General features: G+C 38.9%; 1 protein-coding gene across 1 annotated transcript; it reads left to right on the top strand.

The window, feature by feature from the left end:
• Positions 1–50,408: 50,408 nt before the first annotated feature.
• On the top strand, positions 50,409–64,838 carry eef1e1 (eukaryotic translation elongation factor 1 epsilon 1). Its single transcript, XM_067378036.1, has 4 exons — positions 50,409–50,512; positions 51,850–52,047; positions 61,396–61,491; positions 63,450–64,838. The coding sequence occupies exons 1-4, from the start codon at positions 50,429–50,431 to the stop codon at positions 63,591–63,593; spliced, it is 522 nt and encodes a 173-aa protein (XP_067234137.1). The 5' UTR covers positions 50,409–50,428; the 3' UTR covers positions 63,594–64,838.
• The last annotated feature ends 7,251 nt before the right edge of the window (positions 64,839–72,089 follow it).

Here is a 72,089-nt window from a genome sequence, read left to right as displayed (position 1 = left end):
AAAGAGTCTGAAAACGGTTAATTCGAAGATTCAGTCTCTCTAAATCCCTCCTTTCCGCGAGCCTACTGATTTTCTGCGAGCCTTGTGATTGGTCTACCTCTTACAGCTTGTATCGGAAACAAAACGTTCATTACCATATCTGAATTTCAGCTCCGGAGGTTTCCTCAGCACTTGATACAGACAGTAACGATGGAGCAGGTTTTTCCATATCAATTCATCCTTTTGAAGAGCATGCAAAGTGGTTTTGTTTTCTCAGCGCAGAAAACAGCGTTCGAATTCATGCAGTACTGCACAGACTGATCGGTGGCCGATTTGAAGCAGTGCATGAAGGTTAGAAATTTTGTCCGACTTGAGACAGCTCCAATGCCATGTGACTGTGACATATGGCATCAAATTACTGCGAGAGCGATTCGAGAGCAGTCGACTGAGTCAGCCATCGCAGTTTCTCAAGAGCGGCTGCACGGGCTCTGATGATGAAACAGCTGTCCCACGATTGGCCGGATTCACCGCATGACAGCGATCATGTGTGTTTCGTGTTTATTCTGAAAACTTCAGTTCCACTAATGCTCACAAATCTGTATTTTTATAACAGTTAAAGCTCTTTTCATGTAGTCGTGATGATATATTTTGTCATGTTTATCAAAATAAAACTGATAAAAAAAACCGTAGACCCACTACATTGGTATTTAAATAATATTATGTTCAACTTTATTCTTGTAAAAACAGACGCTGTAAGCAGTACATAAAGTATAGAATTAAAATGTCTTTAAAATATCTGCATTAGTCTAACATTGCATTTATTTCACTTCAGCTGTGATAAAGTATTGAAACGCAGCGTGAGCGTCACTACGGGAAGCAGAAAGTGTCCGATTTCACGTTTTCAGCTCCTCCCCGATTGCATGCGACTACTCTCGCCGATCGGTTGCATCCAGCCTCAACCGATGTCGAACACACTTAGTGTCTTGTCGAAATTTCGACAGCACAAACTAAACTCTTCCAGGCTTCAGCTACAACTACAGTGTTTGAGGGTGGGGCAAATGCAAATGTATTACATTGTTACATAGGTACAGTATGTAACAGAAAGCGAGACTGGAATTGCTGACAACTCGTTTCAAATCGATTCTTTCTTTTGGGAGACAATAACTTTATTTATTGTGCACTTTGGTCTTTAAAACTCTGTAGACCATTTACAGTCACAAACAGCTATATTACACACTGCATGGAAAAGCATAATGGGACACTTTAATTGAAAGAAAATCATACAGTTTTGGAATGACTTGAGGGTGAGTAAATGATGACAGAATTGCATTTTTGAGTGAACTATCCTTTTAAATAAATCTATGTAAAGGTAAATATCAAATACAATTCCCTTTTTATCACTATTATTATTATAATGCAGTCAAAGTAGAGATCTCTCATTAAAGTTTCATGCATTGGTTTACTATTAATGGAAGTTTTTTTTTTTTTTTTTACGTGGACTTCATAAGGTGCCGGATCTTCGACACAACTGCTTTAATCGTATTTCAATGCAAATGATGCTAAAGAGCGTAAACAGCCTCTAACGTTTCTCTCCGCAGGCTGTCCTATACTTTCCCAAATGCTATTGCTTTCTCCTTTATAAACAGACCACACTAATGATGTTCTTCCACAAGATACCAGTTTGTAGGTCCGATGATAAATGGGATGAGTTGGGCAGTATGCCGGGGTTTCTGATAGAGCGCAGTGGAGTCACTTTAAGTCAGTCTGGGGCACTCAAATGACATCCACAGCAAATAATGATGATAAACACTTTATTTTTCTCGACCGGCGACTGCACATTACCTAATGATGTTCAATGGCTGGGCTAAGTGGTAAAGACAACAAATACATTACGGCCATGCATTGTAAATGGGAGTCCCCAAGGAAAGTGATCTGAATTTTAAATTTTGTCGCTATCCACATTTTTCATATGGAAAACCATGTGGTGAGGCTCACTTCAAACAACTGTGTGCTTAATGTGCAGTTTTTCAAATTCTTGATACATCCACTTAGGTGTATATGTATTTATTCTCATAAAATATGCAATCGAGCACACATGAACCATGATTTATACCGGTGTGGCGAAGCTACAAGCTACTCGTAATTTAAAATATAGTTAAACTACTGTCATGCTTTTGAAAAAGTAGTTAGCTACACTATCAAAAATGTAGTTAACAAAACCAAAGCTACTTAAGGGGGCAATGTCTTTTAAATAATTTTTAGATCATTACATTTCTATATTTCTGAAAAGAAGCATTCTCAAGGCTGTAGCATTAAACTTGAACACATAAATGTACACTAAATAGAAGTAATAAAACTTAAATAACACTGAGTCTGAGTTTTAATTAAGCCTGACATTACTGAACTTGAACACATACTTAATGTATTATCTTTAGACACGAACCAGAATGTTACTTAATGTAGGTCAGTATAATATTTCAGTATAATATAATCTTCACCATAAACAAACACTAGTTTAGATATTGTCACAACTTTAAAAATCCAAATATGAAGAAGAGTTGAAAGGTTCCAATACAACCGACAATGAATACAGGAACCAAAGGCACTTGTAGTGGTACAAAGGAAGTTAATAAGGAGACACAGCTGAACTAAGAGAACTAATCATATCAGTGACCATGAAAACTCATAAGTGGTGGGAAACTAGACAAAGGAAGCACATGTGACTGAAAATAACAAACTAAAAGTCCATGAAAATGAAACTAATTAAACAGAACCAGGACAGAAAGTAGAATTTTCACAGATAAAAATAAAAACTTTTTGTTGGTCAATATTTAATTTAATTGACTAAAGGCAGGAACACACCAGGCCGACGCTTATATTATAAATCTTTGGAGAGCAAGGATATTTTTGAATATCTGAACATTCTGATTGGCTGTTCAGCTACTGCCACCTGCTGATACGGAAAGGCATTTCATTTTGCGCAGGCGCAGAATGGACGTGCTACTTGGCCGTTGGCTGTCGAGCATTGGTTTGGTGTGTCAGGGCAACTTTGGACCCGGACGCTGCCGACGTGAGCCAACCCCGCAGTCTGATTTCGTCACCACTAGTTTGTCCGGGTCCAAAGTTGCCCTGACACAATCAGAATGATCAGATATTCAAAAATATCCTTGCTCTCCAAAGATTTATAATGTTAGTGAATGGGGGGCCTGTTTTGAATCCAAAAATAAATGCTTCCATCCATCATAAATATAATCCATACGGCCTCAGGGGGTTAATAAAGGCCTTCTGAAGTGAGGCAATGTGTTTTTTAGAAAAATATCCATTAAAACTATCCATTTAAAACTTTATAATCTAAAATAATTAGCTTCTGTTCAGATGACCGTACGCATACCGCGCAAGTCGCATTGCGCAAAATGAGTAACCCCTGACGCAATGTATGACGCAGGATGTAGAAGTATTCAGACTGTCCTCCAAAAAAAAAAAAAAAACGACCCTATAGTTCCATTTTTAAGCACCATATTATGACCTATATTTATGTTTTAAAGTCATGTGCCCTCTAGCTGACATAAAAATAATGACAGTGTCATGTTACATCTGTCTTCATGAAATGACGTATGACTGTTGTTACGAATCAAAATGTATGTTCATTTAAGTGCAATGTGTGGACTTTTTACACCATTTGTCCTATTTCCATTTAGCAAAACTCATTTTTTTGTTAATGACTACACCCACCCGACCCCTAAACCTATCCTTAGTGATTTATAGTGCATAATACACTTTATGAGTATATACATTCCGTGGGATCAAATCCACGATTGTATATTGTTATATATTGCAATGCTCTGCCAATTGAGCTATGTGAAACCCGAAACGAAATGACGCAGATAAAAGGGAACAATGCATTGAAATGAAAGTGTCCTTTTGTCCATAGGGGTGCAACTTTAGTAAACACTCCTATGGGTCATATTTCAGGGAAGTGACAAATGACCTATATAGGCGTATTGGTTGGAGAACATGTTGGAAGTATCGTAAGCTTAGATGAGGTGTTTTAAACAAATAGGGCTGTACAACAAACTGAAGCTCCCCTTCTCTTGTATCGAAATCCCTTGACATTTTTTTTTTTTTTAATTTCTCATTTTAGACTTCTAATTTGTGACCAGTTTTTGGTTTTGCTCATCCACGTTCATCTATGTGCGTCCGTGTTCGTCATCGCACATGCGTCAGGTCAGAGTTCACTCTTCTGCAACAAATCGATGAGTAACAGCCATCTGCCGGAAGCTAGTTATTTTACATTATAAATATAGATAAATATTTTACATTTTAAATATAGATATTTTTCTTAAAAAACCCATCGCTTCATTTCAGAAGGCCTTTAAGTTTTTATTTTGAACATTCAGAGAACACTCGGAAATAACGTTTCCATAACTAAATGTGAATGTTAGCAAAAATGTTCTTAGAACTTATTTTTGTTAGCTGGTATGTTTAAAACAGAGATGTAGCATTTGGTTTCACTACTTCACTACACATTGTAAATAGTAGCGAAAAAGCTAAGTTATTTTGAAAACACCTGTCATGCTAGTAAAATTGTAGTAAAAAGTGACAGTTTTTAAATTGTAAAGACACCATGTAAAGATAAAAGTCATCCTACTTTGAAAAAAAGCATGTCTAGATACCCCTAAATGTTATTCTATTCTGTCTTGCTCCATCTAGCTGTTTTTAAACATAAGAACACATCCTTTGACATTTCCTGCTGTCAGTAAGTGTGGTTTGGAGAGGCCTGTAGAAGCAGCTTGGGCTGACTGCAAACTTGCAAAAAAAAAAAAAATGATAGTACTTCAAGGTGGTACTTCAAGCTTGAATTGCTAGCAGGAATATCCCTTATTATAGAATTTTTGGAGAGGTTTAATTGCATTATTATTGTATGCTTAATCACAAAAATTAACACATTCAGTTGACAGCCCTAATTAATTCAAATGAAGGTACAATGAAATGGTACTGAAATGTGCTATTTCATTTGGATTTGAGCGTAAACCTGTCTATTCAGAGGACAACAAAGGTTCTTTCATGATGTGGAGAGCCGGCCATTAAGGTACAACATTTGTGAACCCTGATCCTCTTTATGAAAGAATAGCTGGCAGAGAGAAGCAGTGGAAAGAAATGAAGAACTATTTAAGGTCACGTTTATGTCCGCAGAGACACATGCTGAAGCCAGCAGTAGAACTGGAAATCCATTGTGTGATTGGAAATGAAAAAGAGAGGCCTGGCAGGTGTATCAGATCCAACCGGAGAGCTCTGGATGTGCAGAGAAAGGCTAGATTGAGGTTGCGCCTCTGTATTTGTGTGGATATATGTGTGTGTGTGGAAAAGGACTTCCTCTGGAAGAGGGACTTTAAAGAGGAAAACAGGATCTGCTGTCAGAGAATTACGGGCTTCATACAAAACTCCATTGTTGTAGCACCTCCATAGTGCTGTCATCACCCTCCATTTAAAGCAGCACATCCAAACCTCCCGACGGGACACAGATCTACTGAGAACCTGGAGCAGGACAGATGTGGAAATATTTGCTTTTAAAAATATTCACTATCGGCAGTAGCACGTCCAATCAATAAAACAATATATTTGACTCAGGGAAAATGTTACATCTGTAGATTTAGTGAGAGTACTTTTTTTCTATAATGCATTAAACATGTTATGTTTTAAAAATGAAATATAAGAATATAAAAAGAGTACAGAAACTTAATGTTATGATGTCATTTCTTTCTGCTATGGCTGAGACACATTTATGATGCAAAATTACATGCTGATGATATTTTTCCCCTCAAGTTTAAATGCTGGATTTTCACAGAGAAACTGGACCATTTTTTTTAAGAAGGAAAGTAGACCAGCTATAAATAAACAGTCTCAAGATCCGTTCCTCAAAATCTTACTTTGGTGCCGGACACAATCGGACACATGAAAGTCAAAATACACACGCACACTCAAAACAACGTTTCTCGGGCTAATTAACTCAATTCTAATTTTCCAGAGGAATCATCAGAACGAAAATTGAATTCGAGCTCAAGAAAAAGTTTTTGCTGTGGTTGGAGTGCTGTGGCCGGCTCTTTCCTCGGGGACAGTCTCAGATACAGACTCGCCGTGCAAGGGTTCGCTGTCTCCCTGAGGTAAAGCAAAACATATTACATTCTATATTTTTGCTCCATTGCTCTTTGGATTGTCCTTGATGCTGAAAGTGTGTCATAATGATATCGAGGGGATAGCTATTAATCTGTCACCGGGGAGGAACAGCAAGGCTAAAAACAGTCAGCTGCCATCAACAAGGCGTTCACCAAAATGCCCTGTTCAGATGTGAAGTTTCTGTTTGTTTTCTTCTTTTGACAGCCGAGGTGAATGCAGGATGCAGCTCTGTCAGCATGCAAACATACATTTGGTCACCGATGCTCACATGACTGCTTTATAATAAATTTGACTGGCCTATCAAATCAGTGCCACAGCAAGTACTATAAAATGTAAAGCTTTAATTCTGAATGCTGATTCGTCAAAACAGAGTTTCAATCATTTTAAATTCCCCTATATAGTGACAGCATTGACATGAAACACTTCATGTTCATCTTGATATTGTGTATGTCATAAGCACCCATAGAGACAAATTATTAACCTTAGTTTACATGTCAGGAATTATATCTTCTAGTGTGGTAGTCACTTCACAGAATTTGCTTAATAAAATAATATATAATGATTTCTTTGTTTTCTGGCCAGAATTTGTATATTTCAAATATATGCTAATTATAGATTTGAAACAAAACCTATACATGTATTTTGTTTAAAATGTCAAAATAAATTACAAATTGCCACAAACACATTGGACCCTTTCTCACTCCTTGCTGAACACTCACTCACACTCTGAGGGGGCATTTACACAATTTTTGACTAAAAACAGAAAACGTTTCATGCGTTATGCGTTTTTGAATAAGATGCCATTATCATCTCCATTACAAAACCTGAATTTGTGAAAACGTCTCGGGTTACGAGTGTAACCCCTGTTCCCTGAGTAAGGGAACGAGACGCTACGTCGAATGACGTGATGGGAACCCTCTGTATTTTGTGTTCGTGAAGCACCTCTGTATCCAACCAATGAGAAAGACGTGACGTCAGAGGCGGGTGACGTCACGGATCAGGAAGCTATAAAGCATACCCAGAACAAAGCACGCTAGCTTCTGTAATATGTCTGAAGCAAGCGCTCCAGGTATGTAGGAGGTACGGCAACGTGACGTAGCGTCTCGTTCCCTTACTCAGGGAACAGGGGTTACACTCGTAACCCGAGACGTTCCCTTTCGTGGGAACTATCGACGCTACGTCGAATGACGTGATGGGAACGCTATCCCAACTACGCCGTATCTCCGAATGCCTGGCTGTTGTCTTGTAGAACTCTGGCACCCGGAGTAACATTTAAGTTGAGATTATAAAATCTAATGAAGGTGTGCTGGGATGACCATCCAGCCGCACCACATATGTCGTCCAGAGAGACTCCGGACAAGAGAGCTTTAGATGCCGCCATACCTCTCGTGGAATGAGCACGCACGACTAAGGGACATGGGAGTCCCACTGTTTCATACGCCAGTGAGATGGCCTCAACCACCCACTTACTCATCCTCTGCTTGGATGCTGGGCCCCCTTTCTTAGGGGACCCATAACACACAAACAACTGATCTGTTTTCCTCCACAGGGCAGCTCTGTGGACGTAAGCATCCAGTGCCCTCACAGGGCAAAGCAGATTTTTCTTTTCCTGATCTGGATTTGTGAATGGAGGCGGGCAGAACGCCTCAAGTGTGATGGGACCTGGGACTCTCGATGGCACCTTGGGAACATAGCCTGGTTTAGTGTGTAGAAAGGCCTTAACCATGCCCGGTGCAAATTCTAGACATGATGGAGCGACTGACAGCGCTTGTAGATCGCCGATCCTTTTTAGTGAAGAAACGGCCAGTAGGAAGATGGTTTTTAATGTCAGGAATTTATCTGACACCTCTTCTATTGGCTCAAAGGGAGCCTCGGCTAACCCTTGAAGCACAATAGTCAAATCCCAGGTCGGGGTTTTTGTGCGCACCACAGGTCTCAACCTGAGTGCGCCACGGAGGAAGCGTATAACTAGGGGGTCTCGGCCCACCGAAGAACCCCCTACAGGATTATGATAAGCCGAAATGGCTGCAATATAAACCTTCAGTGTTGAAGGGGTTAAGCCTTCTGAAAACTTTTCTTGAAGGAACTGTAGCACATAGCTGATAGGAGACTGGACAGGGTCCAAATTACGTTGTTCGCACCATGTAGCGAACAATTTCCATTTATATGAATACAACTTCCTCGTGGAGGGAGCTCTGGAGTGAAGTATGGTCTCCACAACCTCGGTTGGGAGACCAGATTCTATGAGCCTTGCCCCCTCAGAGGCCAGGCGCACAGTTTCCACATTTCCGGACGGGGATGGAGAATCGTACCGCCCGCTTGAGACAGGAGGTCCTGTCTGAGAGGAAGCTCTAGGGGAGAGCCGCTTAGTAGTGACATTATGTCTGAAAACCATATCCTGGTCGGCCAGTAAGGGGCCACCAATATTAGGTCGACCCTTTCCTGGCGGACCTTCTCCAGAACCCCCGGGAGCAGTGAGACTGGGGGAAATGCATACAGACGCAGCCTCGGCCATGTCTGTAGCATAGCGTCCAGCCCTAGAGGTGCTGGGTGCTGTAGGGAATACCACAGAGGGCACTGAGCTGATTCCTCTGTGGCAAATAGATCGACTTGAGCTCGACCGAAAGTTTTCCATATCAACTCCACCACCTCGGTGTGGAGTTTCCATTCCCCCGGTCTCGCGCCCTGCCTCGACAGGGCGTCCGCTCCTACATTCAACCGCCCGGGGATGTAAGCTGCTCTCAGCGAGAGGAGCTTTCCCTGGGACCAGAGGAGGATGCGACTGGCCAACCTTGATAACAGGCGAGACCGCAAACCCCCCTGATGGTTGATGTACGAGACCACCGCAGTGTTGTCCGTGCGGACCAACACATGGTGATCTCTCAGGTCTGGGAGGAAGTGTTTCAATGCGAGAAACACCGCCATCATCTCCAGCCGATTTATGTGCCAGGAGCGTTGATGGTCCTCCCAGAGACCCTGAGCCGAGCGACCACTCATGATCGCCCCCCAGCCCGTGAGGGAAGCATCTGTCGTAAGCATTACACGACGACCAGAAGTCCCCAGCACGGGTCCCTGGGATAGGAACCAAGGCTTCTTCCACATGACCAGAGCACGAAGGCATCGCCGCGTGACTTTGATCGTGCGAAAAGGATTTCCCCTCGGAGAAAACCCCTTGGTCCTGAGCCACCACTGTAAGGGTCTCATGTGCAGGAGGCCAAAAGTAATAACGTTGGACGCGGCTGCCATCAGACCCAACAGTCTCTGAAACTGTTTTACAGTGAGTGACTGGCCTAATTTCACCCCATTCACAGCCCCGAGAATGGAACTCACACGAGCAGGGGACAACTGCGCCTGCATCGTGGTGGAATCCCAGATTACTCCTAGATAGTTTGCAACCTGACTCGGGACCAGCACACTCTTCTTGGCGTTGAGCCTCAGCCCAAGCCTTTTCATGTGTGACAGGACAACATCTCGATGTTGAACTGCTAATTGTTCTGTTTGAGCTAGTATCAACCAATCGTCGATATAGTTCAGTACGCGGATGCCCTGGAGTCTCAGCGGAGCCAGTGCTGCATCCACGCACTTTGTGAACGTGCGGGGTGAGAGGGATAGGCCGAAGGGAAGAACCCTGTATTGGTAAGCTTCGCCCCCGAAAGCAAACCTGAGGAACTTCCTGTGAGAAGGATGGATGGATACATGGAAGTATGCGTCTTTCAGATCTATCGCTACAAACCAGTCCTCGGACCTGATCTGAGGGATGATCTGTCTGAGTGTAAGCATTTTGAACTTCAGCTTTTTTACGGATCGATTCAACACACGTAAATCTATGATCGGACGCAACCCTCCATCCTTCTTCGGAACAATGAAGTAGCGGCTGTAAAAGCCCGACATTTTGCTGGGAGGGGAAACCCTTTCTATAGCCCCTTTTTGCAAAAGCGTCGTAACCTCCTGTTCCATCACCAGAGACTGCTCTGGGGTTACCACTGTGGGAAGCACCCCTTTGAACTTGGGTGGTCGAGAACCAAATTGAATTCTGTATCCCTGTTCTATCATGAGCAGCACCCACTTCGAAATGTTCGGGAGACTTTTCCATTCTTCCAAATATTCTACTAAGGGAACCAGTCTCTCGAGACTGGTCTCTGGTGTTTTTTGAGCACTTGGCTCGTCTATCTGACGCGGCGCACCGGCAGACAAACGAATTACATGCTGACCGACCCTCCTCGGAGGATCGGCGGAGACCGCTGTGCCCTGACGCACACTGGGTGGTAGGGTTGACAGGACGGTCCCCTGAGGGCACTGGGGAGGACCCGATATCCGAATCCCCCCAGAGGGGGCTGCCCTCGAGAGATCCTGCATCATAGATGTCAGGACCTCTTCTTCCCTGTGCGCTGAGGAGCTGGCTGTCGGCCGAGGCTGCTCCCGCTCAGCAGCCTCGGGGGGATGAGAGCGGCGGGGAATAATTTTTGAGAAAGCCGCTGTTTGTTTCCGTGTCTCCTGAAACCTGTCGACGACGGTTGACATCGCGTCGCCAAACAGGCCAGCAGGAGACAGCGGCGCGTCCATGAGCGTGTTTTTATCTCTTTCTTTGATATCAGAGAGATTGAGCCAAAGGTGCCTCTCCGTGGCCACCAAGGCTGCCATAGAGCGGCCGATGGACTTGGCCGTCTCCTTGGTGGCCCGGAGAGCTAGATCTGTTGCTTTTCTTAGCTCATGAATTGCCTCAAAGGACGCCTCCCCACTCTCATCAATTTCCCCCAGCAGATCGGCTTGATATGCCTGTAAGATTGACATCGTATGAAGGCATGCAGCCGCCTGACCTGCTGCCGAATAAGCCTTGCCCACCAAGCTGGAAGTTGTCTTTAGAGGCTTGGTGGGCAACGTCGGGGTCTTAAGGGACGATGCCGACTCAGGCGAGAGATGGCTCGCGAGCGTCTCTTCGATCCGAGGCATAGCCCCATAGCCATGATGTTTTAGGCCAACAATATTACTATACAAAGATGTCTGTGGACTGTATAGCCGATACTGAACCGGTCTCTTCCACGACCTCGACACCTCGGTGTGGAGGTCGGGAAAAAACGGCAGACCCCGACGCTGGGGTAGTGACCGTGCGGGGAGAAACCTTTCGTCTAACTTGCTTTTTGGTTTACTGTCAGGTCTCTCCGCGGGCCAGTCAATATTTAATTTTTCTACTGCCCTGGTCACCACCTCCAAAAGCTCCTCATATGCAGGGGATGAGGCTGGCGGTTCCTCATCGACGCTCTCCACATCAACCTCCTCGGAGGAAGATACGTTGAGCATCGGTGTCTCCCTTCGGGGGGAAGAAACCGCTACGCGTGCTTCCGCCACCAAAGGAGAGACACTGGGTCTAGCAGGTAAGGGAAGCGATAGGGCAGCGCCCGTCTCTTCCCCCTCTGCTAGATCCATCTGTGAACCCCACGAGTGCAGCCTTCGCTGTGCCTCGGCAGCAGCGGGACCAGACCCGCGAGGAACACTCGCCCCAGCGCCCTCCTCAAAGAGCGCCCGGCGCGATCGCAGCACTCTGAGGGTGAGCCGTTCGCAGTGTACACAGACAGCTCCCTCGAGAGCCGCCTGTGCATGCTCAACCCCCAGGCATTTAACGCACATGTCGTGTGTGTCTCCTTCCACAATGAAACGCGGGCAAGGAGGAGCACACTTCCTAAACTGCTGCTTTTCCGCCATTCTTATATATATATATGTGTCTTATTTTGTGCTTGGGAACTCTTGTCCTCGAACAAAGAGACCACAGTGTGTATGATAGACAATACAACAATAAATAAGACAGACAGATACAGATAGCGCTTGCTGAAGACAACAGAAGCTAGCGTGCTTTGTTCTGGGTATGCTTTATAGCTTCCTGATCCGTGACGTCACCCGCCTCTGACGTCACGTCTTTCTCATTGGTTGGATACAGAGGTGCTTCACGAACACAAAATACAGAGGGTTCCCATCACGTCATTCGACGTAGCGTCGATAGTTCCCACGAAAGGGAACTGTGATGCCATGTGCATGCGTATTACATATTCTGTCTATAGGTACGTAGTGTTTCTTTACAAAGTGACACTGCCAACTACTGGCCTGGCTTGCATTACAACATTTTTGTTGATCTGTGTGAACAGGGATCGTTTTGACAACATTGTCACCTGTATGCGAAAAATTTGAAGGAAAAACATTTCTATTTTTAGTATTGTATAGTATTGTTGTTGAGTAAATGTACCATGAGTCACTCTGAGTCTAGACCAACCTGCACTTCATCACTCACTCATTAAGTCTGGTATAAATTTTCCATGCACACACACAGTCATTGTCTGGTCTTTGTTGTTAAGGACTCTAGACTCACCTCTGTTGTTTTAACAATCTCTAAAGATATATCTGACTCACCATGATCTACTTACTTGTTATTCCATTTTGTTCAATAAACTCCCACAACTGCGTTTACTCTCTGCCCAGTTTACTTGGGACTAATTAGAATTTGTGCATCCCTGTTTAGTTTGTTGAAATTAGTAGGTGCTTGCATAGTTTACTATTTCTGGTGGATATTCTCAGAGTGCATTCTCATATGTGTTTGTGCTTTTATTACCCACAGTCCCTTGCACAACAGAAGATGAGGACAACATGACTAACAGAACAGACCCAAATTTCATTTGTGAGAATCAATGACATGTACTCTTTCAAAATTCCTTCCCAGTAGATACTTTTTGTGCATGGTTAAATATGAAAATTGGAGAAATTGTGAAGTGATTATCTGAGCAAAATTCATTACAAAAATGGAAGAGTGTTTTGGGTGGCTGACAGGGCGTTGCCTACTATTTGGCAAAAAACTTAACCCTTGTTGTCTACATAGTCACCATGGCGTCTTCCACTGCTTTTCTTTCCTCTTTGTGTTCTTCAGCAGTTCTCATTGCCTGCCTTTACTTGTCTCTCTACCATCTGTCTGTTGTCTGTTCTCCACATCCCTCATTTGGGCTCTCAGTAGGACTGTGTCGAGTGCAGTACCAGTGGTGTACAGCTCACGTGGAGGCTGTAATTAGTGTGTTAGCTCTTGGCACTGCCTGAAGAATCCCTCAACACTACACACACTTTGCTTCTCTCTCATTCTGGTCACTTTCAGAGGGTTCTGGCTTCAGCTAATGGCGGTTCCTTTCAATGGGCCCCTCGTGATGTGCTAATGAGAGAAGAGAAGTGCTACTCTGGAGAATTAAAATTTAAAATTCAAAAGACAGCACTGTTATATGTTATATGCACTCATGTTCAGCATAAGTATAGACCAAGAATGATAAATGAAAATTATGTAACCATTTCCTCACCCATATGTGGTTTCAAAATGAAAAAGCATGAAAGCACCAAAAAAGTATGACAAGTATCCAAATTACTTGTGCGTTACATTTTAAAGTCTTCTGAAGCCATATCATAGAATCACATCTAACCTAAACATCTTCCCTAAAAAAAGCATTCACATTTTTGGTAGAACTCATCATTACAACTTGTTAACTGTGATTTTTCTTTGAGTTCCAGCTTTGCAACACTGCAATTTCATGCAGAAACACTCAAATTGGCAGCAGCTTCAACAGTAAAGTGTAGTTAGATAGTTGTCTTATAATATGTCTGATTAATAACTCCAATAATTTACTATTGTTAATGTCTTAATAATGCAAGATTAATTTTAAAAATAAATTAAATGCATTCAATACAGTTTAATGTAATTATGCGCTTCTATGGCAACACTATTAACAACAAAATGAATCAGTGTAATTTAAGTAATTAATAGACAAAAGACCAAGATTACAAGTAATAGTTGTCATCTATTAATTACGATAATTAAGATATTAATTATATATAGCATTCTGATCATATTCAAAAATGTTCTTATAAGAGGTCTCTGGTTCGTCTTCAGAGTTTTCCATAATCGTTCATGAATGACATCAATACATGGGCCAGACATTGCCTGTAAACAATTAAAAATGAATGTAGTGCTTTTTCCTACTTATGTCTGTAAGCCTCATTTCATCATATGACCTTTTTTTTAGTACATCTGCTTGTCGCAGAGAGCTCCCCCTTGTGGCGTCTACACTGGTCATCCTGTACAGCTTCGGGCTCCTGGACAGGACCTCGACTGCACTGGCATCCAAATTGCCTGGAGTTGCTGGCAGTGCAGTTCGCCCTGTGTCAGTTTCAACCGCTGCTTCAAGGCAAACAAGTGTTGGTCCATATGGACAACACTGTGACTGCTGCGTACATCAAGCGCCAAGGCAGGGTACGTTCACGTCACATGTCACAACTCGTCTGCCATCTCCTCCTCTGGAGTCACCAGAGGCTCAAGTTGCTGCGTGTCATTGATATCCTGGGCAAGCTCAATCGTGCAGTTGATGGCAGCTCACATTCCCGAGAGAATGGAGACTCCACCCCCAGGTGTTCCAGCTGATCTGGAGTCAATTCAGGGATGCACAGGTAGACCTGTTTGCCTCGCATGAGTCCTCCCAATGCCAATTGTTTTATTCCCTGACCAAGGGGACCCTCGGCATAGATATGCTGGCCCCAGGGCCTATGCAAGTATGACACTGTGCATGATCAGGGAAGACGAGGAGCAGGTCTTGATGGTTGCGCCTTACTGGCCCACCCTGACCTGGTTTTCAGACCTGATGCTCCTGATGACAGCACCTCCCTGGCAGATTTCCCTGAGGAAGGACCTGCTTTCTCGGGGATGGGGCATCATACGGCACCCACATCCGGACCCCTGGAATCTCCACGTGTGGTCTCTGGACGGGATTAGGAGGACTTAAGTGGCCTACCACTGGTGGTGGTAGACACTATCACTCAAGCTGGAGCCCCCTCTACCAGGCACGCTTTTGATTTAAAGTGTAGTCTGTTCGCTAAGTGGTGTTCTTCCCATCGGGAAGTCCCCCGGAAATGCCCAGTCAGCTCTGTGCTTTCCATCCGCAAAGAGAGGTTGGAGCGGAGACTGTCCCCCTCCACCTTGAAAGTGTATGTTGATGGCAGGTCACTTGGAAAGCACGACCTGGTCATCAGGTTCCTGAGAGGCACCAGGAGGTTAAATCCTCCCAGACCATGACTCATCCCCTCCTGGGACCTCTATGTAGTCCTTTCTGGTCTACAGAGAGCTCCCTTCAAGTCGCTAGAGTCAGTTGAGCTTAAAATCCTGTCTCTTGACCTCACTTGCTTCCTTCCAGAGGGTTGGGGACCTGCAGGCATTTTCGGTCAGCGAATCGTGCCTGGAGTTTGGGCTGGCCCTGTCTCATATGATCCTGAGACCCTGGCCCGGATATGCCCAAAGTTCCCACCATTCCCTTTAGGGACCAGGTGGTGTTGATGTGTCCTGTTCGTGCATTGCGTGTTTGCATGGACCGCATGCAGAGCTTCAGAAGCTCAGAGCAGCTCTTTGTGTGCTTTGGAGGTCAGCAGAAAGGAAAGGCTGTCTCCAAACAGAGGCTGGCCCACTGGATAGTGGATGCCATTTCCTTGACATTTCAGTCCCAAGGCGAGCCATTCCCCTCAGAGTGGGGGCTCACTCTACTTGGTGCAATGCCTCCTCCCTGGCTTTGGCAGACATCTGCAGAGCTGTGGGCTGGGCGACACCTAACACATTCGCAAGATTCTACAATCTCAGAGTGGAGCCGGGTTCTTCTTGTGTATTGGGTACAAACAGGTATTTTGTGGGAAGGCTGGCTCTGTGTCTCGCTTGCAGCACCATTCCCCTTTAACAAGGGGATAGATGTGCCTACTTGCTCTTCAGGTGAGTTCTCCACTTGTCAAACCCTGAATCTAGTTACTCCAGCATCCATTGGCAATCAGGAGGTGTCTGACGCCAGGCCGTTCAGCCCTACTGGGCTAGATGCCCTATGATTCCCCCTCGGTAATCCTATATGTGTATTGTCCACAATATGGTTTCCCTGGTGGTAAACCTGTGTCTTTCCCTGAGCTGTTCTGCTCTGCCCATCTCTGCATTGGTAGTAGCTCCTCCCTGTTTAAGTAGGACCTACTGCAGAGAACTTCCATAAGTAGTACTGCCCCAAAGGTCAGTCAATATGTGTATCCACCACATGTTACCTAATTTTCGGCAGGTTGTGGCCTCCATAGCATCCCTCTTCATTGGACTAGGCACACTTTCCCAGTGTTAACAACACTGATTATGGCTGAAAAGCAATGGTAATTGAGATCCGAATTGCTCTTCCCTGTGAATGTCACAATAGAGATACAGCAGCTACGACCATCCCCAGAGTAAGCCCAGTCCCTTCGATCCCATTGGTAAGGAGGACTATTTCCTTGGGCTTACGTGGGGCGCTGGGTTGGCTACAACTGTGTAGAGGGCAACCGGTAAAAGGGCATGCAACAGCTTGCCAGCATTTGAGTCGCCGACACTCGTATCGGTTCAGTGGCTGTGGCACTTTCCATAGGGACCCCAATACCTCAGTATTAATATAATGTCAAACGCGACTGACCGATTGGGAACGTCTAGGTTACTAATGTAATCCCTGTTCCCTAAAGGAGGGAACAGAGATGTTACATCCCTCCTGTCACAGCCCTGAACCACTGCTTAATTGGCAGTTCACCAATTCACCAACATATTATGTACATAATGAGTATATTAAGTAACACTTTAATTTACAGAGTCATTGCTATAGTACTATAGCAATTAAATTGTGCATAATTACATGCAGCTAAACCAAAACCACACCCTAATCTTAATCCTAACAGTATAGTAAATTAATATAGTAGTAAACAGTAAGTACTTAAATGTACAATTACACTGACACCTTAAAATAAACATTTCATATTACTTGGATCATTTAGTTTTTTTTTTTTGTTTGTTTGTTTGTTTGTTTCTTTGTTGTTGTTTTTTTGTTTTTTTTTGTAAAGTTATACTATGCTGATTGAGTGAGGAACAGATCCAAATTTAATATGTGAGAATCAATGACATTTAATGCATAACCTGAATGCAAATTCAAATGAGATATCAGAGCTTCAGAGAAGGGGAAGATTTCATTAATAAATATTTGAATGTTTATCACACAAAAGCTAACATAGGGTTTCAGAAAGTTTAAGATCTCACTAACGTCATATGGATTACTTTCATGGTTCTTGTGTTTATTTATTTATTTAATTAATGGTCACTTAGAACCATCCTTTTATGTAAACATTTGTCATAATAATAATAATAATAATAATAAAATTATATGGGTTTGAAACAACATGAGGTGACAGAATTCTCAATTTTGGGTGACCAATTCCTTTAAGTCTGGTCTAATCTAAATGGTCATCTCACACATTTGCTGGTGTTCAACTGAGCCCTGTTAGTATAAGTAAATGAGCTGAAATTGAGCGTAAGGTCAGAGGTCAGAGTAATCAGGGGATGAGGCTCATCCCCTGCGAGTGGCCACTGGCCTCCAACTCTTTACTGAGTGGCCAGCCCCAGACGACAGGGTCAGACCTGTCACTGTGACAGCCGTGAGGGCTGCCATGGAGACTGGAATGGGGGACTGCAATAGGAACGTGAACCCTCACAATCAGGTCAGACTTGGCAAGCAGGAGTGGGTGATGGGTAATATGGGGGGTGGAGAAATGGGTTGGAGTTAACCTGGGAGTGTAGAGTGATGGAGAGATGGATGTGTGGAAGAAACGAGGGAGTGGATGGTCCGTCAAGCAGGCAGTGTTAATTGCAGAGGGACAAATGGAGTTAATGATGCATACTCACAGGTCAAGGATGAATTCACAGGGCTTTCTTTCCTTACTGCTCATTACAACACCATCACAAACCCACTCAGACAGTGTGTCACATCAACCTCATATTGGCAGAAAAATAACTACCCTTATCATCTCAGAGCGTAGAGTTTAAAGGTGACGTGTGTAATTTTTCTGATGTTAAAATACATTCTCCTATCCCAGCTTAATATGCACAGACAACTGTAAGTAAGCCATTTGTAGACACTGTGACTATCAAAACATTGCTTGCTTTTTTAAGCATTTCAGTTTAACTGATTGCATTTTTCAGCTGTAATCCAGTGATGGCATTCAATGACTGACTGGTGTGAAAGGGCATTTTGAGTATCGCCAGACATAGCATGACAGCTTTGCCATCACAGAGATAAATTAAATTTTAAAATGTATTAAAACTGAAAGAGTTTTACGATTTCAAATAACTGTTTTCTCAGTACTACTACATTTACTTTTAATCAAATAAATGTAGCCTTGGTGAGCATAAGAGACTTCTTTCAAAAACTTCAAAAACTCTTACAGACCCCAAACTTTTGAATAGTGGTATACTTATTTTATTTTATTTTATTTTATTTTATTTTATTTTATTTTATTTTATTTTATTTTATTTTATTTTATTTTATTTTATTTTATTTTATTTTATTTTATTTTATTTTATTTTTGATTTTTTATTTACTCTACTGTATGTGTGCCTGTCAGAAACTAAATGCTTATTACCATAACTAGAATAGAGATTGTACACACTGTAATAACAGTAACGATGACATTGATTTTACTATATCAATCCGAGCATGAGTGTCATGATGAAACATTGAAAGAACTAATTATTCAACCTGAGCCTCCATCATAAGGGTGACTTGAGCAGGATGTTTCTCAGCAACCCTGCTCAGTTTGATGTACAATATAAGATGTTGCAGCTGCAATTCCTCACCATCAGCCTTTAACAAGTGTATGTCCATCAACAAACCAATGTGTATATTTCTAATTTATTACTGTGTGGGCCAGTGGTGGACAGTAGCTAAGTATTTTTCTTCATTACAGTACTTAAGTACATTTTTCAAGTATCTGTACTTTACATGAGTATTTTTATTATTAGCAACTTTTACTTTTACTTCACTACATTCCAAAGCATGAGATCCTACTTTTTACTCCACTACATTTCATAAAACATGTCGTTACTTATTATTTTAAAATGAAGAAATCGTCACATGCTCAGAGATGCAAAAGCGGTGTCCGATTCGTGCACGAACTGATTCTTTTCAATCATCCTGTTAAATTGGTTCACAAATCACATCAACAATTCGTTCGCGAATTGGACTGATTGTATTGCAGCTGTTCTTGAGTCAACAAATCACTGATTCAATGATCCGTTCAGAGCGACTCTCCAGTGAATGAATTTACAATCTGACTGAAAATTAGCCAAGAACTGGGGGATCCTCTGAGTGCGTGTGCGACTGATGGTGAAAAGTAAGTTAGCCTACTAATGTTGAATTTTAAGATTAATTATTGTAACTGAAAATCATATTTAGGTCAGAACTGTCAGTTGTTTTTGAAATAAATCTGTTTTAAAGGGCGATCTGTTTATCTGTTTAAAGTTCTGCGTTCAGCATTCGCTTAGTGTGGTATGATCGTGCTCTGACAACGGAAGTGATGTCTCGCGCTTATACTTCAATGAGTGCTAGACATCACTGCCGTTGTCAGAGCGCGATCAGACCACACTAAGCGAATGCTGAACGCAGTTGGACATAGTGGTGTATTAGAGGTAAAAAATTATAGAAATACTCTTCGGTTTCTCGCACAAACCTATCATTTTGTGTCTTAGCACATCAATGTGTCGTCACGAGCCACAGGGTTTAAGTTGGATTTTGAATTTTGGATCATGTTCAGTTTTCGACTCTTATTGATTGTGTTCCCATTCATTCCAATTATTTGACTGACCGACGGCAACGGTTGGAGTTAAAAATCATAATTTGTGTTCTACTGAAGGACAAAGTCACCTACATCTTGGATGCCCTGGGGGTAAGCAGATAAACATCAAATTTTCATTTTTGGGTGGACTATCCCTTTAAGCCAACTGAAACGTCCACATCAATGTGTCTACAGATCGTCATCTCAATTCAGACAGATCAAATAAAATTTAAAACTAACTTGGTGCTTCAAATAACGGATGTATCAATTACATTGTTACGGCAGTAGGAGGCGACAAGTGACTGTTAAAATGTATTTGACATTGAATGATTCATTCAAAAGATTTGTTCAAAAACATTGATTAATCCACTAATGAAACAAGTGAAGTAGTTATGAGTGAGTCATTGAATCATTCATTCAAACCCGTTTTTTAAAATAATTTAATTAAATTAAATAGTCTGCAGCAATTAATATTTTGTCCTCTAGTAAATAATCATAGGCTATTTTGTTTAGCTGTCTATTCATAATCGTGGGAGAAGCATGATTTCTATTTGAAACAAAAAAAAAAAAAAAGAAACAAAAAGAAACCTTTATTCTCATTTTATCCAGAATCGTGCAACTCTAACACAAATAAAAATAACACATGCACATTCATCTTCCCCGCTGTAGCATTTTTTTTTTTTTTTAAATGGTATGTATTTAGCCCTATATGTTTCGTCTGTTTTTATATTGTTTGTCAACACGCATTACATATTATGTTTCTGCATCCACTAATCTTTCATCCTTACTGACTAGTGCTGGCTATTTGACAATTCATAATCATTCATAATTATTTTGTGCAATAGGATTAAATAAAATATATAATATAAAATTAAATTAAAATATATTAGTGGCCTATATAAAATTACAAAATGAACATGCATCAATTACTTTTTTATTTAAGTACATTAAAAATCAAGTACTTTTGCACATTCACTCAAGTAAAATTGAAAAGGAGCACTAAATACTTTCACTTGAGTAATATTTTATTATACATATCTGTACTTTTACTCAAGTACTTGATTTGTGTACTTCGTCCACCACTGGTGTGGGCCACAGCTGATTTGCAGAAGAATTTGAAGTAATAACGCAAATTGGCTGGTTAGCCAGAGACCTACACGATAACTACGTATAACACCCGGTAGGAAATATAGACATTAATAATTAATCATACTTACAGGTTGTGATTCTGAGGAGCAAGTTGGTCCAAATAAAGTGGATACTCTCCCATCTTTAATGGATAAGCATTTTGTAAATCCCATTTAGATCTCTCATAGATTTTAGAATGTGATAATTTTAACCACTCACTCTTCGCATCCTCATCCTTTGGAAGTGTTTACAAAGAGAATGTGCTTTTTCAGAGCAGAAAACAGCTTCTTCTTGACATGTATATACAACACGAACCTGCTACAGCATTAAATGAAAATATAGGCAGGCATTACGCAATGTGTTACCACGTTACGTATGCAAGTCACGGAAGTGAGGCTGGAATTCCTGATGACTCATTTAGGTGGTTCCTAGTCGATTCTTTTTTTTTTTTTTGGGAGGCAATAACTTAATCGTGCACTTTCAACTTTACAGCTTTGCAGACCGTTTACATTCACAGACTGCTACATTATACATTGAATGAAAGGTAAAAGCATAATAGGGCCACTTTAATATGCATTTGGGAATGCAGTGTGCACTAAGTTCACTTTATTGAAATCATTTTACAATTATTTATTTAATATTTATTATAAATACATATTTGAATTCAGTCATATATCTCTTTAGACCGCAAATGGAATTAATGTGGATTCCTATGCATTTCTATAGAGAGTATTATATATGAATCAAACATCTCTAAACACAACAGGAGCCAGAGGGGTTTTCAGTAGCAGCTATGCTAAGTGGTGCTCAGTCAGTGTATTTGTCGTCTATGCCTTAAAGTCAAAAGTCCCAAATACACACACACAAACGCATACATTTACACACCACAGGGCCGAGAGCAGGTAAACTACTTCTGACCCAGACAAAGCCCTGGGTAAAATACATTCAGCAATGTGAAAAAAAATTAAAAAGATAAGCGCATATCATTTCAGCCCCTGGACTGGCGTTTATTTAGAGTGAGTTAGGTGTGCTGCTGTATGTGAACGAGACCTCCAATTACAGCCGAGCACAGGGCCGTACGGGCCTGTGGGCAGGTGATTATCACCGGAGATATTCTGCATGATCTGAACGGGTTTACGAGGGATGACAGTGGCCGCTGGTGGCCCTTCATCTGAGCAAAAACACAATGCTTGTTTACAGCTCCTGTATCACTCTGCATTTGTTATGGACTGCTTTTCTGGACTTCTGCTGGATGGACTTTGTGGACTCAGTGGTCTTCTGATATTCTTGGGGGCAAATATTAAATCACTCATCCGATGCCATCAGTAATTAGCTTTGTAGGACTTACTATGTTGCTCTTGTTCCCTCGTTGGTCCCTAATTGCTCAAGGCCTTTTTTTCTGAACTTTACTCCCACTTTTCAAACTTCATAGTTATTTCTCATGCAAAGAGAGAACGGTCTGTATTAGTTTTCTCTTTTGGTTCAAAGATAAAAGGACAAAAGCAGCAGGATGGAGGTAGATACGGTGGCCCCGCTGTGTATTATACCTGAGGAGTCAAGATTTTTCAACACAGAGAATCTGTGAAAGAAACTATTACATTTACTGATTTTGCTATCTTTACGGGATGTTTTTTTGACCCGACACCTAAAACTGTTAAAGTTGCTGATATCAATACAATATCACTTTTAAATGAAATTTAGGCCATTGTTATCATCATTAATGGTTCACTGTGTAGAATTTTACATGTTTTCAAAGAAAATAACCCCTCTCAGTCATTACTTATGATCCTTGAAGTGTGTGGTGGTGTTTGTGTCTCCTCTGTCTGTATTTTCTTTTTTTCTTTATTGCTATTCTTGGGATGTTTCTGGGCTGCAACCAGTTGTGTCTGAAGGTTGGGAAGCTCCACTAAGTTATCATGTCTTGACACAAAAACAATTAGCTAATGTTGCTATTGCCATATTGACTGCTATGTACAGTATCTCGAAAGATTACTAGACATTGTAAGTATGTTTTTATGATGACACATAATTATTATTTATTACCGAGCTAGACTGAAGATGTTAAAAATGTCACTCACAAATTACAACCAGTCTTTTAATTCGGGGGTGCCCAATCCTGTTCCTGGAGATCTCCATTCCTGCAAAGTTCAGCTCCAACCTTAATCAAACATAACTGAACCAGCTAATTAAGATCTTCAGGAGTACCTGATAATTACAGACAGGTGTGTTGGATCAAGATGGATCTGAACTCTGCAGGTAGGCAGATCTCTAGGAACAGGATTGTGCACCTGCGTACTAATGATTGGTGTAACTGTTTGTTCATGTACACACAAAAAGGCCCTTTATGCATGATAAAAGCAATATTTGAAATTTATTTATTTATTTATTTATTTATTTATTTATTTATTTATTTATTTATTTATTTATTTATTTATTATCAATGGGTCATGCCTGCTCATGAAGTAATTCACCAACACTTACAATCAACTTTGGTAACACTTTATTTTAAGGTGGCATAGTTACACATTACTACACACACTTACTATTGTAATAACAGTAAATTGTGCATAATTACAAGTAACTAACCCTAAACCAAACCAAACCAAACCCTATAACCCTAACCGTAACTCTATAGTAAGTACAAGTAGTTAATTAATATTACTCAGTACTTATTTGAGAAAGTACAATGTAGCTATGTCACCTTAACATAAAAGGTTACACTTTATTTTAAGGTGTATGTGTTAGTGTAATTATATATTTAAGTACTGAGTAATAATAATTAACAACATGTACTTACTATAGGGTTAGGATTAGGGTTTGGTTTAGGCTTAGTTGCATGTAATTATGCATAATTTATAGTTATTACTACTGTAACTACATGTAATATGTGTAACAAGGACACTGTAAAATAAAATACCAAATAAAATGTAACCTCAACTTGTCTTCTTTTTGTCGCATTTTGTTTACAAATGTGTTTTATGAAGTTCATATTATTTTATTTGATCATTTTCATTTGAAAAATAGGTTGTGAGGTTAGTGTCCTATGTATAAGGTCTAATTGTCGCACCCTGTTTTGGTGAAACTTTAGTAGTATGGGGAACAATTCTCACTTTTAACTTGTTGCTTATTAGCTTGCTTATATTTGTTGTTTAATAGTACTTATAAGGCATATATTAATGCCTTATTCTGCATGACCTTATTCTACATCCTTTAATCCTACCCAATACGTAAATACTACAAAAACTACCTTACGAACTATCAATAAGCAGTACATTAGGAGTTTATTGAGGCAAAAGTCATAGTTAATAGAGAATATGTGTTAACCATACTGAAGTGTTACCCATGTTTTTTTGTCTAGGCTACTGGAAAAATTTTGGAGGAAATGACACCAAGGTAGACAACAGTACAACAGAAAGGGTTATTCTAAATGAGTGCATTTTCCAGTTTAAAAGGATGCAAATTTCTTAAAGATATCAAATATTCAATGAGATATTCTTTGTAAAATTATATCATATTTGTAATGTGTATGTTCTGTTTTAGTTTCATTTTCACTGCTTACTCAGTTCCTGTTTGCCTGAGTTTCTAGTTAGTTTCCCTGTTTGTTAATTAGTTTCCATAGTCCCTAATTCCAAACACCTGTTCTGTTTCTATTTGATTACGTTCTCTGTGTATTTAAATCCTGAATTCTGTCTGATCATTGTTCTGTATCATCAGTTTAGCTTGGTTGTTTTTATTTATTTTTATTATAACCGTCAATGAACAGAAACTAAGTAGCATAAACATACATGATCAATGAAACTAGACACAGGTGATAAACATAATCAGTAACCATAATAACAGATAAGGAAATACTTAAAGTTGCCGTAGAACGTCTTTTTAAAAGATGTAATATAAGTCTAAGTTGTCCCCTGAATGTGTCTGTGAAGTTTCAGCTCAAAATACCCCATAGATTTTTTCTTTATTCATTTTTTTAACTGCCTATTTTGGGGCATCATTAACTATGCGCCGATTCAGGCTGCGCAGCCCCTTTAAATTCTTGTGCTCCCCGCCCCCGGAGCTCGTGACTGCCTTAAACAGCATAAACAAAGTTCACACAGCTAATATAACCCTCAAAATGGATCTTTACAAAGTGTTCGTCATGCAGCATGTCTAATTGCGTATGTATGATGTTTTTTTGGATGTTTACATTTGATTCTGAATGAGTTTGATAGTGCTCCGTGGCTAAAGCTAACATTACACACTGTTGGAGAGATTTATGAAGAATGAAAATGTGTTTATGAATTATACAGACTGCAAGTGTTTAAAAAATGAAAATAATGACAGTCTTGTCTCTGTGAATACAGTAAGAAACGATGGTAACTTTAACCACATTTAACAGTACATTAGCAACATGCTAACGAAACATTTAGAAAGACAATTTACAAATATCACTAAAAATATCATGATATCATGGATCATGTCAGTTATTATTGCTCCATCTGCCATTTTTCGCTTTTGTCCTTGCTTGCTTACCTACTCTGATGATTCATTCTGATGATTCACATCCAGACGTTAATACTGGCTGCCCTTGTGTAATGCCTTGAACATGGGCTGGCATATGCAAATATTGGGGTCATACATATTAATGATCCCGACTGTTACGTAACAGTCTGTGTTATGTTGTGATTCGCCTGTTCTTCGGAGGTCTTTTAAACAAATGAGATTTATATAAGAAGGAGGAAACAATGGTGTTTGAGACTCACTTTATGTCATTTCCATGTATTGAACTCTTGTTATTTAACTATGCCAAGGTAAATAAATTTTTTAATTCTAGGGCACCTTTAAGCAACTTTTCCACCGCAGGAACTCTCCCTCTGAATTCAAGTGGGGAAAAAAGCACATTCATCTATTCATCTATTGAGTCTATAGTTCATCTATAATCATGTGTTGATAATGTTTAGAATCCATCCTCCTCCAAGAACAAGACAGTCAAATAATATGATCTCGATTACAGATGGGGCTTTGTTAGGCCACATTTCTACCCTTTTCGCTACTTCGCTCCGGATACACTCGATTCTCTCTCTTCAGATAAACGAGTGTATCTGTGACAAACACAGAGTGCTGTCCCTCTGCCCCTCAGCCCTTGGCACTGGACAGCTCACTGGTCATCTGCGCTAGTGGAATAAAGCAGAGAGATGCATTTGAGACACAACATATGTTATTCGCCTTTCCAATAGCCACGATGCCTCGCAGGGAGAACTCCACCATCGCATTATGACACGTAAAATAAAAGAGCCAAGACTGTGCCTCGAGACGCACTCACACTAGCCAGAAATAATATCTTCCATGCAGACATCTCCTTCTGGTGACAGTTAGACTGGGCACTTCACAAACAATACGACGAGGCTTCATTTCAGACCTAATATGTAAAATTGCGGCCTTTGTTTTTTTCTCTTTTTTCTAGAAACTCTTTTATAAAGGACTTCAATTATTCACTGCTTTAATCCAATTGTCATGTTCAATTTATAATTTAAAGATTAGAAGAACTACATATGACTGTAGCAGGAGGAGGCGGATGAGATGTTTTCTGATGGGATGGTAAAAGGCCCGGAGCTAAAGATCTGTGATCTCCGCTGTAGACTGTCATTCTATCCTATTTTTAGAGTTCATATTCAAGAGAGAAAAGCACAAATAAATAGACACTGTCCTATAATTTAAATTATAGTGCTGTTATACGACAAGCACAAACAGCGTGTCAGACTGCATATCATTTGTAAATACACAGATGTGTTTACAAAAAAACATTATAATGCTACTTTAATGACTGTTTACCTCTTCTCTCGATGTGTGTAATTTCCTGTGGTTCAGTCATTGATGTGAATTCCACACAACCAAAATAAATTAAATACTAACATACTATAGAGTGTGCAGTATGGGAAGATCATTATAATATATTTTTTATTATTCCTTATACTATTTTCAGGGGAAAAACAGATCTTTTGTATAGCTGACACAGCAAGTGGTTTTCAACCTCTGCTGAGGTTTTTGGATCGTTTTGGGGCCCCATGTTCTTTGAATAGACAACGATAAGAAATTTTGGATATTATATAATGTAGAATTAAAAACACATTAATGTTCATCAAATGTAATTTTATTTTAATGACTAAAAATGATTAGTTGTTTTCATCCTTTCTTCAGGATGTTGGGAAGACAAGTAAATAATCATTCCATTTTCTAATTTATATTTTAGTATTGACTGCATTTGTCAAGTCATTTAACCCAAACATAACAAATGTTTTATTTAAATAAAATTATGAAACATATATGCGCTTTAATTTATGTCAGTAACTATACAAACTAACATTTGGCTAGGCCTTACTGGACATTAAGCGAAACATGCACCCATTAACCGTGCTGAATATTTTATTTCATTAAAACCCTTATACTAGAATTCATAATTATGTCCCCTAAAGGGATATGGTGATGGAAAAAATATGAGATGGGGAAAAAATATAAATTTCAGTGCTTTTGCGTTCTCTCGCAAGTTTTGCTGTTGTTGTTCCTCCAAGCAACTTTGTGTTCGCTCGCAAAACCTTTGCAGTCCTTTGCAAAATCGTTTGCATTCACCCGAGAAACTTTGTGTTCGCTCACAAAGAACTCAATAGGTTTGCGAGTAAACGCAAGGTTTCATGGGGGAATGCAAACATTTTGCGAGCGAATGCATTTTCTTGGGGAAACGCAAAACAATTGCGAGAGAACCCCAAAGCATTGACATTTCTTCTCATATTTATATATTTGATCTCATATTTTTTTCTAGAATCATGTTCTTTTAAGGGCTCTGTAAAAACCTTATTCAGATTATTATACAAATTGTACAAACAAGGTTAAGCACCTCCTATCATTGTTAGTTTTTGTTAAAAAAAAAAACAACATTAAAAAGAAAATATGAGGTTTAAGACTGTTTTGTACCCATTTAAAGTACCTATTGCATATTGGGGACTTACAGTCTTTTTATTTGGTCTACATATTGACAAAAGCAGTATATGAATTACTAAGGAAATAAGTACTTCATTCCCTAAAGATGTCAAATGTGTTACTGACTGACAGAGAGAGACAGACAGACAAACAGAGAGAAAGACACAAATGAAAACCAGAGGGAGAGAGATGCAGATACAGTCAGACAGACAGAGATATGGGGTGTATCCTTCTCCTGTCAGAGGTATATTCTACACGGAGGGGCATAACAACTCTAATCGCAGTAAATGAGGTGGAGTGTGTGCACAGAGAGGAAGTGGTCGTGGGGTAGTGTTGGTGATGGATGAGACTGAAGGGGTGACACTAACAACGGCAGGATCTCCGGGTGCTTCACGACCCCCCATGAAGACCCATCATTATTGGATAATGGCCCTTCTAGAGAGACAAAGAGAGAGTAAACTACAGAATTGAGCAGACTTCTTGAGCATCCAGGATGTAACTGGTGGTCATAACTGCAAGGCAAATGTGCTTGTTTGTTTGAATTTGTTATTGAATGCATGTGTATGCATAAATGGGGGCACTCAACCCCTAGTTCAAGCAAAACTTCTGATGCATTATTAAAATAAATCATTACAATAATATAACTAAAAATAGTAAAATAAGTATGTAAATTCATGCGTCTACGTAAGTACATATATGTAGACGCTTGAATGCACATATTTATTGTTGTATTTTTTAGTTATATGATTGACCAACATATAAAAAATACTCTAATTTGTTACAGCCAATTGTATTAGTATTTCTCAAATTATATTTATGGTTTGGTTCACGCATAAACCATTTGGTTACATTTTGATTTAATATTAATCAAAAATAGTCCTTGTCCCAAAGACAAAAACATTCCTACAAAGTAAAAAAAAAAAAAAAGTATTATAAATACCATATATCATACTTAATCAATATATATATAAGACAAAATGTTACTTAAGGTGAATATAGTTTTTGGCATTTTACAACTTTTGCCATAAATAAAAGCTAAATTAGTTAAATAAAATAAAAGTACAATTTTCACTAAGTATAAACATTTTGTTAGTCAATGTTTAATTTAGTTTACTTACTGTAAATAAATAAAACTTTAAAGACCTTAATGTTTCTTTTGATGTCTTGATACAGTGGCATGAAAAAGTATGTGAACCCCTTGCCGAATCTGTGAAAATGAGAATTATTTTAATAAAATATAAAAAATAATAATAAAAATGCATGTTATTTTTTGTTTAGTACTGTCCTGAGTGAGATATTTTACATAAAAATATTTTTACAAAGTTTTCACACCCCAACTCTTAATGCATCGTGTTTCCTTCTGGAGCATCAGTGAATGTTTGAACCTTTTTTAATAGTTGTGTTTGAGTCCCTCAGTTGTCCTAAGTATGAAAACACAGATCTCAAAATCCTACAGTCACTGCTGGAAAGGGTTCAAATATGCAAAAATGCTTGAAAACTGATGAATCTGCAGGAGCTGGAGGATTTTTCTGAAGAACAGAGCTCAGTTTAACTGCTCAGGACAAACAAGAGACTCACGGACAACCATCACACAACAAAAAAAACAGTGGATCATCAGGTAACCACACACAGTATTGAGAATCAATGGTTGAATGGGGTTATTTTAATAAATTCAGCTATTGTTTTGTCTTGTGAACTAAATGCAAACATCTTTTATGTAAAATATATTACTTTTTCATGCCACTGTATGCATATATCATATTTTCTGTTCTGTGAAAAAACGAAAATAAAAAGAATAAAACCAACAATAATTCCTGCATTCAGTAAAGTTAGCCAGTATGACATCAACACTCTGGTGTCAAGCGAAAATACTAATTAAACAACATTTGTGTCTTTTAATTTATTCTATGAGGAGTATTATAATTTGAATGTCTGCTGCCTCAGAGATCACTGAAGGTCTGTGTTGTTGTGGTGCCATCCGCAAATCAGCATTGTCATTACATCATTTTCCTTGAGCTCCAGAGTGATTAGTCACATGACATTTTACAGCTCAGGTAATTGGCTCAAAAATGTATCTGGAGCAACACCCATGAGCAATGATAGCAAAATACAGGTCAAACATGCTAGACAAGCAAATGGCATTAAAATTAATTCTAACGGATAGCTCTCTCCAGATTTTTTTAGAGCTTCTTGCGTTGAATATATTTAATGTATGCTCTTGTGTACGTATACCTACAGCCGAACAGATAGCCTTACAAAGTACAGTATACTCCATTTGATATTGGCATAAACACAGTGGCAGACGTATGCACAAGTTTCATCTTTATCCAGTGTCTGCGCTATTTCTCACCAGAAGTTATGACTGATAAAAATATCTTTGTACTCGTTTAAACTAGAGTTGCAGTATCTCTTAACCCCCTCACACATGCACTCAACATTGCATTCTCTGGTAATTTGTTGTTCCATCTCTTATGTTTCTTTGGCTAGGTCTACACTAATCCAAAACAAAAAAAACAATAACATCTTTTTCTCTATGTTTTGGCCTCCCTTCCACACTGAGACAGCATTTTTGTCCTGCAAAAAAGAACTCAATCTCCCTAGTGGATAAATCACCTATAGTGTGAATAGAGAGTGTTTTGAAATGAAAATGCTGTTTTCAGATGTATCCAGATTATAGCCCTTTTTGACTGTGAAACAAAGAACTTTGGCAGTATACCAACTTAGTGCACCCAAAAATTAAAATAATTTACTCACTATAAAGCCATCCTAGGTGTATATGACTTTCTTCTTTTTTTTTTTTTTTTTTTTCTCAAACACAATCAGAGTTATATTTAAAAATATCCTGGCTCTTCCAAGCTTTATAATGGGAGTGATTGGAGGATGAGATTTTGTAGCCCAAAAAAGTGCATCCATTGATCATAAAACATACTCCACATGGCTCTGGGGAGTTAATAAAGGCATTCTGAAGTGAATCGATGCGTTTGTGTAAGGCAAATATCCTTATTTAAAACTTTATAAAGTAAAATAACAAGCTTCCAGCGTGACAGCCATATGTATTCGACTATTGTCTAAAAAGCGATAACATAGTACACAATGACAGAAAGTCATACACACCTAGGATGGCTTGAGGGTGAGTAAATTAAAGGTACAATATGTAATAATTTTGTCAGCTAGAGGACGCTAGAGGCCTATTCAAAACAAAGGCGTAGCTTGATGATGCCAAGTTTTAGTGCGGAATCTTGGGACATGTGGTCTCCATCTCAACGGACAGTGCAAAAGAATAGGGATAGGACTCGGGAAGAACTCATGTTCATGGGTGAGATTATTAACATTACTGTAGTATGAAGCAGAGCAGGTCCGAGTGTTGTGGGAGCTGAACAAGGCCGCTGAAGCGATTGTGTAACACACGCCTCACAAGCAGCCAAACTTTTATTATGCCACAGCCGTTGGCGCCGCTTCCGCTTTTCCGGTCATGAGTATGTGGTAACACAGCTCTGTTTATTATTAGATACATTTAAGTGTGTTGAAAATGTTATAACATTACTCGTTACTGTGTGTTCGCTCAGCGGCTGCTGTGAGACACTTGTTACACACTGCAGTATGATAGATTGATTTTAGAATATCATATTAAATATTGGATGTCTTGTGTTGATAAATGGCATGCAATTAATTTTAAAACGTATTGTATGATGGAGAAAATTCTGTATTACTGTTACTAAAAATAAAGCTGCATCTGATTATGCTATGTTAGCTATTTGACAAAATAGTGTTTTTCTCCGAGGCATGGTAAAGCATGGTACTCGCAAAAAATCAAGAAAATTGATTTAAAAAATAAGACTAAACGTGTTGAGTTATATAACAACAATTCGTTTCTGTCAATAAATATATCAAAATAGATGTTCCCTTGTCTATTAAAATGTGTAATATTTTTAAGCGTCTTTGGTGTTTAATAAAAATAAATAAAACCGGGTAAACACGGGTATGACGCAATTGACAGGCGACTCCTCACACCTTAACCTTGGTTAAAATTGCATTTTTCTCACAATTTACAAATAGTTGGAAACATTTGGGATATTGTAAGTACTCAAGTGAACAAAATATATAACACTGACCTGGTGGTTTTTGGATATTTTACTGCAAAAATACTACATATTGCACATTTAAGGGGTAATTTTCATTCTTGGGTGAACTATCCCTTTAAGAGCTGAGTGTAGACAGAATGCACGAATAGCCAACCCAATCTCACGGCAATTCGTACGTATTTTACAAAGTGGCTAATTCGTACGAATTCATACGACCTCACTCGTACGAATTCACACGTTTTTTGCTAAATTGTACGTATTTTACGAGTTTACAAATTCGTATGACTTCATACGAATGACCTACCCCAAACCCCACCCCTAAACCTAACCGTCACAAGGGTTTAGACAAATCGTACGAATTTGTACGAGTGAAGTCATATGGATTCGTACGAAATAGCCACCACGTAAAATAAGTATGAATTGGTCGTGAGATAGCGTTGGAATAGCAGCAAACTATACTTTGGGCTTTACTGTTGTGGTAACATACCTCAGTATTCAGGGGGTGATTAATTTGTCATTATAATCATCAATTTTATGAATTATTATCTTCAAAGTTCTTCCTTAGCAGTAAGAGTAAGTTTTTGGTATATTGAGAACGAAACATGCTTGTGTTGTGAATTGCATTCTGACACATTTCGGAAGCACAGCAACTTACACATCTTGCGTAGCTGGAAGAACTCACGTCTCCATACTTGCATAGAGTATGTTTCAGGCCTTAGTCTCTGGGTTCACTTGCCGACTGGCAGGATACCGTCAGATCTGATTGGCTGTGACAGAAGTTGGACAAGTAATTGCTCTAACCACGTTTTTTGGTCCACTCAGTCTCAGGATGGGTGGGCCAAGGTGCTTCACTGATTCCACCTCCTTCTCGAACTGACATTTCTATAGCACACTACCCCTCCGCCCTCCCTCTTTCCTCCGTCTCTCGGACCAGGAGAGGCTCTTCCACGTGCATCTGCACCCTCATTAGCGCAACAAGCATCATGACGATATGCGCAGGTTCAACCGCAGCCGCTGCCTTGTGCAGTTGGTGGAAAAAAATGATCTGATCAGTGCGACAGACAGACAGAGAGAGCAGAGAATGCATTTTGCCACCCCCTCTGCCTTTGAAGGAACCAATAAAACAGGGTCAGTGTACAACTGAGTGGAAAGAGAGACAGAGAGAGAGACAGGGATGGAGGTGCTTGTATCAGGGGATGTATAGGTATATTACGGTGTCAGCTCCACTCAGAGGTAGCGCTGTACTCAGACAGTATAATGATATGTGTGTTGTCAGGAGGTTCAGGCTGGGCAGGACTCAGGGAGAGTGTAGTTACAGAGATTGAGGCTCTGATCAGATAACTGTGACAGAAATAAAGACTAGCTGAGCCAATACTGGACACTTGAGCACTGACATCCTGACAGACAAAGAACTTCTCTGGGAAATGGGATGTTTCTTTTTGTGTGCTTCCAGAATTATAATTCAAACACCTATATTAATGTCATCATGTCAACATGTTAGTTTTGCTGTCTTTTACTGATTATTATCTACTTTCACTTGTTTAGTATACATACATATTCTGAAAACAAAGTGTCATTTGTATCTGAAAATTTCAGATTTTTTCTTCTAAATATTTTATTTTTCAGGTAAATTCTGAACTTTCAACTTTCATTTTTGCACCTCAAATTGCTCTGTAACCACCATGGACACTCCGATCCAATTCCAATCCAAACCATGTGGTTACACCCTTGCAAAATACAAATATTTGTGTAATGTTGTTACTAATCCTCAATCTAAATCTCTGAATTATTTTAACCCAACACTAACCTTAATAATCTATGACATCTTTTTTCAAAACATGTTCTGGGGTTGAATGGAATAGGGTTGATCAGTACATGTGTATTGTTGTGCTTCTTCCCAAGAACAATATATATTTTTTCCTTAAAAAAAAAAAAAAATCTAACACTGTGACTTTATTTTCCCATAACAGAGTTGAACTATTGAGCTTGACAGGGCCAATATAAGTGTCACTCATAACGTGGTTGAACAGAATGTGCAAATTCTACTTTTAGTACAGTTAGTGTCCTGTTAATTATATCAGTAGTAAGTCATGTGGACACAAATGACATTGTTTTCTATAGAACAACCCTCGTTTGCATTTCAAAAACTGTTGTGAAAAAGTTGTAGGTAATATTTTAATATTATTTTCAGGCTGGGAAAAAAGGTACAAAAGCTGTCACTGGGATGGTACCGTTTTAAAAGGTACACCTTTGTACCTAAAGAGTACATATTGGTACCAAAAGTGTACATACCCAGTGACATCTTTTGTACCATTTTTTTTTTTTTTTTTTCTGAGAGTAATATTGAGAATTATTATAATCTTCCCTAGAGAGCATTACTGGTAGCAGTGTAGGTTATTTGAATGAAATCTTCTTTCATTTCTCTTGATGACCGAGAGGCCTGATGGCTGGCCACAACATGATGTCATTAACAACCATTTCCAGGAAGTGGGGTGCATGCGATATGCATCAGAGTGGTTCCTTTAAGTGGATAATACCAATAGGAAATAAGTAGATAGGAACTACCTAAATGCATATGGCTGCTTTTAAAATAGATGGTCTCTGTTTGCCTTCAGGGTACAGGAGAGAGACAGAATAAAGGCTTTGAACAATGTCTCTGAATCTTGGTTATTATTTTTTTCTAATTCTTTCACACAACAATGAACTTCCTGCCCAAACCTCTCAACCCTCTTCCTAACTGTGTGCTATGTTGGGGTTTGTTTGTGGTATAGTCAAAGAGTCTTGCTGTGCTCTGTAAGAGGAAGCTTCATGTAATTGAGTTAACTAAGAACACTAACTCACATCTGTAGCAGAGGAACAGATGTACGTCTCTAGCAGGAAGATGAAAAATACAGGGCTGTGTTGCTTTTTATTTCCCTTTTCCTTAAATACTTCACATTCTAACTGAATCATTTTACTCAACACTGGAGAACCGTGAACAATGAGATTTTAACTCCATTACCACAATATCCTTCTACTGTGTCATAGCCAGAGTGATATAAAAGGGTTTAAATTTCAATGAACAGTTCATCCTAAAATGAAAAAAAGACTTTCTTTCTTCCATGGAACACAAAGAGAGATATTTTGAAGGAAGTCTAAGCTTTTTTTCATATGGAATATGATTTATTCCAGGCATGACTACACAAGATTCCATAAGGAAGAAATTTTTCCATCCACAATGAAAGTGACAGTGTTGTGCAACAGTCAGTCATAACACCACGTCGTTGAGTTCTCTCTGTTTGTGCACGTTTTTACACTCGTAATGTACTGCACAGCTGAAGAACTCGAAATTTCATGACTTATGTGATGCTTCTCCAGATGGAATCTGTTGTATGGTTTTCTTCTTGTAGCATGTGGCACAAAACATCCAATGTTTCTCAACTTTAATAAGGTTTTGGTATGGGCAGGGCTACTAGGAAATTGAGTCTAAATATTTTGCCTTCCATTAAATGTTCCTACTTATGTACGTCGTATTGTGATTTGTCAGAAACAATGATGTCAAACATGTTGCATTAAATCCTGAGGCACAAAAACATGAATAGGTTATCAATTGAGAGTATACCACGCGGAGGGGAAGAGGGAAGATTTTTAGTGAATGAAGAGTTATATTTTGGCCCTTTTCACACAAACATTCAGAAGAGTAGGAATTATTAGCAAAATGACTAATTTTGAGGTATTTTTGGACCAGCAGCCTCCCTTCATTATTTAATTGTATGGAAAATAACTGCTTGAACATGCTGCTAAATTTCTCCTTTTGTAATACAAAGAAAAAAGTATGCCATACATGGCATCAGGGTGAAATAAAATAAGAGAACTTGACTTCTGACTGTATTTTCCCTGTACTAACTCTAAGAAATATTATATATAAGCCTCCTAATATTTATTATAAGATTCTACATAAAAAAATAAATAAAAATAAAATAATATTAACTACACAGTATCACAGATAAATAACTGCACAGATGACCAGACAGCTTCACAGCACAGCACTTAAAGGTGCACTATGTAATATTTTCTGCCCGCTAGAGGTCGCTAAAGGGCTTTTCAAAACAAAGGCATAGCTTTATGATGGCAAGTTTATGCGCGGAATCTTGGGACATGTGGTCTTCATCTCAGCGGTCGGGGGAAAAGAATTGGGATAGGACTCGGGAACAAATCATGTTAATGGATGCAATTATTAACGATACTGTATTATGGAGCAGAGCAGGACCGAGTGTTGTGGGAGCTGAAGGAGGCTGCTGGAGCCATTGCGCAACACACGCCTCGCGAGCAACAGAATTTTTATTATGTCACAGTCACCGGTACCGCTTCCACTTTTCTGGTCATGAGGTAACGCAGCACTGTTTATCATATTAGATACATTTGAGCGTGTTGAAAAAGATGCTATAATGTTGCTCTGTGCGTACGCTCGGCGGCTGCTGTGAGACACTGTTGCACACATAGATCTATTTTAGAATAACATATTAAATGCTGGAAAAGCTTATGAAGATAAATTCTGTATTACTGTCACTAAAAAAAAGCTGCATCTGATTATGCTATTTTAGCTACTTCATAAAACAGTGTTTATCTCTGAGACATGGTAATGCATGGTACTCGCCAAAAATCAAGAAAATTAGATTTAAACAATAAGACTAAACGTGTTGAGCTATATAACAATAATTAGTTTTCTGTCTATAAATATATCAAAACAGTTGTTCCCTTGTCTATTAAAACATGTAATATATTAAAGCGTCTTTGGTGTTTCCATGGTTTCTACAAAATAAAACCGGAAACCGAGGGTTAACTCGGGTATGACGCAATTGACAGGCGACTCCTGACACGTCCCAGAGCCTTGGTTAAAATTGCAATTTTCTCACGATTTACAAGTTGGAAACATTTGGGATGTTGTAAGTACTCAAGTGAACAAAATATATAACACTGGCCTGGTTTTTGGATATTTTACTGCAAAATTCTTACATATTGCACCTTTAAGTGAGGTTAGTCCTGACAACCTGTGCTATTTGGCTGTTTACTATACAGTGCCAACCTCAGGTAATGTAATGGTGGGTAATGACTCTCATACTACATACATACATGGGGTAGATGTATGCAGTCTTCTGTAAGCGTGTGTGACGTTGACATTGATAGAGCTAAATGAATGGGGCGCCATTAGTTCTGGGTCATTACATAGCTAAACTGGGGTTTCGCTGGAGAGAATGCAGAAACAGCACGGTGGTCGACCGCCGCTTTTGTGGTTCAGGGCCGCCATCGTTGTCATCGCTGCTAACATTTCACTTTAGACAGTTAATGTTGTTATAAATGCAGCAAAAATGAACTTCATTTGTCAAATTTGGAGTTCTTCTTTAACAAAAATGAATCTGCTCAAAAAGGATTAAGTTATTACGGACATAAATGTGGGGCAAAGATGTTCTGGCAAGTGAGAAATAATAGTCTATTCCCAAGGCCAGAACATGAAGGGGTTCAAAAAACAAAAGGTATCCAGACGGGGCCAAAATTCCCTCCTCTTTTTCACCTCTCTCTCCCTGACTCAATTACGACTGCCGTTTCCCTCCTGTCGGTATAACCCCTTCAGCACACCGCTCTTCAAAAGCGGCTCTGACTCAATCAGCTACACTCAACATTAACACACGCTAATTATTCATGAGGCTGGAGTCGCCGCGACCACAGAGAAAACCTCACCACATATCCTCGTTAATGTATACGTTTCTCTTCAATGTACCTCAATCCATGCCAAGACATCCAACGCAATCACAGTCGTGTTAAACCGGGTTTACATCTGGTCGGGGGAAAGCAATTCTACTCTTTTATGTAATCAATGAAATATGTCTGTCGTTTACTGTTGGAAATGTGATTACTGGCCCGTCTGGCTGTGGCTACAGTAACAAGAGCGCTGTTAACATCGTCACAGTAACGCTCCGGGAAAGGTATTGCCTGTCAGTGCCCAGCGAGGACGGAGTTTATTCCTTCTTAATAGGCTTTGGGCCGAGTTCCCACCGGAGAGTTTGGTTGACAATCTGACAAAGTTATCTGGAGATAAATGGGTTATGGAGCGGAGAGAAAGGGCCAGAGAGAGAGTGAGTGAGTGAAAATGTCTCAGATTTGATGGAGGTTTGATGGAGGATGTAGCCAGGGGTCCAGAGGTCTAGGCAAGTACAGACGCACACAGTACCATAAAAACATACACAGAGTCTTACATTCTGGTCCGTTTGCTAAATTTGTGACCATGCACTATTAACAGTGTTTTCAAACTCAACCACCAAAATATAAGCTGTTCCAACACCTATAGAGAGCAGCCCACCTTGATGCCATTGTCATGGGCACGCTTCAGACCCAAAGGCAGTTCCGAAAGGTAGGTAGCAAGCATTTTAGCGTACTTTTAAAAAGAGTGCTTATAACAGAAATAAAATAATTTAAAAGAATATACTTAAATGCAAACTGAATTTAGTTTTCAGACACTTAATTGCATGTTATTTGTAATTAAATGAAAATGTATTATAGTGTTAATTAATCTTAAATGCAGAACTTTACAGTGCTTTATTGAACTACTTAAGTAGATCCTAAGTAAATCTTTATCCACTGGTTTCACAAACAAAGGCTTCAGCTAGTCTCAGACTAAAATGCATGTTTGAGCTGTTTTAAATGAAATAAACTTGTACTGATATATCCTAAAATATGTCAGTGCCATTGTTTTGTCTCAAGATGCACACCAGTAATGTTTTTTTCTAGTGTACCTTTATAAAAGCTACTTAAATATTCAAATTGAACAAAGGTCTAATCCTGGCTTAGGCTAAGCCCTGTCTGTGAGATAGACATACATAGACATACACGGAGAAAAGTAGCTCCAGCTACAATGTTCTTCCGCAAGATGCGTGCAGTTCTGTTTGTTAATCGCTAGAGGGCCAAAAATCGCGGACTGCAGCTTTAAAGTACACTGCAAGTACACATTCAATACAATTAAGCGTGCTTGTTTTTTTTTGTTTTTTTTTAATGAAGGCAACATAACGTATACTTAAATGAGCCATTTATATCTACATACACCGCGGGTCCCCCATCCATGTCAAGTCGTCACTTTGCGTCGGCGTGTTTCTACAGCAGCCCTAAATGGTCAAACACTCCACAAAGTCCATTATCCCCAATAAATATTATATTTTCTTGTGCGCTTATTACTTCTCATCAACACAAAAAGTGTTCAAACTAAACTGTATACAGTCAACATTCAAAATTATTTTTATTATTAAAACTCACTTATATCAACCTGCTTTCGGCATTTTTCTTCTGTTGACACGCTCCCAGCTCAGACTGTCAAGGCTTCCTACTGGTAATCACAACAAGTGGTGTATTTATGTACACTCATCTTGTAAATAGGATTATTCTACATGACTGCAAAACAGAGCAACATCTAATATAAATATATATTTACATTTCTTTAATTACTGAAAGGTATCAGCTAACAAAGTTCAATCGAATTAAAATGAAACTTTAACCCAATGTTTGTCAGCGCTGTGTATTTTTGTATTTATTAGAGTGTTTTTAGCGTAGCGACATGCTAACATCAAACTTTGTTGTTGAGTTTCTTGTGTGCTTCACATGAGGGGCACTGTTTGTATGCTATGCAGCGTTACCACCTATGTAGAATGTTACAAATCTAGGTTTCAGCACGCTACCTTAAGTTCGCTGCTTATGTAGATAGGAAACTGCTTGCTAAGTTTCGAAACTAATATTTTATTAGCAGTAGTGCAGTGCAGGAATTAATGTTAACTAATAACATAATATCAGTAAAAGTATGTAATTTTCATACGTGGTTCATCTGATGTGTGTGCCTGTCAGCTTATGTTATGGCAGCAGCCCTCATGACTGGAGAGAGAATGAGGCCTTTAAATGTCATTGTAGCAACATCTGATCAGCCTATTTAGAGAGAGAGAGAGAGAGAGAGAGAGAGAGAGAGAGACCTCAGCATGGACCTAAACATCGAGGGGAAATGACAACTACACACTTTCAAAAAGGGCTCTGTTTCAAAACCAGGTAAACTGCTTTGCTGTCTACTGCCTATATAGGGAGCTTCCTTCTAAGATCGCAAATCCTAACCGAAATGCTACCTCATACAGCAAATGATGGGATGACAGCTTTGGAATGTTACTAAGTAGGCAGCAACTCAACAAAAATAGCTCTCGTCATGCAGTGCACAGAGAATCAATTGATTCCACTGGCGTTTGATGTTAGCATGTTGCTATGCTAATGACACAATAATACATAGGTATTAAATAAACATTAGGTGAATTGTCCAACACGTTCAACTATTTTCATAAATACTTCTTGGTATTGAATGAATACTATTTAGAATCACATTCGTCTCCCATCTTGGATTTTTTTTCTTATCATTTGCGAAGGTCTTCATTTGCCATGAAATCACTCTGAACTTGCTCAGGTCACTGCTGTAAACTGTTGACTGTTGATCACTATTTAGTGCTGGGAAGGATAAAAAAGACAAAATGTTTCGCATTTGCAATGCTGTCATCCAGTTCAGATGTGACAGGGTTGTAAACAGAGAACATGAGTGTGTGTGTGTTTGTGTGTGAATTGATTTCGCCCAGCGAGACAGACTCTGCTAATGGCGTCTTGGCCTGACTGAAACATATACCAAAGTGATTATTCATTACAGGGCCATTTCATGGTGTTCATCACTACAGAAGCTTCTGTCTCTCAAACCAGCCGTGCTGGAATAGCCCGAGGAAACACTGTCAAATCTGTGAGAGTGTGGCGGTCCTGCTAGCTCACTAAGACTTCCCCCAGCGTGCTTCACAGAAAAAAAGAAGAAGAATATGTTAAGGAGGGCCGCCTCATATGCGGTCAGACTTGAGAATAATGTCTAAAAAAATGAGTTCATTAGTCTACAGTGGTGTTGTATGCATGCTATGTTGTGTGATTATCATTTTTAAATGCAAATCTGTACATTAACCATGTGTATAACTAGAAAAAGCAGGCTATGTGTAGATTTGCTGTGCTGTAAAACCTTCTTGCCATTTTTGAGTCTGATTGACAGCTCCATAAATCTGCATTCTGTATACATGTCTAATAAAGCTGGACATGTTTATAGGAAATAAAAAACAGAAATCTCTTTAATTTGTCAATTGTTTATCCTAGATAGCAATGAGATTAAATGTCGAGATACCATATACCAAGGTTAGCAAGTCAGACATTTTAATGTTAACTCATGTTCTCACTATTCTACCAATATAAAATGATTAGAGCTATGTTATATTGACTAGCCACATTAGCCTAAGTGTAGCCATATTTTATAGCTGTATATGACTACATGTGTGGACAAATTTACTCTTGCTGCAAAATTTTGTGTGCAAAATCTTTTTATTACAATAGAGATTCGCTAGATCAGGAGTTTCATATGCGGGAGATAAAGTTCCCTACGCAGATTTCACTCGTGTTCAAGGTGGTTACGCAAATTCGCCACGTTGACCAACAGAAAGCTGCTTGGTTTGAAAGTCAGCTGTGCTTCATATATCGCTACACTATTGCATTTTGTGCCTCCAGAATAGGTTTGCTAATGTGACCGCATCTTAAGGTTGCTGTTTGGCAACAAATGTTTCTAATTGTATTTCTCTGTAAGAATTAGGAGAGGTTTATGAGACAACATGGACATTTAAATGAACCATAAATGAGTGCTCCCTTAAGTCTCATGATCTATGAAAGAGCAACCTCTGAGCAATAAAAGTTTCCTCTTGGTGCAGATGTGTTGAAATGTGTACACTCCCTTTGTGGACATGCCTGTCTGCACCAACACGTTCATTTCCCCTTTGTTGTGTGAGTGTGTGTGCATGTGTGTGTGTGTGTGTGTGTGTGTGTGTGTTTATGATGGTCAGAGCCTCAGCTGTCCCAAAGCTGAAATTGGCAATAAAGTTGAGCTCATATAGATCAACTGAGTGGGCTAAGGGTGGACCTGTCACCTCGGCCATCTCTCTCTCTCTCTCTCTCTCTCTCTCTCTCTCTCTCTCTCTCTCTCTCTCTCTCTCTCTCTCTCTCTCTCTCATTCGCTCTGTAACACAAACACATAAACACAGTTTAAGAGGATACACACTCTGTTTATCATGATAATATTTATGCATTTCTATTCTCAGGAGTAGGCCCAGATTTTTTGCTATTAAAATAGTTTTAAGCAGTACTAGGCTTTATTGGTTGCTAAAAGCATTAACAAATTAGGCAAAATATTTAATAAACAAATACACAAGGGATGGCATATGTGTTGAACTTTGTAAATGATGGGTGTTCCAATTATACAAAAATCAGCTGTCCTACTGCGAACCACTAGAAGTTCTGAGGGTGCAGATTAAATATGTGCCTGTCATGAGACAAGAACAGTCACTTCCTGTTAACGTACTAAATAAATCTGATTCGGCTAAGTGCTGATATTGCTAATTCCTTACAGTTAGAAAAATAATTTTGTAGTAAAATGCATCATTGTGAAGAAATTATGATATTCAAAACTTCAGTTCTTTTGACTAATATATTAGCACATTAAATTGGCAGTCATAATACTACATTTTTACATTTTCTTAAAAAATTGTTGAGTTTTAGTGCATTTGCTAAAGTGTTCTGGGTGTTCATTATTATATTATATTGATTGTTCCTGACACATTTCATCATGAGTTACATGCCAATAAATCAACATATGTTTTCCTAATAGAAACAAAATGGTTTATTTGCATTTTTTTCAAATTACATTTTTTCTTTTGGGAAGAAAGGTCATAATCTGTTTCACATTATATGCTCTTTTCAGTCAGGTAAAATCACATAACAGGCATTTTGCCTTTCATTTAGTGATGTGTTCCTGTCATTAAGTGGGCTGTGAGCCACACGGCAGCTTGTCTTTGCCTTTCACAGAAGTTTTTGCATGTTAAAAGGCGTGTGTTTTATCACAAACACTGCCATGCGACTGAGAAGGTTTGAAAGAACCACAGTGCTCCCTGCTGGATGAGCTTTAAAATTCACTTGTTCACTGGTTTAAGGATGACTGGTCAAAATCCTGCTTTGTTAGGTGATATAATTTTGTGTATATGTGTTTTGCACAATGTATGTTCACTATGATCTACTAACACGGTGTGTATGCGTAATTAGCCTGACGGGCAATGCAAAAAAGCTTGACTTTAAAGGCTTCCTCCAAGAATTTGTCTCATTTACAGACGACCTGCATGGCCAGTGGGAAACGGCAACAAAGATGAATTGACTTTTCAGATTATATAACAATCAACATCTTCCCTGTAGATGTTTTCTCTCAAGGCTGGAGGAAACAGATTTCACAGCGTAATTAAAACTCATAAATGAGTGGTGCTGGGCGTGAGCGGCGGTCTGGGATCCACGGCCTGTAGCATGACCCTCGGCCTTTGGCTGCTCTGCGTATTGTGAAACAGAGGAACTGTGCTGTCACTTGCATTCATTTTTACAGCATTCTCTGTGTCTCGAGGGTCCACCCTCCGTCGGGTGGACATGTTAATATTGTGTCACAAAAGAGAAGGAAAGGATGAGAGATGCCAGCAAATTTCAAGCATCTTTCTGTCACCAGCCATTTTACTCCCTGCTCACGGTGCATTTCCATGCGTTGTATCACATGTGCGTATGTGTGATTCATAGGTGCATCTTTTACAAAGGTTCTCTGTTTACACAACATTGGTTTGTCCCTTGCATTTTAAATCCAACATAAAAAATGTACTTACTAATGCACATTCCTGGTCTTGCCATAATCTATGACGTGTACGGAATTCAAATTGCACCTGGAGAATCATGTGCCAGCCAAGCAACCGCTATTGAGAATGGGATTTTAATGTAGTCCTTGCCGTATAGAGACCACATTTTTCCACATGTGACCCTTGGACCACAAAACCAGTAATAAGTCGCAAAGGTATATTTGTAGCAGTAGCCAACAATAGCCTAGATTGTATGGGTCAAAATTATCGATTTTTCTTTTATGCCAAAAATCATTAGGATATTAAGATCATGTTCCATGAAGATATTTTGTAAATTTCATACCGTAAATATATCAAAAATGTATTTTTGCAAGTAATATGCATTGCAAAGGACTTAATTTGGACAACTTTAAAGGCGATTTTGTCAATATTTTGATTTTTCTCAGATTCCATATTTTCAAATTGTTGTATCTCGGCCAAATATTGTCCTATCCTAACAAACCATATATCAATATTCAGGTTTCACATGATGTATAAATCATAATTTCGAAAAGTTGACCCTTATGACTGATTTTGTGGTCCAGGGCAAATCAAGCACCATCCTAAATCAGATTAGAGATTGTGTTGCGGGTGCCATTTCATGTTGACTTTACAGTCTGCAAGATCCATTGACATATATCAGAGTGAAATGGTTTTTCCAATGAGAGAGGAAAAAAAAGAGAGGACATGATTTTTGTTGTCGTTTGCTAATTTATTATTTTTAATGCCAGTTCTGGTTTCATGATGACTTTAACATGCCAAATGTCCAGAAGAAGAACAGGTTTGTTTAAAAAAAAAAAAAAAAAAAAAAAAAGGTTTCAAATATAATTTTTGGGGGGCAAGTTCGTGTCACATAAATAAAAAGAATATAAGAAACTACTAAATACCAAACTAGAAAAAAAAAATCTGCCTATAGACTTAAGCAAAGATTGACAAATATATCTATGTTTTTGGAAGCTCTCCTATACCTACTCTTCTCTCTCGATCCGTGCGGTGTGATGTGCCGTGTAAATCTGCGGATTACCGGAGACAGAAAGAGATACGGAGCAATCACAAACATGCGGCCGCCGCAGCTGATATGTGCCTCTTGTGGCGTCAGGCCTGCGTTTCTCCAAACTGTCACACAGTCGTCCCGCGTCCCGTCCCGAGACACGATCTGCCCGATGCCTCCTGACAGGCAGCACGTCTGCTACCGCTGCCCATCTGACTGCGCCCGATCCCGCTGTACGTTTAAATATACAGCGGCTGCACTTACAGGTTATGAGAGGTAGCAGTGCAGACAGTTATGCACGGGACGCGCGGCTCAACTAGACAAATCAGGATAACGGGAGGGGGGGAAAAAGAGAGAGGGTGAAAGTGGGAGAGCGGATTGGTGCCCCCTACAATATATTTCTAACTAATGTGACCCCGTATTGTGTAGTAGCTATCACAATTGGCATAGGAAAACTCCCACAGGCTACGGATTGTTCCCGGGAGTGGGGATCGCTGTCCTGCGTGCTGGCTCATACATACAGGATGTGGCAGCTCCGGGCATTGCGCTGCGGCGGCGTTCTGCTCTGCGCTGGCGGCGTGCATTCATGATAGTGCTACGGGCTAAAACTGTCTGACGTACCGCGACGCGCAAACAAAAGCAGAGACAGGGAAAACAACAGAATTAGTCTTACCTTGTTCCTGAGCACCTAATCGTTTCTGATAGTTTGTATATGGGCTCATTATGCGTGTTATTTAGGCCAGCTGTTTTTATTTTTTATTCAGTTGTTTGTCATGTATAAAACATAACGAAATAAACAATAACAAATATGAAAGGCAAGACTGTTTAAATATGTCGGCTTATATGTCTGCAATTTAGGGCAAAGTATGATTGTGATTCGACGGATCTTCCTGAAACGAGACACGACATCACAAGAAGGGCTTTTCTGTTCCTGTTTAGGATTTGTGGGTTATAGGACGAGATTCTTGCGTATTGTTTTAAACCGGGTGCAATGCGAGCACCTTTTGCTTTCTCACTGTCTGTCCGACTCCTCCTCAAAGGAAAAAATAAGAGGTCTCGGCCTAGACATCTCATCAGGCAGCGATTTTGACTGATGGGTGAACGAGAGCACGAAACACTTCCAAAGCCGCAGTCGCTTCCCATGATGTCACCCACACCTGGACCTTATAGAGTTAATAAGGCCGGTTTGATTGATAGCTGACATTTCATTATGGAGGAGTCATACAGTGATTGTGTAAATCCAAACAGACACGCCGCACGGAGGACGAGCAGGAGGATGCTGGGAAACAGACAGCCAAGTGAAGCAGAGGGAAACTTGCTGCAGGACTCGGGAAACTCTAAACCCTCGCTGTCATTTTGATTTAAATTTCCAAGATTTAGATGAGTAAATACATATAGGATGCTATTATAAACTGCACTGCAACGCTTTCATCTGCTGTACAGTTGTGTCTGAGCTGACCGATGCCAAGATCACAAGGATTTGTTTTTCTCTCTCTCTCAATTCTCCATCAAGAAGATACTTACAGTATGATTGCATGAAAACAAACATGGGAAAATTGTTTATACAATACATCCATGCTGAATCTAAAAATGAGTCTGGATTCTGTGTCGGTGGGCTATTCTTGTGAAGTTCAGCATCTCTTTGATCTGTATGATGGGTCTTGTTTCAGTGAATGCTCTCAAACAAGTTACAAATACTCACTGTGGTTGGAGCAATAAAAGAAGAAAGACTGACTCAATAATTTCCTGATTGAGTGGGTCCATTGTGCATTAAAAATTTACCTAGGCCTATTCTAAAAAAACTGAAAAATAAAAATACAATGGAATGTGTCCATGCAGCCATATATAAAGATGATTGCTGGTTTAATTTCAACAATTCAACAACAAAAAAATACTCTTTATAGCTGAATTTATAAAAATGACCCAGTTCAAAAGTTTAAATACCCTTGATTCTTAATTCTGTGTGTGGTGGATGATCCACAACTGTTTTTTTTTTATTTTGTGATGGCTGTTCATGAGTCCGTTGTTTGTCCTGAGCAGTTAAACTGAGCTCTCTTCTTCAGAAAAATCCATCAGGTCCTGCATAATCTTTGATTTTCCAGCATCTTCTGCATATTTGAACCCTTTCCAGCAGTGACTGTATGATTTTAAGATCCATCTTTTGACAATGAGGACAACTGAGGGACTCAAACACAACTATTAAAAAAGGTTCAAACATTCACTGATGCTCCAGAAGGAAACACGATGCATTAAGAGCCAGGGGTGACAACTTTTGAACAAGAAGATGATGTGCAAGTTTTTCTTATTTTGTTTAAAGATCATACTTTTTTTCATTTAGTACTGCCCTTTGGAAGCAACAGAAGATTCTTGCATGTTTACCAGAAGAAAAAAAAGTATAATTTATCCTGTTCATCCAATTCAAAAAGTTTACATCCCCGGATCTTATCGCATTGTTTCCTTCTGGAGCATCCGTGAATGTTTGAACCTTTTTTAATAATTTTGTTCGAGTTCCTCAATTGTACTCATTGTGAAAAGATGGATCTCAAAATCATACAGTCACTGCTGGAAATGGTTCAAATTAGCAGAAGATGCTGGAAAATCAAAGATTATGCAGGACCTGATGGATTTTTCTGAAGAACAGAGCTCAGTTTAACTGCTCAGGACAAACAAGAGACTCATGAACAACCATCACAAAACAAAACAAAAAAAAACAGTCGTGGATCATCCAGCTAACCATACACACACAGTAAGAATCAAGGGTATTGAAAGGGTTAGTTCACCCAAAAATGAAAATTCTGTCATTTATTACATACCCTCATGCCGTTCCACACCCGTGAGACCTTTGTTAATCTTCAGATCACAAATTAAGATATTTTTGTTGAAATCCGATGGCTCACTGAGGCCTCCACAGGAGCAATGACAACCCTCTCTCAAGATCCATAAAGGTACTAAAAACATATTTAAATCAGTTCATGTGAGTACAGTGGTTCAATATTAATATTATAAAGTGACGAGAATATTTTTGGTGCGCCAAAAAAAACAACAACAAAAAAACAACTTATTTAGTGATGGCCGATTTCAAAACACTGCTTCAGGAAGCATCAGAGCACAAATGAATCAGTGTATCGAATCTGCTGTTCGGAGTGCCAAAGTTACGTGATTTTAGCCGTTGGCAGTTTGACACGCGATCTGAATCATGATTCGATACACTGATTCATTTGTGCTCTGAATCTTCCTGAAGCAGTGTTTTGAAATCGGCCATCACTAAATAAGTTGTTTTTTTGTTGTTGTTTTTTTTGGCGCACCAAAAATATTCTCGTCGCTTTATAATATTAATATTGAACCACTGTACTCACATGAACTGATTTAAATATGTTTTTAGTACCTTTATGGATCTTGAGAGAGGAAGTGTTATTGCTCCCTATGGAGGCCTCACGGAGCCATCAGATTTCAACTAAAATATCTTAATTTGTGGTCCTAAGATTAACAAAGGACTTACGGGTGTGCAATGGCATGAGGGTGAGTAATTAATGACAGGATTTTCATTTTTGGGTGAACTAACCCTTTAAACTTTTGAACTGGGTCATTTTTATAAATTCAGCAATTTTTTTTTATCTTGTGGACTTTATGTAAACATCTGTTATGTAAAATACTTTATTCAGGACAGTACTAAATAAAAAAAATATATGCAATTTTCATGAGCCTTCTTATTTTGTTAAAATGATGAACATTTTTGCATATTCTGCAAGGGGTATGTAAACTTTTGAGCTCAACTGTACATATAGTGTTAAATAATACAAATATTTCAAGACATCAACTTGTTCCAACAGGTAGTAATTAGTTCACCCAAAAATGAAAATTATCCCATGATTTACTCACCATCCTAGGTGTATATGACTATCTTCTTTCAGATGAACACAATCGGATATATATTTTAAAATATCCTTAGTCCTCCAAAGTTTATAATGGTTGTGAATGGGCACATTTTAAACAAAAATAAAAAATGCATTCATCCATAATCAAAGTAATCCATACGGCTCCAGAGGGTTAATAAAGGCCTTTAGAAGCGAAGGGATGTGTTTCTGTAAGAAAAATATAATATTTAAAACTTTATAAATTCAAATAACTAGTTTCTGGCGGATGACCGTACGTATACTGTGCAACTCGACTTACGCCAAATGAGTAACCCACTGACGCGATATATGACACAGGATGTAGGAGTAGCGTAAGCTTAGATGCCTCTTGCGGTTCAAACAAATAAGCCTACGCAACAAACTCAAGCTCCTCTTCTCTTATATCAAAATCCTTTGACATTTCTCTTTCAAATTTCTCATTTTAGACTTCTAATTTGTGACTGATGTTTTGTTTTGCTCTATCCTGTGCGCCTCTGCGTTCGTCATTGCATCAGGTCAAAGGTTGCTCTTCCACCGCAAATCGATTGCGTATGTTATTTGAATTAGTTGTTTAGTTATTTGAATTTATAAAGTTTTAAATATGGATATTTTTGTATATAAATGCATCCCTTCGCTTCAAAAGTCCTTTATTAACCCTCTGGAGACGTATGGATTACTTTGATTATGGATGGATTCTTTTTTTGTTGTTGTTGCCCCCCATTTACAACCATTATAAGGAGGACTAAGGATATTTTTAAATAAATCTCTGATTGTGTTTGTCTGAAAGAAGATAGTCAAATATAAAGGAAGGCATGAGGGTGAGTAAATCATGGGATAATTTTCTTTTTTGGGTGAACTATCCTTTTAAGAGAGGCCTACTTTAGTTTGTCTTTCACTGAGAAGATAATCACAAAATACTGCTCTGTAAGCACATTTATTTGATACTTATTAAAGTTGGGTCATTTTTGGACAATTATATGCACAATGATAACATGGTACAGTTTTCAAAACAACACTGAAATCACATTCACCAAGCAGATTGTCTGGGGGAAAAAAATAAAAAATTAGTCTTATCTTGGGAATATATATATATATATATATATATATATATATATATATATATATATATATATATATATACAGACAGTTTATTCAGTATAGTTTAAAAAAAATGGTAATAAAATATGACAAGATCTCAGAGTTAAACTGTGTCAGAAAAAAATAATCTTAATTATGTCAGATTCAAGCAAAACATGGTCAGGTCAAAGTGTCTGAATTATTTTTGGTTCCAAATTTTTTTATCAATTTTACTGGTAGTCCACTGTATGAAGAATTTTTGGGTATAATATGTCACAGTTTACTTTATTTTGCTATCCTCAATGAAGTATGGGGTACTGCACCCACTAATAAAAATATATCAAAAATATAAAAAATGTCTGAATAATTTTTGGTTTGATATATTTTATTGATATATTTTTGGTTTGATTATATTTTATTTATATTTATATCTTATATAAATCATTTTTGGTTTGACTGTATAACTGTAATATATATATAAATTTTATTATTATTGTGTTAATAATAAATAATTATATTGTTTGTTTGTTTTTCCTTGATCAAAACATTTAAGATGGTCATAAACATACCAGAGTTTTTATTTATATGCCACATCAAGCTATAGAATCAGTATAGAATCAGCACATGGTCCCAGCTGTCCGTCATGACGTAAGGGGCAGAACTAGATGATCTCCACCAATCAGCGAGCGTTTTATGTGTCGGATTGGTTTCCGGTGCATCAAGATGGCGCTTCGGGAGCTGAGCTCGCTCGAGAGATTTCTAGGATTAAAAAAGCCAAATAAATACAGCACGCAAGGAGGCAAAAAGGTGAATCAAGCGGTGGATGTGATATACTTGGAGTTAAGAGCCTGTATCATATTTAAAGTTGCGTTTGTGTGTGGTAATATACCATATATATTAGAGATCGTATGAATGAATGACTGGTATAAATCAAAGGAATTATATTATTTGATACACGTAAGATTTCAGTAGTTTTCATTTTCATGTTTAGCGGAATTTTGACCTGACTATTTCATTGATTTCATAAGTTCTTAAATTAATAAATTATGGTGAACATTGTTTTGATTTAACAAGTAAAATTATTCACGTGGTAGTAGCCCTACTGACATATCTGTATGACAGAGCGTGACACCTGGAGCACCAAAGACAGACAACATGTACAAAATATTACTTAAAGTATTTCAGGTAACATATTAGTGAGCCGTAAAAAATACATTGGATGGTTAACAAATTTACAAAAAAAAAATAAAAAATAATAAAAACATATTAGGCTACAAAAAGACCGCATGGCCATTTTAGTTAACTTGTATTGCAGCATGTGGATCCCCCAAAAGTAAAAATTACTTTAGACAAACTTAAAGTCATGAGCGCTTTCAGACCCACCAAGTGTATTTAAAGCTTCTATAAATTTGTCATGTATTTTCAAAGAGAAAAGGTTCAGAGGTATGCCAGAAATGTTTCTACAGACACTGAACACTAATATTTACATTCATATCATTAATAATGATGATAATCATAATAATAACAATAAACATATTGCAATACAATAGATGCAGTCCCATCTTATAAATAATGAGTAGAAACTCACTTGATATGCTTACCTGATATGCTGTCAGTTTAGTCTAAAAGTATGTTCTGTACAGATCGGTTAACATTAATATATGTATTATATTGTTTCTTTGTTAGCTTGCTTTTTTATTTATTTTTATGTCAAACCTTTGCAGCTGTGGCTGCACACTTATAAAATGATACTTAAACATTATGAAGTAACGTCATATAATGTGTGATTTAATAGGCGGAAACTGTAAGTGTGGTCTGTCAACACTTTACATCCTCATATGAAATTAATTTAGCAAATTCTGAAAAGTTTAAGTGGTAAATTACTCCCTTCATGAGCCTGAACCATGCACAAACATCAGTATTAGTTCATGAGCATGAATTTTACTAAACACACAGCAAAACCCTAACACCTAAAGTTAAAAAAAGTTTACTGTAAGTTTTATTAAGTATTAAAATCCTTTTTTTTTTTTCCTCCCCCTGTGTCCACACCTTGAGAACTGCTTTGACAAACAGCAGTGATTTGATGAATGGATTCAGATTTTTTGGAATAGTTTTTTAACATTTATTTATTTGTCTAATTGTAGGTCCCTGTTCTCCAAAACAACAACGGACCAGCATTGATTGGTCTGGTCACTATAGCATCCCATCTGGTCCATGAGGCCAAGAGACCTGAGCTGCTAGGGAACAGCGCTGAGCAGAGAGCCATCGTCCAGCAATGGCTCGAGCATCGAGTAACACGACTAGACAACTGTTCTAAAGAAGAGGTCAAAGTTATATTGAAGGTAAGATGATAATGAGTAAGGGTTAAGTGGTTTCTGTATTTAAAAAAAAAAAAAATGGCCTTGTACACATTTTTTGCTGCACAGTGTTTATGTCTAACTGTGCTTCAGACAATATAAATTTTGAATGTGAAAGAACTGTGAGAAATCCATTTTAAAGAATAATTACGCTTAGGCTATATGGAATTTCTGTACATACACAATGAGGAAAAACTTAATGTACTGTAAATCATTTAATTTAAAAGTATGATGCATTTCGCTGCCAACCGGTGGCTTAATGTATATAAATGTGTGGTAGAAAAGCTTCTTTTACAAAATAAATATTTGATTTCAGTATTAATATTAAGCAGTCACAGTGTTAAAATATAATTTAAAGCTACAGTACATAACTTTTTTTGGTAAAAAATTACCCAAAATCACTTTTTGAGCAAGTACATAACCAGCCAGTGTTCAAAACTATCTCCTTACCTTAGCCCAATTCACAACGGTAAGCTTGTAATAATGTTTTATAATAAAATCTGTACTGGTGGGTTTCCGCGGGAAACAGCATGCAGCTGTTCGTCTTTGCGTCATTACGTCTGTAAACAGAAAGGAAGGAGTCCCAGCTAGTAGGCTATGCATAAAGGATGATTCTGGTAGCGGATCATTTATATCCTTTTCCCAGATTAGCTGCAATCATTAAATTTATCATTTTTATGGTGGATTGTAATCCAGAAAGGTCCAAATGACAATCATCAGTGACAACTGGAGATTCACCCGTAGTCAAAAGAAACAGACTTTGGACTGCAGAGTGGCTACAAAAATTGAAATCTACAGGTAATGTTAACACACTAAATACATAGTCACGCAGTGCTGATGTTGTTAACTTTAATAACAGTAATAATAATTTGCACGGTTTGAAGTGATCTGAGCTAAACGATTGTTCGATTTAATCACCATTGGCAGGGCAATTTATTGTAGGCTTAATGCTTTTTTTCTTCAGTTGGTCAGAACAAAAGTGGCAGACATTACTTACATATACATTTTACATTTTCTGGTGAAAATTCTTATTTTGGTAATACTTCCAAGACCTAGCATTTGTGATTCTGAAGTACAGTATCCACACCGGCGTGTTATCTGACACATTAGATTCATCCGCACCGAGGATCCGTGCCGACGCATGTAAAAAAATATAAATCCTCATATAACACAATTCATTTGCCCCGCAATAATTTAATAGCGCATCACCGCATTACCGACGCGCTGCAAGGATAATAAAAGATTAATACCCATTTCAAAAACAACTTTTTTTTTTTTTAACACAAAATACTTCTCGATTCACGAAAATATTTTTTTTTTCACTATGGGCCACAAGGGAAACATTAAAAATATCTAAGAGAATATGCGCCATTAATGCAGGGTCATATGCCAAAAGCTTGGTCAGTTTTTACTTTCAGTTTCTGTAGTGAATAATTGACCGGCGTCCTGTATAACTCCCACGCAGAGTTTGAACATTGCTTGTGTGATATCTACTGACTCACCTTCATGGTTTAAAATGGTAATATTTTCAATATTGCAACGTGGCATTTTTCTTTATCACCAGTTGCTCCAAATGATGGACAATGATTTACATTTTGTGCGCTGCATTTCCTGTGATAATAAAATTAAGTAAATTATTAAATAAATGAGTAGGCCTAAATAAACAAGTACTGTAAGTAAATAAGTAAAGAGCAAACTTAAACTTGTTAACCCCCCCACCCCCAAACTCAAGAATCCGTTTATGAAGACTGACATCTAAGGGTGCTTTCACACTGGCAATTTAGATTGAAACCGGGCACTGTTCATATGAAAAATTGGTAATGTGAAAACTGTCATGTGGACCCAAGTGAATGTGAAAGCAACTCTGACTCAGGTGCTTGTTTACAAACCCGCTTAAAGCAACCTGTGCATGTGTGTTAGCCGATGTCATTAAACGACATCATCAGTTCAACAAAACACATGTAATGGATTACAGTGGTGATTTACCACTACGAGTGAGCATGCAGTGTAATCGTGCGGAGTGAATGCAATCAGAGCGGCAAATCAATGGCTTGCCATCTGGGGCCCGTTTCAATAAGGAGGTTCAACTAACTCTGAAGGCGATGATACACGGGGCAACTTTTTGAGCAATGTTGCCACTGAGAATGAGCAACAAATATATATCTGGATACGTTAGATCGGTCTAGGGTTGCACGGTGTACCGGTACTACGGTAGTATCGCGATACTAAAGCTTCAAAATACTGGCGATGCCATTGTATTTTTTAAACGGTAGTATCGTCAGTACCGTAAGGAATGTTGTATGTGTGGCAGGTACACTTCAATTGAACATGCGTGCCTGCAAAAACATTACAAGAGACTGCCGTTGACTGTCTGCTGTGCCCTGTGTAGTAAATGCTCTGTAGAATTAGCGCCTTATTGTTTCCTGATGCTTCAGTTAATTTTGCAATGAGATAAAGTTGCGCTTGCATGTTGTTGTTCACAGTGCATTTTATCTGGAGAAAGGGTCTGAAATTCACTTAATTAACATCATAAAATCTTTATATAATAATGAATTCTCACAGTTTTTCCGTTGCTCATTTGACCACTTCTGGAAAAGATTAAATAGTTGTTTCTAGAAACATCTTTACGAACACGATTCAGACAAATGCAATTCCATTCATCAATAAGCTATAGCAGGTTTGCACTCGGTTCTTATCAGTCATATCAATCGTGATTTTATAATTATAAATGTATTATTTGTTTTAATATACATACTGCTCTCCAGTCAGGGTTAGATATTTCAAGATAGGCTGGCAAAAATGCTCCTGATAGTTCGTGACACGAGCAAGAGCGCTGTTTTTGTTTCATTTCTAAATGAATCTGTTTTTGAACAAGTCACTGACTCACTAATCCATTCATTAAGACAGTCATTTGCTTCGTTCCTGAATGAATCAGCCGTTTTGAACGAATCGGTTGAATGATTCATTGACTTAATCATTAACACTTGCTGCCACCTACTGGCGACTTTAGTCTCCCATCTAAAAGTAGGTCTATTCTATAATTTTTTTCCGCCAACATTTTTATTTCTATATTCAAATTTTTATATTTGAAACATTAATATCATAACATTATTTATGCAATTGTAATTGAAGTGTAAATGCATAAATGCTACATCGTAATGTCAGTTCATACAGCTTCTGTGCAGTGCTAAGATGAATTTTGTTTACAATGATTCATTTGATTGGTAATAAAAGAATTATTCATTCTCATTAATGAAGTATTCAGAGAAAAATCTGGTCTGTTTTCATGTTTTTATCAAAGTTTGGTTCATTTTGTATACTGCATGGTATCGCGATACTACTTGGTATCGTGATACTTTAGCTGGTATAGTATCGTAAGACATTTTTATGGTATCGTGACAACCCTAGATCGGTCATTGGCAATTTTTTGAGATCCTCCAATCAGAATGTTAGCAGCCGATCACGTGACACCACTGAAGCCATGCAGTGAACGAGCTGATTTTAACCTTGTGTGACATTGGGGGGCAGAGCTACTGTAAATTCACACTTAGTAATAAACACTCCAAATAATCTTATTTTCTGTTTGCATTAAGATTATTTTTATTACCACACTAGCAGATATTGATAATTTCACTTAAGTAAAATGCACTTAATTTAGGTCCCCCCAGGAGACAAGATTTCTTATACAAAATCCATCTTGATTTAAGAATTTTTAGAAATTTGTACTTGAAATATAACAAAAAATACTCTGTAAGAAAAGCATTTTTGCAGCATGAATGAATGAATGAACTATTTAAACATCACTTGCACTTTAAAAAGGGGGAGGAGACTCTGGGTTTACCGAAGAAAACCTGCTCCTGACCAGGTTAGGTTCACGGAGTAAGCTACCATGGTAACTGTCTCTGAATAAGAGTTACTCCCTTTTAGAAACAGGCTTGACTTAACCTGCTTTCTCGGGTTTGACTTACCTCTCATTCTGAAACAGAAAACCCAGAGTTTCCCTCATTTCAGGGTTAACGTACTCAGAGTTCGCACTTAACCTCCTTTCTGAAACGAGCCCCTGCTGTCTGCTTAAAAGTGTCCGTTTGCAAGCAGCAGAAAGCCGCTTTCATGAAGGGCACTGGGAACACTTGGACTCGCACCACAGCAAACTTGCCCAGTGTAAAAGCCCCCTAAAACATATAAAAAGTAGTAAAGGGATATTCCTCTCATTGAGACCGAAAAAAATGCCATCCCAAACTCAGCATCTATTTGGTAACAATGGTTTCTCCACAATAGCAGTGGAGTTTTGAATCAGAAACATCCGCACTGCAGTCTGTCGGATGGGCTTTAATTGACACGCAGAGGGTAGCAGGGGTCACACACTGTCTGGCGATCAGTTCAGAAGGCATTAAAGGTATAAAACGTCTGTCTGTGGACAGTGAGAGGCAGTCTCGTTAACACAGGCACTCAGCGGGATGGACGCCTCTCGGCGGTAGCTGTCAGTGTGTGGTGCAGTGCTGTCCGAGCATAGGTCTGGAGCAGAGCGCTGCTGATCGCTGGTTAATAGTGGCAGTTTAAACAGTAATGAAGGGCTGATGTAATGCCCACGGCACGCCACTGTCTGACCAACTCACAGCATTCTATAAGTCAGAATCACATTTAAAGCAGGACAAACAGGAGTCCTGCAGTATATCGGAATAGACACCAGAGTACCAACAAGACTCAAGGGGGAGTTTACAATGACCAGGATAAAGCTTATCCTTGATAGGTGGATTTGAAGACAAGAACAGTTAAATCGACTGTAAGAGAGCTTTGTTTCAGAGTAAAACTAAGGTGGGTGACATTGGAGCCACGGTCTTCTAAACTCAGCAAAAAAAAGGAAACATTCCTATTTTGGTATATTGTATTTTAAAGATAATTATGTTTAACTTTAAAATAAACTTTGCATATCTATATTGTAAAGGGTTTAAACAAGGGTTTCTTGCTTGTTCAGTGAACCAAAAAACAATTACTGCACATGCACCTGTGGAACAGTCCTTAAGACACTAACAGTTTTGACAATTAAAGTCACAGTTCCAGTAACTTAGGACATTAAAGACACCTTTCTACTGACTCTGAAAAACACCAGGAGAAAGATGCCCAGGGTCCCTGATCACCTGTGTGAACATGCCATAGACCTGCTGCAGGAGGCATGGTGACTGCAGATGTGGCCAGAGCAACTGTAATTTAAGACACCTCAGACTGCTACAGGGAGACTGGAAGGACAACTGATAGTGGTTGCAGTGCCAAACCAGGTATAACCACATGTCCCCAGAGACATGTTCAAGAACTTGCAAGTGCCTTGATGGAAGAGGAGAGTAACATCTTTCAACAGGAACTGGCAAATTTGTTGCAGTCCATGAGGATGCATACTTGCAAACTAGTCTCTATTCTGTAAAATTCGCCGTTTTGAATCAAAATATGTGAATATGTATGTCATTTATGTAAATCGTGTAGATCCGAAGATTCTCACAAGAATCGTAAATGGACTACTTTCCCACAGACTGGAGCGAGACCATCGACATCTCGGTTAAAGCAGTGTGCTCGTGAACCGATCATCTCTTCCACTTTACTAGTTACAACACAGAATAAACATGAATGAACATCCGAAGGTATGTTGAAAGATACAGTACAACTTAGCAAAATCCGTATCGTGTCACATGTAATTGATCAATAAAACTGATTGTAAATGTCACATTTACTGTCACATTTACCTCAGAACAGCTGTTCAGTGTCCAAAAACTAATTAGTCAGCTACAACATTGAATTTAAAGAGGATCATTTTATAAATATATGCACTAGGCCATTGCGTATTTATTATATTTGTACTTAACACATGCTTCAATATTCAGTGTATAAATCTGTTTTCTGACAGCCACCATTTAAATGTTTAGGCTTATATAAAAAATGAGTAGAAACATAATTGTAATTATAAAAACTTCCTTATGTGTAATTTATATGCAAGTAGCTTACAAACAATTAATTTTAACTTTTAATATTATAGTGATGTACCAATGTGTGGTTCCCTTTATAGTTTACAGCATTTAGTTTTTTAATTTTTTTTTTTTTTTTCTTTGAGGAAAATTGGCCATGTACCTGATAGGCCCCAAATTAATCAATATTGAATCGAAGGTAATCAAATTGCAAGCTTCTGAATCAAATTAAAATCCAATTGTGATTTTTTTTTTTTTTTTTTTTTTTTTTTTTTGTTTGAAGCAAATGTTGCTTTTTTCCCCCATTAATTTTCTTGTCAGAGTACACCTGAATATTTTTTTTTTTTACATGTTAAAATCACAGACCCACAGACCCCACTACAACAATTTAGTTCATAAACCTGTTATGTCCTATGAGTTTGTAGTTTGTAATGACATAAGGGTGACTGACACTTTAAATGCAAATGTAGTAATTATTATTATTATTTTTTTATTCATTTACTTTTTTTTTTTGGCCATACTCCGTCTGAACCATATATAGTTGTAATATAATCATATCACTTTGTACAATTGTGTGCAGAACTGTTCAATGTTAAGCTTCATTTCAAAGAGAATTTATAAACCCCTAGGCCAACGTCTCATAACTCAACACAGTCCAGTGTAACACAGATGTGTCTGTAGGCTGTCCATCCACTCTTCCTTGAACAGAGCAACTCTGAGTTTGATGTAAAACTTTCCAAAGCCTGGATACTAGAGCGGGGGTGGTGTGTGTGAAGGTCTCAGGGGACAGGAGCATCTTCAGCACTTGTGCACAATACAGCACAGCGTCTTGAGGGCTAATGGAGGCAGTGAACAGTGTTCAGATGAGCCACTCTTTTACACACACTCAGACAAGCGCACACACTTGTCTGCCTGAACTCCATCAGTCAGAAACCCTTAAAACTATAATATATATTACAATTCATTTTACCTTCACTGAAGTGTTTAAATGCCTTTAGATGGTCCTTCCATTTTCAAGAGGCCTTTTTAATGCAGATTGATCCAGCTTTAAAGGAACACTCCACTTTTTTTGAAAATAGGCTAATTTTCCAACTCCCCTAGAGTTAAACAGTTGAGTTTTACCGTTTTCGAATCCATTCAGCCGATCTCCGGTTCTGGCGGTACCACTTTTAGCATAGCTTAGCATAGTTCATTGAATCTGATTAGACCGTTAGCATTGCGCTTAAAAATGACCAAAGAGTTTTGATATTTTTCCTATTTAAACCTTGACTCTTCTGTAGTTACATCGTGTACTAAGACCGGCGGAAAATGAAAAGTTGTGATTTTCTAGGCTGATATGGCTAGGAACTATACTCTCATTCCAGCGTAATAATCAAGGAACTTTGCTGCCGTATCATGGCTGCAGCAGGCGCAATGATATTACGCAGCATCTCTCATAAACGTCTCCATGGTTGCAAGGCACGTTCCCTGTGCAAGCAGGGGCGCACAGGCGCTGCGTAATATCATTGCACTGCCGCAGCCATGGAACGGCAGCAAAGTTCCTTGATTATTACGCCAGAATGAGAGTATAGTTCCTAGCCATATCAGCCTAGAAAATCACAACATTTTATTTTCCGTCGGTCTTAGTACACGATTTAACTACAGAAGAGTCAAGTTTTAAATAGGAAAAATATCAAAACTCTTTGGTCATTTTTAAGCGCGATGCTAACGGTCTAATCAGATTCAATGAACTATGCTAAGCTATGCTAAAAGTGGTACCGCCAGAACCGGAGATCGGCTGAATGGATTCGAAAACGGTAAAACTCAACTGTTTAACTCTAGGGGAGTTGGAAAATTAGCCTATTTTCAAAAAAAGTGGAGTGTTCCTTTAAAACTAGATCTGATGAGCAACTTTTAAAGCCACCAATAAAGCAATAAGCCACAAACAGGCTGTGCAGTGATTACAGTGATTTCACCACAGAAATTGGTGTTCTTAAGCATGACATACAGTGGACCTTTAGGGTCAGTTCACCCAATTATGAAATTTGTCATTAATAACTCACCCTCATGTCATTCCAAACCCATAAGACCTTCGTTTATCTTGAGAACACAAATTAAGATTTAATTAATAATTTTTGATGAAATCTGAGAGCTTTCTGACTTCCCTATAGACAGCAACGGTATAACACAGTGCAGCGCTTCCGGGTTCTACGTCAGAACGCTGGCTCAGCATTGGCCGACGCTGCTCACATGAGCAACACGAAGCATGCGTATGCTGCTGACACAGGAGTTGGCCAAAAATTGGCTGCATCTCGTTTCAGAGGCTGCCTCCTCCGGAGGTCGCATTTGAAGGCTGCATACGTCACAAAGAATGTCTTATTTAAGAAAAGTAACCATAATAAAATTGACTGTTATTCCACTTGAGGTATAAAATACTGTAATTTCTTTACAGTAGATTACTTTACAATCTAACAGTTACTTTTCTTAAAGGAGACCGCCTCGATAATGTATGCAGACTTCAGATGTGACCTCCAAAGGGCCCAGCCTTCAAAATGAGAAGCAGCTGTTGAGTCGGCTTTCTGACGTAGAACCTGGAAGCGCTGCACTGTTTTTACAACGTGAACTGCGTAGGAGACTGACAGGGAAGAGAAGAAATTGTTGAAGAAAGTTGTTATTTTTATTTTGTTTTGGCACACAATAAGTATTCTCATCGCTTCATAACATTAAGGTTGAACCACTGTAGTCACATAGACTATTTTAATGATGTCTTTACTACCTTTCTGGGCCTTGAAATTGGTTATGACATTGCTGTCAATAGGGAGGTCAGAAAGCTCTCGGATTTCATCAAAAAATCTTAATTTGTGTTCCGAAGATGAATGAGTGTTTTGTGGGTTTGGAACGATTTGAGGGAGCAATTAATGACCGAAATAACATTTTTGGGTCTATCCCTTTAATGAGCGGACAACAAATATGCTACATAGCAGTGAAAGAAACACTGGTATGCGTTTAAATATGCAGTTAACTAACTTCTCAACAGGTGAATCTGATAAAACCACATATTGATGTAAATAAACCAGTGGTGATTAGATTTAAAATTCTTGCAAATCCTAATTACAAAGTCTGCAAAGTCTTATTTGCACTTATTTTATTCTCAATCTGGAGCCCTGTTGAACTGCCAGCAGCTGTGTTCTTTTAAGTTGCAGTAAATGGAACAACGGTGTTCTAATATTAACAGTGCTTTTATAATGTGCTTTGTTCAAAAGCAAACTTTCAGCCTGACAATGTTAAATGCATCTCAAGTTTTATTCCTGTCCTGCAGGACGGTCAGAAGCACTGTTAACCCTCCATTTTTGGCAGCACAGCAAGCCCAGAGTAACCTCCATTTATACTTCCCTTGCAGGAACTTAACCAATACCTGAAGGACAAAGTTTACCTGGCTGGGAACGTCTTCACCCTGGCAGACATCCTCATGTATTACGGCATTCACCACATTGTTGTAAGTCCCTCAGCGGTGAACTTCAGTCGTTTGAGAGAAGTGATGCAGAGTTCCCAATTAAAGCAGTAAGATGCTTCAAGCACAGGAGAAACCTGACACAGCAAAAAGATGAGACACATAGTGATGTCATTTCCCAGGACAGCAGCCAAGGAAGTTTAAGGAGCCTGAAGGAGCCCATTGAGACAGGAAGAGAGGGATGAAATGAGAATTAAATAGAAAGGGAATAGAATATCACATCTCTACATGTCAGTGCTTGTAATTGACTGACTAAATGACTGACAAAGAGTTGTCATTACCCAGAAGGCATTGGTATGTCACTCAGTTTAAATCCCTTGGAGATAAAGTCAGTTAGACGTAGTGTCTAAAAAATGTATTCACCCCTTTGTAGATTTCATGATTTACTGTTGTAAAGCATTGAACCACAAAGGAACTTGTTCGGCATTTGTCATGTCAGAGTGAATACAAATGCCTGCAAAATTTACCCTTTCTCTACTCACAACTGATCTCAGTTTAACTATTTACGTGAGTTGTATAGTCAGTTGCCTATACCAGTCATTAGCCACGTTTTCATTACAGATTTGCGCAAAACTTTTGCCATATTTTCCTAAATGTCTATTAAAAAAAACTATTGCAAAATGACGGCGTTTTCATTAACCAATGTTATGCGACTAAAACTCTCACGATGAGTCATTTACCTCTCGCAATAAGTCATTTTCTAAAAGATACTTTCTTTCTGAGAGCTTTATTTGGAGCGCAATATTTGCTACGGCTTCTGAAAGCCCTTCTCCCTCATATGCTTCCTTGGGTGCTTTTCAATACTCCAATGGATGCTTCCTCGTTTCTTCACTCCTCCATCCTCCAGCCTGTGACCTGGAAACCGATCAAAGAAAATCTCGAAGGCCATTTTAATTCTACAGGCTAAATGCCATTTAAATTCTGTAAATGCGCTTCGAGGAGGTGAGGAACAAGGAGTTTTCTGAGGGGCTATGAGCGAGGATGCACAGGTGCATAGACATCTAATACTATAAGTTTATATTATGTTAATTATTAATTGTTAATACTGTAGATCAATACTATTAGTATTAGATGTCAAACTTCAATAACATAAGATCCCTTGAGCGCAGCTGATGATGCTTTGAAGTGACGCTCGAAGGATCAAGAATATTCCAATATACAAATAAGATTTCCTTCGATTACCCCGTCCTCATTTTCTTTTCTTGCATCCCCCTGTTGCATCTATGGGATGAAGCTGAGGCGTGAGGAAAGAGATGCATAAGAGAAGAAAAGCACCCCCTGTCTCATCTTCTATATAAACATACCGTGCTATCTTTAAAGAATGATGATGTGACTGTATGTCAGGTGACCTGTAAATGTGAAAAAAATGTTTTTTTGCAAAATATTTCTTTTTTGAATTCCCTGAAAATCCACCTCATGTTAGCGTAAAAACTTTTTTACGATATTTGGGAGTTTTTGCGAAATTCACGTGTTTTCCTTGAGCGTAATTTCAATTTGCAGTTACAATTTGCGCAATTTAAAGGGTAATGGAAACGCAGCTACTGCGACAAATAAGAATGTCCAAGATAACAGGAAAAGCCTAAAAGCACACACCACATGACTGATTAGCATATTTTTTCCCCCAAAAATGTTATAGAAGGCTTCATTGCTTTTTTTTTTCTAAGAAATAATAATAAACAATTATGCTTAATTATGAAAGTGTGTCATGTAATTGACAAAGTCTGCCATATTAAAGAAAGTGCATACTTTTTTTGGTAAATCTTATAGTTATCTAAAATGCTGTATGTAATATAATATAGCAATTATTTTAGGTAAATGCTGTAAAACAGCCTAATGGGATGAATACTTTTTGTAGCCACTGTACTGGATGTCTCTACAGTGTTATACACATTAGTTTTATTTTTAATGTTCACCATCTTATGTTTGTCCTCACTTTTTCTTAGGTGGAATTGGCTGTACAGGAGAAAGAGCTTTATCTGAATGTCACCAGATGGTTTGATCATATCCAGCACTATCCAGGCATACGGAACCATTTGCCTCCTGTGGTGGTTCTGAGGAACAGAGTTTACCCGAGTAGTCACCACTGAAGGTTTTGATAACTACTTGTGTGATGTCAAATAAGTCAGACCTTAGGGTCACCATATCAAAGCTCAGCTAACACACAGAGCTGTCCCTTTGTGTTTTACTGCACAATCCCGACATTAACCCAAACATTCAGGACAAGTAAAGCAGGTCTTTTTTGTTTGTTTTGTGCGAGCTGGTTTATGGCCACTAGTAATGTTATTTTATAAGTGAGTTTAGTATGAGTGTAGTTAAATTTATGTGGATTGGAGTAACTCAGCATGATCAATGAGAATAGTGGCTGTGGTTAAAATGAAACTTTCTTTTGCTAATGGAACAGCATTTAATTCTAATAATAACATTAATATTTAAAATAATGTATTAATTGCTTTTTCAGATAAGGATGTCATTAATTTGATAATAAGATAATTACCAACTTGTCCCTCATGCTTCTTTTTTGAACCCACATAAATCTTTCCTCGTTTGGCATTTTCTTCTGCTCTTCGTCTCTTTCTTGTAGTGTCAGTGCTGGTGTGGGCAGTAGTCTGGGGTTTGACAGGATGTCATGTTGTTGCTCTGGGGCAGCGGGCAGACTACCAGCTGTAGCCACACAGACAGCACTGGTGTATTCAGATTTTCATGCGCTTTTCACTCCATCCACAACCAGTGTGTCATTTCCCCCAAAATCCCCTTCTGCACTGTTTATACCAGTGTTTATTTAGACATTTCAAGTGTTCAGCTGCTTAATTTGTGTTCTTTGTTTACTTCTGTTATATAAATCACTGGCTGAATCAAAGGTTTTTAATGTTCAAAATGAGTGCCACTGTGGAGCATTGTTATAGAAGATCTGTGCTTGTACTTTCAAAGCACAAAAATTAAAGCATTTTGAAAAAGGGTTTAGGACAAAAATGCTTGGGACTTGTTCCTGAGAACATAGCAGCTTCATAGATAATAAACCAATGACTCAAAACATCTTTTGGAAAACCAAGTGCTTCATACAATGTACAACATGTGGCCAATCTGGTTTGGAGCTGCTCTGTCCATAGAATTTATGGTGGAAAATCCTCCTCTTATGAAAGGGAGATGTGTTTTTGCACGTTTACTTATCTGCTGTGCGTGTGCTGACAAAAAAAACAACAAAAAAAATTCTCTGTTCTTTTTATTATACTTCCTTTCCTGTAAGCCGTCTTTATGAAACGTCTGCTGTTCTCAAGCTCAAGTTTGTGTTCTTTAATGTCAACAGAATGTTGTCCTGTGCCAATAAATGAAAAGGGAAAAACAGAACTATCAGTGTCCTTTTTTTATGAGTCCTCCTTCTGGATGTATGACACATCCCATTTTTTGCAGAATTCGAAGAATTTCCATCTGACATTCAGTGTGTCCATAGAAGAACCGCAGTGGAACAAAGCAATGTGTGTTTGTGGAAGTGCAAACTGAAGAAGCGACAGAAATCTTGCAGTCATCAGAACAGGCCTTGTGACCAGATAATGGAGATATCCACAGTGGAGTCTCTGTCTGCCTGTTTATTTCTGTCTCCAGATTTAATTGGGCGGCTAATCTAAAAGAGGCTTCCCTCATCAAGATGAAATTTATCGCCTCTTTCACATCTACAAAAGATGATCAAACCACATGTAGCAGATGTTCCTGAATGGAGGTCTTTAAAGAGAACTGAAGTTTTCCACATTTTTCAAACATCAGTTCAAGTGTCAAGAGGTCATTATAGCTTTTGCTCTAAGTTGAAGTCACAAAGATCCACAGCAGGAGGTATAGGACACTCCAATTAATTTGGACCTTTGTCCTCTATGCAAAGTTAGAGGGACTCCACTCTTCATGGGCTGATTTCTTTTATTTCAGTTGCACATCTGTTCTTTCAGTGAATTCTGGCAATTAATTTGCCTTGAAGTCAAAGTTCAAGAGGTTTGGGGCATTAGCTTTCACATGTCTCACAGCATGCCACAAGGTCAACAAACCACCTACTGCCTCCCTAAAAGGCTCCAGGGACTTCGGGAAGAGTAAAGAGTAGCAACCCTAGGTGCACTAAGACACTAATTATGCCTTTCTTTTGATGCAGCAGAATCTTGGAAGAGTGAAAGAGACATTAAGTTGCACATCAGGACAACTGTGTAGTACTTCTGGAAAGTTGAGTGCTGTAATAAGAATTATATTAGAATAAAACATGCTTGCATCATTGACACAACTACAGACCACAATGGATAAATGGATACACATTGACTTTGCCAGGCTCTGCTCGCATTTTGTTTGCATCATGTCCCCTGAAGTGCCTGAAGTTTTCACCAACTGTTCATTATGTCTTGTTAACAAGATAAAGAGCTGCATGCCAAGCGAGATGTGAAGCTGGGAAAACAGAAGACCCTGATTGATTCAATGAAACTATCAGCTCTGCGTGGGGCGCATTAGCGTAGAGTAAGTGGTTGTGACAGCTCCCGTGTTATCTGCACCCAACAGGAAGTGACAGTTCTACCATGCACCCATAAAGCAGGCATCTGATTGTCTACTGCAATTACATGACTAAAGCAAAACAGGAAGAGGAAAAAGTTATGCGGTGGTAAAGCATCTACACACAATTAATAGCTTTACTTTAGAATGACGAGAAGCAAATTTAGGTGGAAATGCTCCACTTGAGGCAATGTAATTGTCAAAAACATTTGTGAGTCTGCGAATTAATGTGTCTTGGAGGCAAAAGCGTTTTACATATGCAGCTATGCATATTATCGTGAAATGCGGTATTCTGAGCTAAACACTAGCATCAAAGGCCTGTCACTCTTACTTAGAGATGGAAATACGAAATGGCTCAGGAAAGAGAGCAGCGTCTTTTATCTTGAGCGTTGCCTTTGTATTACCCTCTTACCTATGTTCTGCAATAAGATGGAAGTATCGCAGGTGTGGGTCTATGTGCAGAGTCTTAGAGATGCTCCTTGCTCACTTCATCAATCACAGAAGGCTTCTGATTTAAAAGGTGCTAAAGTACATGTGTGTGACCCCAGGCACCGTGATGGCACCTTAAAACTGACACGGATGACAGACTTTTCCAGAAATAGACTCTCTGCTGCACGGAACCCTGTCCCAGCTGTATGAAACACACTCCTGAGAGGGATATGTGGCCCTTGTGCACCATGTGTGCATTGAGACTCTCATTTAAGGGGTTATGGATTTGGCTTGAGGGTACCAGAGGTTTAGGGGTAGGGGGAGGGGGTGGTTAAAGACATAAAATTGTCCTCCTGGATCTCGAGAGATTAGGGGCCAAGCATAGAAGGTGCATAGGCATTCATTATATCTGTAGGAGTCTGTAGTATTGTTATTTAGTAGGGGAGACAATAACAGTTCCATAGAACTGTATAATAACACATTCTGTGAGATCAGGCGTAAGCCCTGAGGAGAGACTAACATGGCAAATTTGGGATCTCTCTTTTGATATCCTTCTAGGCATAAAGCAGTGGTTCCCAACCCTGGTCCTGGAGTAGCTTACTCCTGGCACTGCACATTTTAGATGTCTCCCTAAACAAACACATCTGATTCAACTCATGAGCTCGCTAGTAAAGACTCCAAGACTTCAGATGGGTGTGTCAGATAAGAGAGACATCAAAAAAGTGCAGTGTTAGGTGTACTCCAGGACCAAGGTTGGAAACCACTGCTCTAAGGCACTAAGGTCCTCAATACAGTATCGCATACTCATGAGCACAGGGGAGAAGAGGCCCATCCTTAAAAAATTTGTCCAGGGCCTTGGGAATTTAGCGAAAACCCAGGTAACACATGAGCAAATTTGGCAGCAATAGTGCCATACAAGGCTATATATTATATCTATATAGTTTTATATAAACTTGACCATTGTCATTTTGCCCAAGCCTTGAGATTTTCTGTGCAAATTAGGAACAAATTAGCAAATTAGCCATATATATATATCAAGTATTACTCATAATACAATGATCCCCATTTTTCCAAGGTCTGCCATTATGAATCAGATCTGCTCATAACCTTTGAATCTCTGGGTATACCTCTGTTATTCTGTTTTTTTTTTTTTGATTGTACACATTGTATTTTAAATTGTAATGTATGTTGTTTCCGTGCATAATTGTTGCTTGGAGTTGTTTTTGTTACCATAATATTTCCTCTGTTTAAGGAGGGTTTCACACTGGGCATGTTTGCTGTGGTCCGAGCCTAAGTGCGATTGTTCCCAGCACACCCATAGCATTGGTCTGGTTTCACACTTAACTTAATTCTATCAAATCCTGGTGCATTTGCATTCATCTTACGTCATCACAAATTTGCACACAACATGATACCAGGCCACGGGTCAGTAATATTTTTATTAATTTGGTGATGTGAAGTAGAGTGAATGACACTTGGGTTTACTTCCTTTCAAAAAAATACAACAGTTTTTACATATAGAAAACTGCAATTTTTTGGACATGAAAAAACTGCAATATTGCAGCATTGTACTGCAGTTTCATGAAGGCAGCTTTCTGCTGCTTGCAAACTGATTCTTTTGAGCAGACAGCGGATTGCGAGCCAAGTATTTGCTACTCTGATTGCACTCACGTTGCACGATTACACTGTTTGCTCTCACTCTTATAATCACCATTGTCATTCCTTACATGTGTTGTGTTGAACTAATGATGATGTCATCAGCTAAAATGCATGCACAGGTTACTTTACTTCCTGAACAAGTGCAGACCTGAGTTCAAGTTGCTTTCAAATTCACATGAATCGCACTACAGTTCCTTTGCAACCGAGCTCAGCCCACCTCCTACAGTTAGTCTCGGGTTCGGTACCACAGTGTGTTCCTGGGTCTCCAAGACAGCTCTCACATTACCAATTTTTCTTGAAAAACGTGCCCCGTTTCTAACTAAACTGCCAGTGTAAAAGCACCCTCAGAGTCTATCTGGTTTGGAGGAAAGTTGTAAAATTTGATACACCGATTGGGAGGGGTCTCAACATTTTCCCGAGCAGAATGTGAATCTCCCAGTCAAACCCTCTAGCGTCACAATCAGCTCAAAATTAATCCACAGTCACACTAAACTTTGAGCATGCAAAATTTCTACTTAGACAAGATCAGCTCTCTCCTGCTCAATCCGTAGGCAGGATCGAACTAGGCCAATCCGTCACTGTGAAACAGTTTCAATGACTGTTGGGACTCATGGCAGATTTTCCCAATATTACAACGTTTTGCATTCTGTACATAAGACCATGACAATGGTGGCTTAAGACCAAGGGGTTTACAATCCTCCTGTGCGCTCAGGGCAAGCTGCTCTCCCTGAGAGCAGTTTATATCCCTGGGCATCTGAATTAGGGAGCAGACTACTTGTCGAGGCAGGGGCTGAGGCCTGGGGAATGGAGACTCCACCCCAAGGTGGTGGAGTTAATTTGGAGGAGGTTCAGCCAGGTGGAAGTATCCCTTCAAGTGGAGAGTTTTTACTTCATGGTTCAGAGATCGCCATTTGGACCCAGTTAATTGCCCAGTTGGTTCAGTGCTGGAGTTTCTCCAGGACTGATTCTCTGAAGGTTGAAGGTGTATGTGGCAGCCATAGCAGCTTACCACACACCTTTGGGTGGTGAGTCATTGGGGAGAAACCCGTTGGTGTCTCATTTCCTATGTGGTGCTTAGTGGCTGAGGCATGCAAGCCATGCAAGGGTTCCGACTTGAATTTTGGCCATTGTGTTGGAAAGCATGGCTATGGCGGACTTCGAGCCTATTGAGTCTTTTGCAGAAAAAGTTTCTTACTCTAAAAACAGCTTTCCTGCTGGCTATTACATCTCTTAAGAGAGTAGGAGATCTTCAGGCTCTGTCAGTTTCCCCTTTATGTTTAGAATTTGCCCCTGGCATGATGAAGGCTTTTCTCCACCCTAGACTGGGTTACGTGCCGAAGTTTCCCAGCAATGTGGCACGACCTATAATCTTGCAGGTCTTTTGCCCACCTCCCTTTCAGACGTTGGACCAGGAGAAGTTAAACTTGTTGTGTCCAGTCAGAGCACTTGATGCTTATCTCCACAGACCTGCCCTGGTCGTTAATCAGAGCAACTGTTAGTCTGCTTCTGGTCACCCAGAGGTTCCCCAGCAACTAAACAAGTGGATAGTTGAGGCTGTCTATCTTGCCATTGAGGCATGCAGACAACCTTGACCTATGGCTGTCAAAGCACATTCGACTAGGAGTATGGCGGCTTCAAAATCCTTATTTTTAGGATTTCCCTGCAGGAAGTATGTGATGTGGTGGGCTGGTCTTCTCCACACACATTTGTGAGGTTTTATAACCTAAACTTGGACTCCACATGGGGGTGCTTATGTCGTAGATTTGTGTTCGCCATGATTCACACTAGGACAGGCACTACTCAGTATGGTGTAGGGCAGTGGTTCCCAAACCTGTCCTGGAGGACCCTCAGCACTGCACTTTTTGGATGTCTCTCACATCTAACACACCTGATTCAACTGATCAGCTCATTAGTAGAAACTGCAAGACCAGAAGTAGGTGTGTCAAATAAGGGTGACATACAAAATGTGCAGTGTTGGTGGTCCTTCAGGACAGGTTTGGGAACCACTGGTGTAGGGGATATTATTGTTCCTACAGCGTTAACATCTGACGCAGTGTGAAGTTCCCTCAAAAAGGAACATCTCGGTTACGAGTGTAACCCTGGTTCCCTGAGAAGGGAACGAGACACTGCATCACCCTGCCATACTTCCTACATGGCTGTAATCGACTTGCTTTGGCCAGTCAGAAGCTGACATTGTTTGGTCAAGGTGTGCTTTATAGCTTCCTGCTTATGACGTCACATGCTATGGGATGACATCCCACCATGCCATTGGACTGATTTCACACATGTTTCAAGACACAATCACAGAGAGGCATTCCCATAGTGTCAACATCTGACGCAGTGTCTCATTCCCTTCTCCTGGAACCAGGATTACAGTTGTAACTGAGACGGATCCTGTCTCTCACATTCTTATGCATTTTCATGGAAGGTAATGGAACGAAAAGTGTAGTCCCTTTAGTCTTTTCTTCTGCTTATACTGTACTGTGTTTTGGTCCTTTTGTACAGAGACACACATGACATGTTGAGGAAAAACCAGAAATAAAAAGATATAACTTAAGATATAACTTAAGAATTTGTTCCTACAACTTATGAATTCATCCCTCATTTTAGTTAAATAATGGCCCCAATTTAACTAAATTAAAATGAGGGGAACAAATTAGTACAACGTGGCTACGATTTAAATAAAACAAGGGAATGAATTAATAAAACATGGCCACAAATAAGTTGTGGGAATAATTAGTGGCCATGATATCTATTTTTTTCTAATCTTGAGCTGATCAAATCTAATACATTTTCATGTGTTGGGTCTGCACAAGTGCCAACCTGTTGCCTTCTTGTCAGGTATTTTGTATCATTTCTACCAATGCAACTGAACAAGTCAAAGAGGATGACATGATATCAGAGCTCATTTTACAGTCAGAGAAAAAAACTGATTAAATTGCACCTTTCTTCCGCTATCTTCACAAACAAGTGGGTATCTGATCTCCTCCATACACCACCTCCTCTGGTTGCCCCCTTTGCCCCACAGGTCTTGCCAGGGTACTTTAGCAAGACCTCCTGTGTTAATGTCTTCTGATAGGATGTCTCGGGGCTGCTGTGAGAAGTGATACTAAAAGTAATTCCAACTGAAACGGCACGACAAAGTGAATACTTTTTATGAGCTCTTTGAGCTCCAGAGGCATAAGGCTGATAGACTGGAGTCCAGCCTGCAGTTGTTTATCTGGGTTCATGTGTCAGGGGCAGTGCATTGCCCTCAGCTACCCTCCTAATGGCCACTGGTCAGAAAACACTCAAATAACATCTCATTAGCATATCTTCTCTTCGAATCTGCATGTTTGTCACAACGGTTGTGAATTTTTAATTTGTGCTTCATTATAATGCAGGTTTTAATTAATCCTGACTAATTTATTTAAACCTGGAGTTTTTCTCAAAGCCATGATTTACTTTTTTCTGTAATGAACACAGAAATGCAGAAATCATGTAGATTTTGGAAAATAAAGTAAATAAAACAACAAAAATAAACAAAAAACATGAGTTGAAATTATTAAATGTGGTGAAACTTACCTAACCAGCATTTTACCTCCCTGTTACATAATATGAATCATGTTTCTAATGTGTCTGTTATCAAGCAGATAACTACTTATAACTACTGCAATTAAAATAACTTTAATGTGAACACAAGGCTTCGTTTATTTCACTTACAAATATTTAATTATTAATAACACATAATCTGGCATTTTATATCTCTTGTATATAAAGATACAAATGTCCACAAATATTATTAAATATTTTTATTAAAATATTTGTTATTATATTATCAAATATTTTATTATATTATTACATATTTTTAAATATGAAATGATTTATTAATATAAATAAATATTCACTCATCTAAAATGAAAAAGGGATTATTTTCTATATTATTGACATACCAATGTGGTGCTAGGCCAGTAGAGTGTTTTATTTGAAATGTTCAT

Source organism: Chanodichthys erythropterus, chromosome 23 (assembly GCF_024489055.1).
Source record: "Chanodichthys erythropterus isolate Z2021 chromosome 23, ASM2448905v1, whole genome shotgun sequence".
NCBI lineage: Eukaryota > Metazoa > Chordata > Actinopteri > Cypriniformes > Xenocyprididae > Chanodichthys > Chanodichthys erythropterus.
This window is presented reverse-complemented; position numbering and strand designations above follow the sequence as displayed.

Excerpts from the sequence above, each read along its gene's own strand:
- eef1e1 (XM_067378036.1), top strand. The coding sequence starts at position 50,429 with ATGGCGCTTCGGGAGCTGAGCTCGCTCGAGAGATTTCTAGGATTAAAA. Across the intron at positions 50,513-51,849 it reads GCACGCAAGGAGGCAAAAAG|GTCCCTGTTCTCCAAAACAA; the intron begins GTGAATCAAGCG and ends GTCTAATTGTAG. Across the intron at positions 52,048-61,395 it reads AGGTCAAAGTTATATTGAAG|GAACTTAACCAATACCTGAA; the intron begins GTAAGATGATAA and ends CTTCCCTTGCAG.